The sequence below is a fragment of the Cyprinodon tularosa genome, unplaced genomic scaffold (assembly GCF_016077235.1).
Source record: "Cyprinodon tularosa strain WSP-4 unplaced genomic scaffold, ASM1607723v1 ctg55, whole genome shotgun sequence".
Taxonomy (NCBI): Eukaryota; Metazoa; Chordata; class Actinopteri; order Cyprinodontiformes; family Cyprinodontidae; genus Cyprinodon; species Cyprinodon tularosa.
Window position 1 is genome coordinate 1084506 of NW_024039285.1, and position 71183 is coordinate 1155688.

The window sequence follows — 71183 nt, forward strand, 5'->3', positions numbered from 1 at the left end:
ATTTTGAATTTTCCTAACTGTCTCCTCTTGTATACTGGGTCCATGTGTCCCGTTACTTGACAGTCTGTGTTTTATAGACCTTGGTTGCGTGCACTGAAGTGTATATCAAAACAAAGAAGTGAATCTCACTCTATTTACTTATTTATTTATAGGTCTTTTGTCCAAAAACAACAAAAATGTTCACAGAACCCCCTGTTCAAAGTAGACCTAGTTCTAGCGGCCCTATTTAGGTGTGAGTGTGTGTGTGTTAACAGTTGTTTGTCCTCTTTGTCTCTGTGTTGCCCTGCCATAGATTGGCAACCCGTCCAGGGTGTACCCCACCTCTCACCCATTGACAGCTGGAGATAGGCACCAGCATCTCTGGGGACCCCAGCAGGGATAAGCGTGATGGAAAATGGATGGATGGATGGATGGATGGATGGATGGATGGATGGATGGATGGATGGATGGATGGATGGATGGATGGATGGATGGATGGATGGATGGATGGAGTGTAGGTGAACGCTGATCCCTCCAGTTCATATGTGAGTATTGGTAGCCCTTCCTATGACTCAGTAGCAATGAAGCAGCCCTCAGCCATAAAAAGGTTGGTTACCCCTGATGTACAATCTATTGAATTTTGTGGTTGCCTTCTCCAAAACACTGATAAAGGGATATTTTTGTTTAACATTTAATATAATGGAAGCAAGAAGGCTGTGAAAGGACAAAATTTACTGAGGGAAAAAATATAATTAGGAAACAGAGGATTAATAGGTATGAAGATGCTAAAGGTGCTAAATGGAAGGGAATTCGTTGATGCTCTTTTAACTTGGCAGATTCTTTGTTGGGTCCGTTGAAATCGGATACACACATAGGAGATGCCTAAAAAGGCTTAAAGTGTAAAAAATTGAGAACCAGAGGTTCATCACCGGTGATTAATTAGTGGAAGAGTAATCATTGCCAGTACATTTGGTTCAAAAGAGAGAACTGGTCTTGCCTCACCATTCAGTTTCTCATAGATGTGGAAAGATAAGAATGTCAAACCGGTTGGGCTTGTCGAAGCGTTCCTGATAATTATCCACAGCCTTTCCTGGCAAGGAGAGTTATGAGCACTTTACTTCTTAGCTGTTGTTTATTTTTCTGAGAATAACCTTTAATATACTGCTGTTGACCACATCTGAACTATTGTTCCTGAGCCCGCTGACATCTGGCACCACTTTTATCGTCAGTTTCCACAAATCATTTAGGAGATTCGGCACAGTCAGAAGCCGGGGTTAAGTGGGGCCTCTGTGTTCCTGTGTCATGTATGAAAAACAGGGTGTGCTGAGCTCTCCGAATTTTATCTGAGCTGCTCAGAAGAATTTCCAGAAAACTCCTCATAAAAGTTCTTTAATAACATGTCAGCTTGCTTTTATTTATTTTTTTGCAAAATTTAAATATGTCTTTGCAGAAACAATCATTGATGAATTTGATGTTAGCTGTAAAGGGAATCCGTCTCTAATAATGTTTAATATATTACCAGCTTACTTTGCTTTTTCAGTTTTGACTTTAAGATAACATCTATTAAATTCTCTATTCACAGAAAAACTGAACAAGAAAGGTTCTCAGAAAGGCATGTTTTAAGCTGCTGTGTTACAGCATGCAGATTATTCTCTACTGTAATCCTCAGCCTCCTAGTGGATATTAGTACACTTACAGCCCCGTTGTTTCCATTATACCTGCCAAAAAATTAAACAGTTTTAGATTCTCATGTAGCTTGTCTCATAAAAACCCTACTATTGGTAAAACTACCTTTAAAACATTAATGTTTATATTTTTTAGGCTGAAAATGTGCAAAAGGGCGATGTTTAATTCCATATCTAATGAACAATCGTGACTGAAAAAAATAATACCAGAAGAATACAGTTTGTTAGGAAGAAGGTGTTGTGCAAAAGTTCACATAACCCCAAACACACCATCCTCATGGTGAAACATGGTGGCAGTAGAATCATTTTGAGGGATGTTTTATCTTTGCTGAGTCAGGTAACTGGATTGAGGTGATGGGAAATGACTGCAGCTAAATAAAGAGAGATAAACCTGTTAAGATCTTGTAAGTGGAATTGTTTTATCTTTAAACAGGATTGGTTAACAATAGTTAACATTCACGTTATGTTTTAAATAAGGCCTTATTTAAGGGTTACAGACTGGCGACCTGGGTATATCCCGCCTCTCGCCCATAGACTCTCGGAGATAGGAGATGGATGGATGGATGGATGGATGGATGGATGGATGGATGGATGGATGGATGGATGGATGGATGGATGGATGGATGGATGGATGGATGGATGTGTTAGAATAGCCCGGTTAAAAGTACTACGTTATGCTATATTTAAAAATAAAAAAATATATATTAACAATGAGGCAACCAGAGCATGTTTTTTCTGTTTGTGCAGGAGCATTTCTTTCAGAATAGATAAACAGCCTTAAACAAAAATCTTCTTATTTAGCCTCCTCTGGATGAGCTGTTTTGGTTTTCCACAACCGCCTCCTGCCAAAGACCGGGCTCGGACAGCTCGCAACCATGACAACCAGCCAGAAGTCGTAGAGTTAGCCTAGAAGCGCGGAATAATATATTACTGTAGCTTAACAATGGGCTGCTACACACCTCTCTGGACGGTTTATTTCCCCCTATGACATCATAAAGGGAATGCTTTTCACACAGACCATTTGAAGTATACGTTATAGCTAAGAGGTGGAGAAAAGCAATTATGGGGTGAAAGTTTTTTTCATCTTTGAACTTCTGTGGTCGAAAAATTTAGATTTCTCTTGTTTCATATGTTTAGATTTGCCCTTTATTCAGTGAAAAATATTTTTTTCTCCGTCTGTTTCACCTGCAGGGCCACAAAATGTCTGAGTGATTTGCATACAAGGAATACTTATCCCATAACAAGCCAAAATTCTTTCTCAAGAATTGTTATTGTTTAACCAAAGTGTGTGCAATTTGTTTTAACTCTCATACAACCTTCATAGCTTTTTCCTCATTTTAAGTAAGGAAGAAAAAATCTGTCTAGATAAGAACAGGGCAGATTACTCTGCCATAAGGGCCGTATCATTAACCATTTTCTCTTTGTGTTCTTTCTTTTTATTTAACTAGGGTTAATAGTTGAATACTTTTTTTTTCCCACTACAACCTCATACACAGGATTCAGGACACACTGTTACAAAATTTTAATAATGTGAATTTTACATAGAATCCAGAATGCGTAAGATATTTACAATGAAGATTGATTAATAAACCTCAGTTCATTTAAATCAACGCAGCTTTAATTGCATGAAAGAGTTGTTTTACAAAATACTGATATTTCCACTACACTATATTTTTATCTGTAAATTGATTTATAAAAAAATGCTCTCAGGAAATGTCACGGTGTACTTAATAATTTGCATATTGTTAAGGGAAACCACTGTGACAATAAATCAAATATCCCTGCACTGAGAGCCTCAATCTGGTTTTGTCTGCACAACAGGAAACTCTAGCTGCAGCAGATTCTTTAAACCCACATTCAGGCTCAGTAAATAGACTCTGAATACACCTATCTATCAATGAGAAAAGCTTGATGCCAAAGACAGTGTGTACCTTTCAAACAACTCCTACCTCTACACCTGTCTGTCTGAATCAAAATCTGCAGAAGAAAATCATCCGATTAATGCCAAAGAGTGATGTGCAACTGGAATTTTTTTATATATATATTTTTTAACTTTACACTTGAGCACAAACAAAACTTTTACATTCTAAGTGTGATCTATTTAACTGGTTAAAAAAATATAAAGATCCTGTATTGCTCAAGTTTTATAGAATCAAGTGAAAATATGTTGTTAATGTACAGGACAGTGAATTTTGGTTGTGAGAGGTTGTTTGGACCACATACTGCTGAGATCATGTGATGATTGCACAATAGATGAGAGGTGCTTTAAGCCCTGAATGTACTGCCACCACTCATGCATAGAGACAGAGATGCATGCATTTTACAATCACCAACAAATTCACCATGTGTATTTTCAAATTGTAAGAGGAAAGCAAAAAAGTTGACAAAACAGTGAATGAATTAGTTATAGGTAATTTATGCATCAAATAACTCACAAATACATGTGCTGCTAAAAGCAGCTTACCAGAAACCACTGTAAATGTTTGGCTAATCTGTAATATTTTATATACTCCTTGCACAGGTAGAGAAGGCAGTTTAATACCTTCTCTACTTGTGCAAGGAACTAATTCCTTGCACCCCAATCAGCGATTATTGATATTTATAAATCCTACAGGTGTTCCAACTTCTCTTGATTCCTTATAGCCCCTTATGTCTGCGCAAAAGAAGTAGTGGGAAACATTGTGGTACCACATCTTCATGAGAATCAGCTGATTGGTATTTTTCTGCAGAAAGGGATGGCTTGCAATGAAACTTGTAATAAAAAGGCTGTTAACAATGGAAAGGAGACAGAAAATCTTTACACTAAAAAAAAAATCTAATTATTTTCTATGAGGAAATTGCAAAAAAAGTCAAGGTGTCAGTGGGAAACTGACAGACAACACTTTGGATGTCCCAAAGCCACATCTGAAGTGGAGGACAGGTTTCTGAGAAGCTTTGATAAAGCTTGGAAAAATACAGGTGGCTTACAGCAGTGATTCCCAACCAGGGGAACACAAACCCCTACTGGTTTGCGAGTTTGTTGCAAGGGGTATATGAAAATATTTTATTTCTTAGGTAGTAAAATAAGATAGGGCTCGGATCGGTTTTGCTTTGTGAGGATCCAATTGAAACATTAAACAATACTTTATATACCCGGTATCAAAAAGTTTTTCTTATATGTTTGAGTTCACAGAAACGAGGCAGAAGAACAGACTGGATGTAGAGAACAGCCTGGTATCAGCTGTTTTTCACAATGAGCTATCAAAGTTCATCACAGCGGCTAAGGTGTTTTGATGACAACAAATTAAAACTATTTAAGTCAGTCAGACAATAATTTTTGTTCTGTATTTTGTTTCCAATTCATAAAGTTTAAATTTGACTATAAGAACGTTACTCAGAGGAGCTCCAGTTTTATGAATACAGGTTTAGAAAATGATTTTATTATGTGATTTTGTTTTTCTTACTAACTTTCAGGCAACATATTTATGTTTTTTTTTTTTTTTTTTAGATATAAAGAATAAAATGCTCAGGTTAACAGACTTCGTAAAATTGTTTTTATTTTATAATCAGTTCTTGTACATTCCACTTTTGGACGATCATCATTACTTTTGACTGAGAGGGTACTCATGATAAGATAAAATGCTCAAAAGGGGACACAAGTCAAAAAAGGTTGGGAAACACTGGCCTACAGGCCCCGAGCTTCAGGTACAGCTTAATATTAGTGGTAAGCATGTCCAAGTTTTAGCTGTGAAGAGAAGACAGAGTTAGAAAACAAAGCCTGACTGGAAGAAAGTATTATGGACTGCAGAGACAATGTTTAATATCTCTAGTTCATCAGCAGTGGCGTGCACAGGCTTTTTGAAGGGCAAGGTGAAAAAAATAAATAAAAATACAGCCACACATAGATCGTCCTTACCTTTGAAGGGGACACTTAAGCATGTGGTCTGGCTGCCGATAGAGCACTTTATCTCACATATTGGCTCCCAAAAGGATCTTTAGCATTCTGGCTCCAAAGAGAAGAATTTTACATGCATGTCAGCTCTCAAGAGGGTACTTTAGAGGGCGTGTTGGCACCCAACAGTGCTCTTTAGCATGTGTTTTGACTGCAGGGAGGGGACTTTGGTGCATGTTATTGCTCCCGAGAGAACACTTCAACATGCCTGTCAGCTCTCAAGAGGGGACATTAGAGGGTGTTTGCAAAGCAACCTGCAAGTGCTACAAATTTATGTGAACCTCTGTGTCAGATTGAGAAAAAACCATTATTAAGAGAATGTTTCCTGTTTTAAACAGAAAAAAAATAAAATAAAATTAGGTTGATCTAAAACTTTTAACCGAGTGTGTATATGTCTACTGGGCAAAAGTGGCGTCAAATGAAGGAGTTTGCCCTGAAACTGGAGGGTTGTCGGTTCAAGCTCTGGATTTCAATGTTGTTTTGTCCTTGGGCAAGACACCCTACCTGCATTGCCTACTGCTGGTGGCCACATGTCATTTATCAGAGGGCCTTGCATCTGTCTCTATGTGTGCATGAATGGCTGAATGACTAAATGTAGAGTAAAGCACTTTGGTGAAGTCTCCTGAATTGAAAAAGTGCTATATACACTATATTGCCAAAAGTATTTGCTCACCTGCCTTGACTCACATATGAGCTTAAGTGACATCCCGTTCCTAATCCATAGGGTTCAATATGACGTCGGTCCACCCTTTGCAGCTAGAACAGCTTCAACTCTTCTGGGAAGGCTGTCCACAAGGTTTAGGAGTGTGTTTATGGGAATTTTTGACCATTCTTCCAGAAGCGCATTTGTGAGGTCGCACACTGATGTTGGACGAGAAGGCCTGGCTCTCAGTCTCCGCTCTAATTCATCCCAAAGGTGTTCTATCGGGTTGAGGTCAGGACTCTGTGCAGGCCAGTCAAGTTCATCCACACCAGACTCTGTCATCCATGTCTTTATGGACCTTGCTTTGTGCACTGGTGCACAGTCATGTTGGAAGAGGAAGGGGCCAGCTCCAAACTGTTCCCACAAAGTTGGGAGCATGGAATTGTCCAAAATGTCTTGGTATGCTGAAGCATTCAGAGTTCCTTTCACTGGAACTAAGGGGCCAAGCCCAGCTCCTGAAAAACAACCCCACACCATAATCCCCCCTCCACCAAACTTTACACTTGGCACAATGCAGTCAGACAAGTACCGTTCTCCTGGCAACCGCCAAACCCAGACCCGTCCATCAGATTGCCAGATGGAGAAGCGCGATTCGTCACTCCAGAGAACGCGTCTCCACTGCTCTAGAGTCCAGTGGCGGCGTGCTTTACACCACCGCATCCGACGCTTTGCATTGCACTTGGTGATGTATGGCTTGGATGCAGCTGCTCGACCATGGAAACCCATTCCATGAAGCTCTCTGCGCACTGTTCTTGAGCTAATCTGAAGGCCACATGAAGTTTGGAGGTCTGTAGTGATTGACTCTGCAGAAAGTTGGCGACCTCTTCGCACTATGCGCGTCAGCATCCGCTGACCCCGCTCCGTCAGTTTACGTGGCCTACCACTTTGTGGCTGAGTTGCTGTCGTTCCCAAACACTTCCATTTTCTTATAATACAGCTGACAGTTGACTGTGGAATATTTAGGAGCGAGGAAATTTCACGACTGGATTTGTTGCACAGGTGGCATCCTATCACAGTTCCACGCTGGAATTCACTGAGCTCCTGAGAGCGACCCATTCTTTCACAAATGTTTGTAAAAACAGTCTGCATGCCTAGGTGCTTGAATTTATACACCTGTGGCCATGGAAGTGATTGGAACACCTGATTCCAATAATTTGGATGGGTGAGCAAATACTTTTGGCAATATAGTGTATGTAAAAGCAGTGGCGTAACAAACCTCTTAGGGGCCCCGTCACTGACACCTGGTTGGCCCTCTATGCAATCTTGGACTAGGACGACTCTTAAAATTCCTCTTAAACCCACCTGATACTAGGATAACTGACCGGACCTTATTTTTTCCCCAAGACATGGCAGGATTCAGTGGTACTTTTAATTACTATCTTAATAACTGTGTATAATTTATTAGACAGTTGGTAACAATTTGTACTTCATATGGGGCCCACCCAGATAATGTTGCTTGTGTCGTTACACCATTGTGTACAAGCCCTTTACCATATGACATGCCAACTGATTGTTTAGGAAGGGGCGGAAGAACTATTTTTTTCTGTCCTGCTATGATTTATGTTGGACTTTAATTTGAACCGTGTGATTTGGTCAGATGAGATTAAAATTTGGGTTTTTGGAAACAAGCTTTAGAAGATGTAAAGTAAATAAATGTGCAGTGAATCACCTCATCTCACTGTTAAGGGTTAGGGTAAGGTGGAAGTCCTATGATTCTGTGGGCCTGTGTTCTTCATGGAAACCTTGCTGGAGTGCATTGCTTCATGAACTGTTTATTCTGTGTTTATTTAAAGCCTTTTTTGTGTGTGAGCAGAAAAGCCAGTTAAAACACGAAGAGCTCTGAATCTGCGCGCTTGCCCTTTAAATAAAACAGAAACTTCCGTACAAGAAGTTCCGCCCCCTCTAGTTTTCATACAAAGCTGTTATCGGGCTCCTCGTCCGCCAGGTCTTGTGATTTTACAGTCCTGCTGTGAACATGAGCGCTCTGCTGGAGTTAACGTTCGTCCTGCTGGCTCTCGCTTCCTGCCGGGGGCTTCAGGACGGCGGCATCGACGAGGAGCCCGAGCTTGTTTTCCAGCCCTCCAAATTCGGCTCCCTGTGGCCTCTGCCGCAGAAAGTCCAAATCTCGGAAGTTTCCTTCAAGCTCAGTCCCTCTAACTTCCAGATCTCTGATGCCAAAGAGTCCCGGTCCGGTTCGAGCTGCAGCCTCCTACAGCTGGCCTACAGGAGGTCTGTCTGAAGGGATTCTTTCTTTTTTCTGTCTCCCTGTCAGTCAGCGTCGTGATGCGTTTACGGACCGGTGTTCTTCTTGCTCCTCTCTCTCTGCAGGTACTATGATTACATGTTTGAAGGTGTTAAAAAGGTGGATAGAAGCGTGAGAGCAGATCCCACAGAGCTTCTGGAGCTGCAGGTGTGGATCACATCACCTGACACTGAGTGTGACAGTTATCCAACTGTGTCTTCTGATGAATCATGTGAGTCTTTCTATTTCCTCATTCCTGTGGGTGCAGGTAGGAACCAGATCTGGGTCCCATAAAGATGATCAACAAATTATGTAAACAGTGACCAGTTATGTTGTCTGTTTTGCATTGAAACCCCACCACAACTGAAGACGGATTTAATTTAAGCTTTCCATTTTTTTTATTACCCTTCATCTTTTTCTGCTGATGCATTGATCTGCAGTTATCTTTATCTGCAGCAAAGCATTCAGATGTTAGGATCTTATCTTGTTTTTTTTTAGATGCGGTGAAGTGTCTGTTGGTTGGAATAAGTGACATGAATTAAATTATATTTGACATTCTATAAAAAAAAAAAAGAAAAACGTAGTCATGTTACTCAAAATCTTCAGATTTCCTGATTCCTGGTGTCTCCTGTGAAGATGTGAGAATAAAATGATGTTGGGAAATCAGCATTTACAAAAGGACCTGAGCCTTGCTGTTAATAATTGTGTAAACTCTTTTTGCCAATAGCACAAACAACAGAACAGAGAGGGATCATTCCAGTCATCCCTTTTGCACAATCTCCTTTGATTATTCAGATCCCTGGCCCCTGTCCTTTTCATGTTTTCTATAGGATCTATCTAAGGACTAAGATAACCTCAGAAGCAGGGTCATTCAGACATCAGTGATGGATCATTATTCTGTTGGAAGGCTCAGTTATGACTTCTTTCACAGTTAACCTTTACATTTTATCATTTAAAGAAATAATCTATCAAAGTTCTAAGTGCATACTGAAGAGAATCAGGCCCACAGCACTACAGACCCTCTACCGTACTTGGTTGTAGATATGAGTGGCGTTTCTGCTTATTGTTTAAGCCCATCTAGAGTTTTAAACATCAAAATTGGTTATAGTAGCATGCATATAGATCATCGCTTCATTTTAAATGATAAAGATCAGATGACTATATATTGCTTGTAGCCATTTCCTAAATTTATAAGGTTAACAGTCATCTACTTGAGATGGTTTGCACATTTTTAATGAAATGTTCTCACCATATTTGTCCCCTGAAAACAGGAAGTAGGGGATTGCTTAACATAAGAGCTTTGAAAATGTTTGTGTCCTATAAGCTATAAATCAGAACACCGGTAACAGTTAAAGTAATATATTTTTTTATTGTACTTTAATTTTAATGGTGCACTTTTAATTTTCTTTACCTGAAATTCTGGAATAAAAGAACATTTATTTCTGACTTCTACTTTAATGCATTTAGATAAAGGGTGCTAACATTATTTAATGGCTGTGTTTTTGTTTTTGTATCAAGTTTGCTTTCGATTTACCGGCTGTTAAAATGTAAAAGGTCATTTATTTCAGAAAATGATCACATGGTGGAAATAAACGTGACTTTTAGTGTAGAAAAGTCCAGAGTCAGCAGCCAACATGATTCATTTAGACAATGCACTTGTTCAAAAGAAAAAACAGAAGCCGCAGGGATATTTTTCAATGAGTGGCTTAACTTCAACAGATAATTTGAATAAAAAAGAAAGTTTAACAAATTTGAGGTGCTTTGTCTTGTTAAAGTGTTGCATGGAACAGATAGGAAGTAAACACTAGAACTTCTAACTGCTGCTACGACTGTTTGTTTCTACAGATGAGCTGTCCGTGGATCAGCCAGTTGCTGTACTGAAAGCACCGAAGGTCTGGGGAGCCTTGCATGGTAGGATTTTATTTACCAATGGGTCTCACATTCTGTACCGCGTGGATCACACTGCACAGAATTGACCGGAAATTCTCTGTTTGTATTCTTTTCTAAAGCGACTTACCCTGCTAAAGTGTTCACGCTCTTTGAACTTGAACCTCAGCTTCTAAAGCCTGGGATGCTTGCATCGCTCTTTGCTTTAGCTTAGGCCCTAGCTGATTACATTGATCAGACTTTTCACAAGTCCTGACAACCACGAATATGTTTAAATTAAACCATCAGTCTTAAATTCCAGCTCTTTTAGGGCCACTGCCCTGCAGTTCTCCAGATGCATCCCTGGAACAACACACCACAGTCCTTTTGGTTAATTTACCTCTTGAGAATTTAGGGAAGCTTAATGGTGCATTCACACTGAAGGCGGCGACAACGCAGATTGCGGTGGATTCACATATAATACCTATACAAACCGTGCGGTGAAGCAGCCAGAGGTGAACTCCAGGCAGTGAGAGCGTTCACTGCTCCCCCCCTTACTTGTGCAACTAGATAGAGCTGAGGTGTTGTCAAACAGCTGCATCGTATGAAGAGAGAGGAGCGGTGATTGTGGACAAAAATCTATAAAATCGCGACAAGGCAGCAAATCAGGGACTGGTCGTAGACTTATGTTTTTTCATCGCCTCCACCACAGAGCCGAGTCTGTCCCTACTCGCATATTGGCGAGCATATTCGCATCCTTGCTTTCTGAGGGGTTAGATTTTCAAGGAAGTCCTTCTGAATCCGACCGAATCAGAGCTGCGTCTAGATTAACCAAATTGGACTTTTTCAAAACTTTTGGGGCTTTAAATGATGGTCTCCCCAAGGTGATTCAAAAGTTGTTCATTGAGAACAATTTAGCAGCAGTCTGTGATGTTAAGTTTGACCGGTGCTTTTATTGTGAAATGCCAACAGCAGACCTTTACAGGAAATGACATGCGGTTGCCAGGGTCTGGGAGACTGGTGATTTACTAAATATTATCCAGCCACTAAATTAGGCAAACATGCCCACTGTTATGTTCATTGCCAGCACAGGAATGACATGTGATGTTACGCAATAACTTTATACCAGGAACGAGCGCAGCAATAACGTCTGCTGGGATGGTGACGTCATCTGTCATATTTAAGAATAATTCTATATTAAAAACCAAATTAGCTCAAACAATAGTTTTACCTGCAGAAATGAAGTAGCACTAGATAATTTTTATTCAATTTGGAGCTTAATGGCAGGATAGTTGACCTCTGGGTGACTTAAAAAATAATATTAAATGTCTCATAAACAACAGCATTTATGTTTTCATCTTCATAAATTAGCATTTAAAATGCACAAACCTGCGCTAAAGAAGCAATAACCATTAGGGCTATTTGCTGACTTTTTTTCACGTTGGTGGCGTGTCCTATTTGATGATGCGGTCCAAGGTGTAAACACTGTGTATCTGAAATACAGAGCGCTGAACTACCTGCGGGGCTCGTGGAAATCACCGCCTGTTTCTCGTGCTGTGTGAATGCGTCATTAGAGTGCAAATGTACCACTTTGTTCCAGAATGTTATTTGATGTAATATCAGCCAAACATCTATGGTTTTCTAGGTGGCGTTGAACTTTCTTGGTAAGATGTAAATAATATTCAGCTTTTTCTTTTTGAGGTCTGGAAACTTTCAGCCAGTTGGTCTATGAGGACGAGTATGGAGCTGTAAGTGAGAATTTGTACCTTTGAATTTGAAAGTGTTTATGAAGCCTTTTTTTTTCTTTTTTTAAACCTTTTTTGCTCCTTTTGTTTCAGAAAAGCATCAATTATACGACAATCAGTGACTTTCCAAGATTTGCTCATCGGGGCGTCTTGCTGGACACGTCACGACATTTCCTTCCAATTAAAGTCATCCTGGCTAATCTGGTATATAAATATTATTTCATTTATCTTATTTGAAAGTATTTTTAGTGAACTTTTATTTTATCTTTATCACTTTCACCCCAACACTCAGGAAACCATGGCAATGAATAAATTCAACGTCTTCCACTGGCACATCGTCGACGATCCGTCTTTTCCTTACCTGAGCAAGACGTTCCCAGAGCTGAGCCGAAAGGTCACAGAAAGACTCAAACTCAAATGTTTTCTAATTTTACTGTGTTTCTCACATAAATGTCCTCATCCTCATCTTCACAGGGCGCTTACCACCCATACACCCATGTGTACACACCTGCAGATGTGAAAATGGTGATTGAGTTTGCTCGCCTCAGAGGCATTCGGGTCGTCTCTGAGTTTGACACCCCAGGACACACACAGTCTTGGGGAAAAGGTGGGTTCTCTGACATCCTGTTTAGATTCAGCTTCTCGGCTCTTCTGTGGTTCACTTCCATGCGCTTGCTTCTCAGGCCAACCTAACCTGCTCACGCCTTGTTACTCTGGCTCCAAGCCTTCTGGCACCTTCGGACCGGTCAACCCCATCCTAAACACGACCTATGACTTCATGAGGAAGTTCTTCAAAGAGGTCAGCAGCGTGTTTCCAGACAGCTACATTCACCTCGGAGGTGACGAGGTGGACTTCACATGCTGGTGAGGCGTCTGATACTTTCTGATCCATCCTAAAGGCCAGACGGACGTTAGCGACTTTTTTTGTTTTTATAGGAAGTCCAACCCAGACATCCAGAAGTTCATGGAGCAGCAGGGCTTTGGAAAGGACTACAGCAAACTGGAGTCCTTCTATATCCAAAGGTATGCTTCTCATTTGAGTTGTAATCTTTCTTTTGAAAATGATCTAATTCATTTATTTTTCTTAAACTGATAGACTTCTGGATATTGTCACTACCACCAATAAAGGCTACATCATCTGGCAGGAAGTGTTTGACAATGGTGTTAAGGTATACTCCTTTATTTCTTTACTTTTATGTAGAGTTTGTTGGAAAACTACTGTAAAATTGGCTTTTATCAATTGATAATAAACATTATTGATTTAAAAAAAAAAGGTTTTTGAAACACTTTAATGGTGCGTTCACACTGGAGGCGGGGTACCAACGGTGAGTGCGTGGATTCACATAAAATTCCTGCATAAACAGCACCGGGAAGGGCGATGAAACGACTTGAACTTTTCTATTAAATGGCGACAAGGCAGCCAATCAGGGACTGGTTGTAGGTGAAGCTTTTTTCACTTAAAATGGAATACAGATGTTAAAAAAGATAGAAATAAGGAATGCTCTCAAGACGTATTCGGGTGGTTTTTAAAAAAGCCATCATGATTTGGTGCCAGAAGGACTGTTCATCACCTCCAGCACAGAGTCCAGTCTGCCGAAAGCAGGACCTGTACAGGAAATGACATGGGTTGCCAGGGGTAACGCTAGGTCTGCAGCAGAGCATCTGGGAGGCTGGTGATTTACTAAATATTTAACAATCATTCCAGCCCCTAAATAAGGTAAATATGCCCAACATGACTTGATGTTATGCTATAACTTTATATCAGGAACAAGTGCAGCATTAACATCTGCTGGGATGGTGACGTCATTGGCCGTAATTAAAAGTTAAAAACCAAATCAGCACAAACGATGATTTTACCTGCAGAAATGTGGCATAAAAAAGTAGACTAGGTTATTTGGATTCAATTTGGAGTTTAATGGGGGATAGTTTACCCCTGTCTGACCTAAAAAATAATCTTTAATATCTCTGAACCAACAGCAGCACATGTGATCTTTTTTATTTATTTTTCATTTTTACAAATGACCATTTAAAATACACAAAGCAGAACTAAATAGGCAATTCAAGAACCATTCAATCTATTTCCTTTTTTGTTATTTTTTTTTTTTCTTCACACGTCTGTTGGGTTTTCGCCACATGCAGCTGAAGCTCTTGAACTAACTGTGAGGCTTGTGATGCCTTCATTGCCTCCTGTGTGAACGCATCATTAGACGTGTCGTTTTCCCCCCCCCTGTTTTGTTTAGTGGTGGTAAAGAGGTGCAAATGCGCTGCCAGATACCTAAACGCCATTCAGACACAATGTACTGCAAACCCAATGATTAGTGGTGCTTCTCAGTTATTATTCTCTGCTTGTTTGGTGGCATCTTTTCTGTTTGCAGCACATTTCTAGATTTGCAAAATAGTTTAAATTCTGTCCATATTCTGTGAATGCAGCATGTTTCTTCCTTAGTTTCTTCCTTTGCTTAGTTTCTTCCTTTGCTTAGTTTCTTCCTTTGCTTTGCTTTCTGCTTGCAGCGCATTTATTTGTGTTTGGACCTCTTGGCCACCATAGTTTAAAGTCCCACCCAATCCCATGTAGTGCCTATCATTCTTAATCACATTTTTACTATCAGATGGAAGTGGATCAAAATATTGTGTCACATAATGAAAAAATCCAAACTATGCAGTGACGTTCTGGAATATTTCTGAATTGATTTTCCATGTTCTCTCCCTGCATAGGGATATGCTCTTTAGGTACTCCAGCTTTTTGATACAGTTTATTGACAGCTGGGTCAATTCGTATGGCTAGATTGCCCTTAGGTATATATTTTTGTCCTATTTAAGGAAAAACCAGAGGGTTTGGAATAATGTCCAAATACAAATGCAGATAAGAAACTGAATAAATGTTTCTAAATTAGAACTAAAAATAATTTGATGGGAAAATATTTACAGATTTACCTGCAGGTTTGTGCCTCCAGTTGATTTCTGTCTTTAATTCCACTTTGTAAGAGCTACGTTTGGCTTGTAACTATTGCAGCTGAAGCCTGACACAGTAGTGCACGTGTGGATCGGCAGTGGGACTAACTCAGAGATGAGCAATGTGACGGCAGCAGGATACACCACCATCCTCTCCGCCCCATGGTACTTAGATTATATTAGCACTGGCCAGGACTGGCAGAAGTACTACAAGGTTGAGCCGCTCAGCTTTAACGGTCAGTTTTATTTGATGATAATGGTGATTAAAAATGGTGATTGGTCTTTTTCTTTTCTTGAATCATATCATGGTTAAGGGGACAAAAACAATACAAATTTGGACCTGATTTTGTTCAGCAGGCTTACATTTAAAGAAACTGCACAGTTGTGACAACAAGAGTCAGATTGATGCTGTGTGAACATGGGGCAGTGTGGTTGGTGGTTTTGCATGTTATTTAGTTTGAAACTTTTTTTCTTTAATAAGACTTTTTGAGTTTTTGCGACACTAGAAAGGAAAGGGAAAGGACCACAGGCCGGATTCGAACCCAGGTCGTCCGCATTGAGGACTAAGGCCTCCATACATGGGTCATGCATGCTCAATAGACTTTTCAACTAAAATTCTATTCATCTAGCAGGGAATACCTGATATTTGCTATTGTCAGAAATATAAAAGGCGTTCTGAACCTTTGGGTTTCAGACACTTCAGAGCAGGAGTCTGCAACCTTTCGAATCCACAGAGCTATTTTGTCCTGAGTTCAGCTGAGTAAAAGTTGTCAAGAGTCACAAATAATTTATATCCTTTTATTTCTTTTATTTTTTATTGATACCTGTGCATTTAAAATGAATAGTTTATTTGTATTTTAGCATTGAAAAATAGTTAAGGCAAGAATTTTTTTTTCATAGGATATTTGATGATGTAAAAAGACCAGATAATTTTCAACCCTAATGACTAAAAAAAAACTACATTTAAAAAGACAATTCTTTATAAAAAATTTTTGTGAAAATTATGTGGATAAACCCACAAAAGACTGGTAATTGTTAGTATACTACATTTGTTGTTTCCTTATATGATTTTAAGAGCCATTTTAGAAGTTAAAAAAGAGCCATTTGTGGCTGTGGAGATTCAGGTTGCAGACCCACGCTTTAAAGGGATCATGAGCAGATGGAAAATCAAAACTCATTTTGATCACATATTTCCATCTGTCTTCCCCCCCTGTGTGTGCTCTGTAGCTGAAACCAGACACTATAATCCACGTTTGGAAAGGAAACCAGGAGAAATACCAACTTGAGATGGCAAATATTACATCGGCAGGGTATCAGACCCTGCTGTCCTCGCCCTGGTACCTGAACCGTATCGCCTATGGCCAGGATTGGCAGGGCCATTACAGAGCCGACCCACAAGATTTTAAGGGTTTGTTTTTCCATAATATATTGATTTTTCCTCATTGCTTGAAGGCTGCCATTCTCACCTGGTGATGCCTTTCATTAACAGGCTTCACTAAGAGCACATAACATGTGAGAAGTAGGGCCCCTTCTATATAAGGAAATGCTAAAGAACAGAGGGATGATAATAAAACTGAACTTAATCCTGACTTAATTACAGCTTGAGCTTGCATTGGAGCACAGCTTGTTTCGGCAGGAAGTTGGAAAAGTAGTTATTGTCTAATAACCTGTTGTAGCGTGTTTCTAACTACGCTAAATCCGATGTTTCGAAAGCCGTGAGATAAACAGTAAGTTTAATTGCTGCAAAGTCTAAAGGTTTTTGCAGTTCATAAAAAGTTACTTTGTCTGCTGCCTTAAATCTGACCCTGAGGGTAAAGTTTCATAGATCAGGCCTGTAAACAGAGAGACTCATGGATGAGCTACAGTCTTTCTGAGATAAAGAGCTGAGAAAAGTCAATTAGAGCACAGCTCCTATGGGGTGTACATAGTACTCGAGTTAAGGGGGGATGGCATCCCCCTTCTTAAATGACCATCCCCTGCGAGATTTATCACTGAATGTGTACATTTCTATTATATATTAACAGTAATGGTAATATTGCCCTTTCAACATTTGCCAGGCTGTGCGCTTACAAGTAGTGTACAGCCTGCGCTATTCTGAACAGCCGAGCGGCAAAGACACCACGATTTGAGGGAATGTGAAAATAAGGAGGGGAGGGAATCTTCTGAAGGTTCTAAGTTTAACAAATAAAATGTCAGAAATTATCTAGAATGGTGTTGATAGCAAAATTGAGAATTGGCATCCACTGAGGAGAGAATTTATTCATCACACATTGACTGTAGCATTGACTGAAACTTGTCACCCTACAAGTAAAATCCTATTAATTCCAATTTATCTGTCCACTAAAACTATCAATTTTAAGTCATCCATGTATAAGAAATATGAAAACATAAAGAACGTGTTTAAAATTTCCCTTTTCATTCCTATTTCAATCTGTTTTCTCATCAATGGCCGTGAGTTTAGGGCGGTGCTTGCTCCCATGACAGGGGAAGTAATTCTCTGCACAACAGACGAAACCCGGAGGAGAGAATCGAAGCATGGGCAGATTTAGGAAAGACAGGCATGGAGCCCTCTGAATTGAGAAGACACAGATACAGAAATTTTAATAGAATAGACAAAAATGATTTACTAAATTTTGACTGCCCTTAATGTTTTTTTTTATATTTTCATATTATGCCTAGAAAGAAATGCAAAGTCAAAATGCATTTTGAGGTATCTCAAATGGCGTCATCTAATTTGTTTTTTAAATTGTCACACATCAGGAATTATAATCAAGATATTTCAGTTAATTTGGACTAGTTAAAACTACTGTATATGTTTTAAATATCCCAATTATGAAATACCCCCCTAGTGCTTTCACTGAGCTGTCCTAAGTGTTGCCTGCAGAATTTGGCATGGCTGCAATGCAGTAGTTTTATATAAAGAACTCAGTAGTATGGGATGTGTGGAAAACAACAACTTTGTGAACTCTAAGACCCATTTTAATTTAATTATATATTTTTTTCATACATTTAAACACTTTTTTTTTTGGTCAAAATTTAGAATTTTTCTTCAATAGCTTCTCTTCTTCGCTCCTCTCATCCCTTCACAAGTGGTGCCAACTCCCCAGCAAGAAAGGCCGCCATTGGCTGTCCTATAAGCGCTTGATAATGCCTGTCCATCAATGATAAATAGCTTCAGTTCGACGGACCGTTAGAATAATTTTATCTCATTCATTGCCAGCATGTAGCCTATCTTACTTTAAATGAGCCAATAGAAGCAATACTGGTTTTCTGAGAAACAGTCTATTTCATAAAATAAACACTTTAAATTAATATTTGAAAGGTGAGTAAAAGTATTAGATTTTATACAGGCTTATTTCATTTTCAGGCTAATTCTAATGTATTTAAAATTGTTAGCAGTTTTTTCAGATTTTGAAAATTATTTCAGCTGTTTCAATCTAATTAATTGAATTTGAATAAAAAAAAACTTGACTTGAACAGATTCAGATATTCATTTGCAATGTTTTATGAGGTTTGTTCTAAATCTTAATAGATTCATTGCCAAAAGATTCTCCAAAGTGAAATCAGAGAAGTATCCTACCATAACTATGAAGCTGATCCCAGTGGGAAATGAGTCCCTAACTAGGTAGTGGAAGTGATAGCCATGCCAGTCCACGGACTGACTGCAGTGCTACTGAAAGGTGCCTTGGTAAAGGTCAATGACCGGCGTACCTGACATGCAACAACCATAGCATGCATATTACTTTAGGTTAATTGACTATATTAATTAGGCTATGTATACTTCCAAAAAAAAATCCATCTTTTTTATTTTTTTACAACTCATCTACTAGATGCACACCCTCACTTTGTTGATGGTTGACAATTAAGACTCTGGGGAAGAGCAAAGTTGTTACCATACGTTTTTTTTTTTTCTCTTACACTGAGCTTTTGCTTCAGTATAAAATACTAAAGAGCAGTGAAATCAAAGGAAGCTTTGAAAGCTTGAAATATACCCTTTGAAGGGGACCCCAACCTTTTTTTTTTTTTAATTATCAAATGTTTCTCTCTTGATCCAGAACCATGAATATAAAACTAAATAGAGAGAAAAGCTGAATGAGTAGTTTGACATTCATTCTCCAGAACTGTATGAACCCAATTTTATTAAGCAGCAATTTAGCTCAAATTCAATTAAATCCTGACCTAAACTCATCATGTTGTCACTCCTGTGCAAGACTTTGTAAGACCTGTTGAATAAAAAAGGGCAGTGCATGTGTTATTATGCTTCAGAATTAAAATGTGTTATTTTCTAATAAAAAATAAATAAACAGGAACTGAAGAACAAAAGAAGCTGGTGATTGGTGGAGAGGCCTGTCTCTGGGGAGAGTACGTGGATGCTACAAATTTGACACCAAGACTCTGGTAAAATATGCAAAAAAAGTGTGTTTGTAAATTTGCACAATGTAGACTATTTGAAAAGAAGCAGATTCCTTTTCAAATGACCCTTAACTGTGTATTTTATACGTAAAAGTTAATTATACAGTATTATTTTCAGGCCTCGAGCCAGTGCTGTAGCAGAGCGGCTCTGGAGCGCTAAAGAGGTCACAGACATCAGCGATGCCTACAGCAGACTTTCTGTTCACCGCTGTCGTTTGGTCGAGTAAGTATTCCTGTCCAGATATCATCAAAATATGTCAAGAAACATTGTGTATATCTTTTTTTTTTTTGTCCCCTCTCTTTCACAAGGCGTGGGATACCAGCAGAGCCACTGTCTCCCAGCTTTTGTCCACATGAATACAAAGGTATCTGAGCAGAGCTGAGATGTTAGATGCAGAGCAGAAAAAGGGATCCACGTCCACCAACACATCCAACCGTATGCCTGGGTTGTTGACTGGGGAATAAAATGAGAAGCTTCATCTTCAGAGCTGCCACTGTACTTATTAAATCTGTTTCTCAAATTGTATTTTATGTGACAAAGAATATTACACCTTTTTTTTGGTGAGAATGTTCCTACAAACTCAGATATTTTAACAGCTTTTGTGTTTTACTGTTTTTAACTGGGGAAAGCTGAATGAAAATAAAGTCGCTGTAAATTTATTTTGCAGCACATTGGGACTTTGTTTGGTTGTTTTCTTTTTTATCTCAATTTTTCTGAAGTAAATATATTTTTTTGTTCTGGAGTGATCACATCAGACCTGTAATTCTTTTAAGAAGTGTGCTGTGGTCCTGAGGGTTCATGGTGCTAACATGACTTTAACATGCAGCGGGACACACAGGAGGACACCACGGCCCGTGCGGGTACCAGATCAAGTGGTCAGATCTACACGGGGCCCTGTGCCTGCAGATGACGTCATGATATGGCAACTCCACTTGAACACTACAACTACAAAACTACATTGCACCTGGCAAACGTGCTATCAGAGTCTATCTATTTTATTTAGTTAACGGTGAGCGTTTGACACTGTCATTTATTTGACTAAATACCTATTATACATTAAAACACATCCCATTATTAATAGGGACACACAAAAGTAATGCAAACTAGTTTCTCCCAATGTAAATAAATGACATACATGCACACACATGCTCTCACCTAAGGACTATTTAGAAAAGCCAGTTAACCAGACAGCCATCTTTTTGGAATGTGGGAGGAAGCCAGAGTACCCGGAGAGAACCCAAACATGCACGAGGAACATTTGAACTCCAGAATTCAAAGTCTGTAGTGCAAAAAACAACCACCAAGGGTGGGTGGATGGGGGCCCAGGAAGGAGGAGAGCAAGGAACAAAAACAAAAACCAGAGTCAAAAACAATAACTACCAAAATTGGGCAACAATGAGTCTCTAGTCTCTCATTTACTGTATTACTTTAGGTTGAGGATTCACTAAGAATGTGAATGAATATTTGTATATATGGATGAAGTACAAACTGATGGTGAAAATATTCCATGAACCAGGTTAATGTTTTGCAATTTGACTTTTGTTTGAAAAAAAAAAGGTTGATTTTTTAACATTTTGATGCAAACTAACTTTTATATATTACCTGCAAATGTGGATCTAAATTTACAAAAGCAAAAAAATACTTTTTGACAATTTAGTCCAAATCATTTTCTTGGGAAAACCAGGAGAATGAAAAGAAAAAAAAAAAGTAATTCAGAGGTTTTAATGGTCAAAAAACCTTTTTGAGTTTTAAACCTGACCCAAGATTCCTGTTCAGAGTTTGATAAGAAGCCGAAGCAAAAGAACATCAACACTTTGGCATCCCTGATGTAAAGGCTTTTAATCTAGGCTAATCCAATGCAGATTTTAGGTCGGTTTAAAACAAACTATTACTGTGCAATACCACTAGCTGCAAATATTGGCATGCATGTTTCACATGTTGCTTTTAGTTGAACTTTGAATTCAGGGCAACACTCAGAAGGTAGATTTGAAGTAAAAGCTATTTTCTCAAAGGGGATTTCCATAATTTCCAATTTAAATCCAAAAGGAAGGAAAAAATGTGAGATTTACAGGATATTGCACAATAAAAACAGAATATTTTATTTCTGAGCTACACCACCTAACTCTGCTAATATCGACTCTTAAGTGGCTTTAAAAAAAAAAAAAAGCTTTTTCTAACCCATCTCTAAAAACTTAAGTACAGATAAAGCTGATATGAAGGACATTTAAACTACTATAAAAAAAATTATGTATCAAAATCTTGGGATTTTTATATTATGAGGTAATATTGCAATCATATTGTTACATGGAATTCACAAAGGCACAAAAGTCAGGAGAATATCTTATTTAATCTCAAGTTTATTATCAAACAGTTATTCCTTTCAGAGTGTCTCTTGTTGCAGTAGATGTTGCCAATCACAGCTCCAGCCTTCTTCCCAACAGCTCCGCTAATGTAGCTTCACTGTTCATCGCATCGGTGACACCAACAATCCTCTTGGTGTTAATAGGAATGAAGAGTCTTATACCAGAAGAACTGCATTAATACAGCCATCATTCTCTGGGTTATTTGTCACCTGGGCATATTTACCTAAGAAGAAGAAAATAAATATATTTAATCATCTACATTTAGTAGAATCTATTCAGAAGTGGAGGAAGGTTTCCGTTATAAACTACTTTTTTTCAGAAACCCTGTGGTCAGTTAAAGGTGCAATGTACCCCATAATAAAGAGACAATCCATACAATCAAGCTGTCCTTTGCTAGTAAAGCTTGAAGTTACTGAAATGGAGCACTCACCCCAGATGACCTTTCCACCTTGTGTAACCAGGCCCAGCTCGCTGACATTGACTTCTACGACCGTTCCCTTTGTGATGACTCCCAGAGAGGTGTAGAGTGGTGACGACGGGTTCTTCTTAACTCCCAGGATGGGAAGACAGAACGTTGCTTTCAGTTCTGGATGTGTGACGTGAGCCTTTTTAAAACGCAGACCCTAAAAACAAAGACAGAAAGAAATGGGTGAACAATTACAAAACCATGAAATCAAAACATTTCTATTCACACTGCACTGTGGGCTTACCATGGGTCTGATGAAACGCTCGTACTTTGGAGGTTTTCTTGTGAAACCGTCACCGACAAAGCAAACTTTAGTGACCATCCTCTTCCAGGCTTTCTTTTGTCTCTTTCCAGTTCGGATGACTTTAAGCACTTCTGTTTCTCCTTGCGCGCGAACCTTTGGCAGAGGCACCTCCCACTTGCCCTATAAACATTATGTCAGTTTAGCACATACAAGTGTAATAACCCTACAACAAATCCAATCTAACCAATTTTTAAAGGTCACTTACAGCCTTTTCTTTCCTTTTCTGTTTGATCATGTTGGAGAGGACCTTAGCACGAGACTGTCCCTCTCTGTCCAACAGGTAGGCTGGTACTGCTCCTTCAGGGGTCTTATCATCAGCCTTCTGCTTGGTCTTTCTCTGCTCATGCATTTTGATGCTAAAAACAACAAAGGCCAAAAATGATTTTTGAAACAAGAAACAAAAAAACAAACAGCACAAAAAAGCAACTTTTCTCACGTCTTTTTCATCTGGATCTTCTCTGCATGTCTCTGTTTGTGGTAAAGCTTGGCCTTCAAGCCAATCATCTTCTTGGCTTTGTGGGACCGTTCGTGGGCCTCTCTGCTCTCCTTCTTCCGTTTCCTTTCATGGTGGTCCAAACGGTAGCCATGCCGCTTGCGATGTAACTCAATGTGCTCGTTCTGAGGCTGAAGAACAAAGTGCAGAGTTGGATAATGAATCTAAAGTGTGATTTCAAACAGGACTGAAGTGAACCATTTACTAATTCATTTCAAGGCTTTTTAATATGTAAAAAAAATAATTATTGCCAAGAGCTCTGTACCATTTTTATGAAAATATCCCAATCTTTTTTCCTGCCTGTTATAAATAGAATTTTTTTTAATTCCCTGAGTGCCAGAGGTCTCTACTGTGTTAAGCCTTTCAATGTGTTACCACTAAAAACAAAAAATGCTATAGTAGAAAAAAGGAAAGATTGCTGGGGAAAAAAAAATACAACCACATAAATAATAATTCATTATCCCTTTATAGACAAAAAATAAAGTACAACAGTGTCAGAAGGTTGGTTAAGTGTTTAAAAATCTGCATAATTTCTTTTAATTATGAAGACATTTACTACAGAATCAAGTGACAAATGCATGGGATTGATTTTTTGGCTGTTGTGCTTTCTTGGGTTAATGCAAATTATCTTAAGTAAACAAGTTCCTTTAGTTGTAGATAAAAAAGCCTTCTATATGTCTAGTTGTAAGACAACATGCACAATCTTTTTAGTAATTGATGGACCATAAACAGATATCATTAAAAACTTATTGATTTTTTACAGTAAAGCAATGTGACTTGCTCAGAGTGCAAGATGTTTAGACATTGGAATTAAATAGATTGTAAGATCATCTCATTACTTAGTTTCTTTTTTAATATGAAAATCAAAAAAAAAATTCTGGTCTGTTCAACATCTAGCGAATTGTAAAAATCAATTAGCCCTTTGTTTTACAATACTTTTTTATCTTTAAAACCAAACACTGGTAGTTTAGTTACAGTCTGTAACGGATCATGCTATGTCAAACTGTGGCCCTAAGAACACGAGAAGCTAGTAACAGAGTCACACTTTTAAAGTAACTAAGCGAAAACTACGAAACATTTTGTCTGTTAAAAATGTAAAGCAGAGAATGTAATAAATGTAGACATTTAAGAGCAGAACAATTATGCGGATTTGGACAAAAAGGGCCTCGATCAGAGCAGTCTGTCCTGATTAGCACATGCGGACCAGAGCTAAAAGCTAGCTAAAGCGTTGGATAGTTTGCCAACAACGGATTAACAACATTTAAACGATCGTCTTTCTTACCATTTTGTACTTAGTATGATACTTGCTCCAGATATTACGGTAACGCTGGTTTAAATAGGTAAAGACACGGTGTTTGGTGGTGTTTTTTCTTCAGGCTGGGGGTTTTCTGATGTTGTTTTCCCCGGAGCCGACACTTAGAGGAAGTGCGTCACTGCTGTGAAACGAGATATCCGGTTTTTCTTTTCTTTTTTTTCCGTAAAACATTCTCTACTGAAACAAAAGGTTTCCATTACAAAACAAAAAATATATAATAATAAAAACAAATGTTTAAATTTAAACAAATTTATAAAAAGGTGAATTTACTTTTAAAGTCGGAACCAATGTCGGTAACCTAAGTTTTCCAGGGGATGTATTTTGGGGTTGTCTCTAAACGTGACTTATGTGTAACAGAAATTATTCTCGTCTGAAGGATATTTTAATACTTCTCTTGTCCAGTTTTGTTTATATGGACATTTGTATTTCTTCCGTAACAATTGAGGTGATTATTCTTGGTCCGGTTTCGTTCTGCTTAAAGTCGCAACAGAAAGAAATTAAAGAGTTTTTATAACGAGGCAGTAAAGATGCCTGTGGGAGCCTTACAGACGCTCAACAGGGTCATTTGGGTAAGACACGGCGTATTTCTTTATAAATATGTTCATATATGTCTATAATTACGGGTTCGTTTAAAAAAAAAGCATTGTCCACAGGGAAGATGTTTATTGAAAGCTGGATCACAGAGCTGCAGGTGTGATGTGAACTGGCATTTAAGAAGATTTCATGGATCTCCTAAAGGTGCGTTTCTCTAACTTGACCATATTATACCTTTCAGACCTGATGAGATGCTGAAAAGCATTTAATATAGTTTTAGATTTGGAACTGCTGAGCCACCGTTTTATGCCAGTATTTCTGTCAGAATGAGTAACATGATTACATACACATGTATAAAACGACTCATTTGGATTTCTTCTTTTTGTTTAAAAGTCTGGTCTGCAGTTTTAAGATTAAGGGCAATCCCTCTCACTGAATATTGAAGGAAGGTGAAGAAAGAACTTTTATATTAGCATTATTTCATGCTGTCACTGCATATTTTTACTTACTTTTATGTGATAAAGCAGCTGATAATATAGCTGTGAATCAGGGGCGTCAGCTGACCCAATACTATGCAGGGGCACAGTAGGGCACCAAAAGAAAAATATTTTGCTTGCGCGTAAAGATCGAAGTGAGCGAGCAAAACATTTTTTGGACAATTATTTATTTTAAAAAAGCATGGGCACAGATAATTAATGCAAGCAGGGCAGCAAATATTTTATAGCACTTATTTGTTATTATAAAGCATCATCAATAAATTGTACAATCAGATTTTTATTTTCTGCATCATTACATATTTAGCTGAAATGAATTGAATTGGCCCAGTTGTGAACTTAACTGTTTATCTCTAATCCACTACTGATAAATGCACAATTTATCTTCATTAAATATCTGTCAGCAAACATGAACTTGAAAACTGAAAACTTGAAATGTGCAACTGTGAAGGAAAAACAAAAAACCCTCTACATACATACATGTCTGTGTTTATCATTTCTATTTTGCTATTGTTTCTATTTTGCTCGCATGCTTTGTGTGTGAAAGTGTAATTGAAAAGAGCAGATAAAATGTGAAAACCACCAGCCTTCAGCTGGAAGCGCTTTAGCATCCAGCCTTTGGCAGTCCAGGACCACCTGCAAAATAGGACGTTGAAACGGGAGGTTACCTTTTTTATAACCTCCGCCAGAGGGGTGTGACTTCAGAAGGGAGTAGTTCCGGTTACATCAGCGGCACTTGATCACAACATCTCCATTTTCTCCTCACTCATGAACAGGACCCCAAGATACATGAAATCCTCCACTTGAGGCAGGAACTCTACCGTAAGGGCACAAGGCACCTTTTTTCTTGGAGGAACTGATCATCATCCTGACTGTTTCAAACTTGGCTGTGAACTGCCATTGCATGATGTAGGTCTGGGAAGAAGGGAGCCACCAGAACCACATCATCTGCAGAAATCAGGGACAAAATTAGTTTGTCCCCAAAGCAGAACCTCTCTGGCCATTGGCTGCGCCTATATATCCTGTCTTTAAAGGTTATGAAGTAGATTGCTTACAGAGGGCCGGAGTCTAACATTAACTGGGATCTGGTCCAAGTTAATGCCAATATGTAGAACATGTTCTGCTTGTTTGTTTTGTTTGTTTGTTTGTTTTGTTTGAGAATTGTCCTCACCGTCCCTCTTCCCATATTCTCTAAGTTCACCAGGGGTCAAAGTAAGCTTGAACGGCTCAGTATGGTAGATTGCTAAATGTTCCCCTTTCTCTTTCTGAGAATGTTTTTTAATTACTCCACATTCATATTACTTGGGGGTGTTTTAACAAATGATTCCAATACATTTTCCACAACACACTTTTTAAAAGTTGTAGTAAAGTATTTTAAAAACTGTTTTTCCATTTTTTTTCTCCACTTCATATGAAAGCATGATAAAATTGAATGAGGTTTGTCGCTGTGATGCAATAACATGTAAGATGTTCAGATGTGAGAAATAGTCTTTAAAGTCGCTTTAAGGGATACAGGATTTATGCACTTTACACACATTTTTCAAGACATTTTATAGATTTTCTTTTCTCACTAAGTTGTGATGTAGAAGAAATCGCACTTCAATTCTTGTGGTGCTTTGATACCAAATTTAGCCTTTTTTATATATGTAAATCTTGATTACCTTATATTTGGTCAAATGCTGATTATTTACAATCATGCTTACTGTCACAGATGACATCAAGTCACTGCGGGCGGTGCTCAACCCTGACATTTCTAAGTAAGTGGGTTTTTTTATTCATTCAGAACTACTGTTGGTGGTGATTTTCTCGAACTTTATTAGTGTGATCAGTGTTGAGATGTGGTGTGTTTCTGCAGGATCCGAAACATCGGAATCATGGCTCACATCGACGCAGGAAAAACGACCACAACGGAAAGGATGTTGTATTACTCTGGCTATACGAGAGCATTAGGAGGTGTGTGCAGACAGCAGCTTGTAGATCTCTGTTTTCCATATTTAACATCTTTGCTCGTGCAAACCGTTTTCTTTCCATCAGATGTGGATGATGGAGATACAGTTACAGATTTCATGGCTCAAGAGAGGGAGCGTGGTATCACCATACAGTCCGCAGCTGTCACATTTGATTGGAAAAATCATCGTATCAACCTCATAGACACACCGGGTAAAGAAGAAAATACATTTTTTTTAGACCTGAAATATTCGGATGAAAGAGTGAAGGAGCAGCTATGAGTGAAGCTGTTCTGCTTTCAGGACATGTTGACTTCACGTTGGAGGTGGAACGGGCGCTTCGTGTTCTTGACGGGGCGATAGCTGTTTTTGATGCGTCTGCAGGCGTGGAGGTTAGGAGGCAGCTGTTTTGAATGTGGATTTTTTTTTTTTTTAGATACATGTTTATAGCAAATTCCTACATGTTTATATTAAAATTCCTAACAGGCTCAGACTTTGACGGTGTGGCGGCAGGCAGAGAAGCACCACATCCCCTGTGTTTGTTTCCTGAATAAGATGGACAAGCCTACGGCAGAGTGAGTCACTCAGAAAGCTCAGATTCTGTAAATTATGGGTTTGTTTTTTTACATGATATTGAAAATGAAGCCATGTTTGTTTCCCCAGCTTACAGTTCTCAATTGAAAGTATTAGACTGAAACTGAAAGCCAACCCAGTCGTACTGCAGGTAGGCTTTTTTTAAACGCTTACATCATCTTCATAACAAGGTTTTTTTTTATATACAGATCTCCTTATACTGTCATGTCCAGATTTTCTGTTTGTTTGTTTCTGTAAAGCTTAAATTTCTTTCGCTTTTATACCAGGCAGTTGGACAAGTTTAAAGAAAAACATAAAAAGAAAAGCTTCAGAGAGCCGTAGCAATATTGGTCAAATCTCTTGTAAAGATAACAGAAAATTCAACCCAGTTTTATCAATCTCAGTCTTTGGTTTCCTTTGGAAATACACTTTATTCACATCAATGTGGCCACTGTGTCAGCAGCCTTGTTTCTGTTACTTTGACATTGGCTACAATGCAGCTTGTCACCAACTATGTGCTGTAATGTAATATCCTTTTACATTGATCATATCTGCCTTATATTATGATGACAAGAGAAGATAAGTAGCTTTAAGTACCTTAGGGAGTTTTTAAGGATGCTAATGCCCCAGTACTATGAGTATATACTTGAATTATTGCTCAGATCCATAACTCATTGTACACATTTGTAGCTCAAATACATCAAACTAAAGCAGACTGTTTAGTTTTAGCAGGGATGCAGAAACTTCCTTGCTAAACCTGTTATCTTAGCCAGTTTAAACTGATTGTTTCTCTTAAACTCATCACTCTATAGTTCCCTATTGGCAGCGGGAAGAACTTCACAGGCGTGGTTGACCTATTGACCAATCAGAAGCTCACGTGGAAGCCAACATCTACACGGGATGATGGACGAACATTTGAGGTCAAACATCTCGACCGTTCTGATGATCCAGAACTCTTGCAAGCTGCTAAAGAGGCCAGAGCAGCGCTTATTGAGCAGGTAAATGCCCCCAAGTATGCAGCAACAGTTAGCTTTTAGCTACAATGGCTTCACATGAGGCTTATTTTCTGAAATTCCAGGTGGCTGATCTGGACGATAAGTTTGCTGAGCTGCTGCTGACTAATTATGGTGACAATTTTGATGGCGTTCCTGCAAACCTAGTGAGTTTTCCATTGCATAGAGCCAGACAAGGCTTTCTAAGGCATCATTACATCTGGGTTTAATGTCCTTTCAGCTGCAGGAAGCTGTGCGCCGAGTGACCCTGGCCCGGAAAGGTGTACCAGTGCTCTGCGGGAGCTCGTTAAAAAATAAAGGTGTTCAGCCTCTGTTAGATGCCATCACTGCTTACCTGCCTAATCCCAACGAACGGCACCATGACCTGGTGTGAGTTAACATACAAATCCTATAATCCTTCCACCGTATTCACCCTCACTGGCACATATATAACATTTAGCTAATACACATAGTATGTGTTAATTTGCTTAAACATAAATTGTAAAAAAAAAAAAAAATAAATAACCACACTGCCAAGAGGCAATGGAGGCTCTGATTGTTTTTTGCATGTATGAAATTTACTAATAACTGCCAAATAAAGCAGTAATAAGCTATAGATAATATCAAGGACAAAATGATCCCTCAGTGTCAGATTAATCATCACAATTAACAAGAATAAAACAAACATTGACAAACAACTAACGTATAAATCTGTTTAATTTTTATAAATATAAAAAAAGCAATATTAATAAACCCAGTGTTGGGAAAGTTCTCTTTCTACGTGAACTAGTTCAAAGTTCAGTTCACACATTTTAAAATGAACTAGTTCAGTTCATAGTTCATAATTCAAAATTTTGAACTAAGTTCACAGTTCCAAAAAATGAACTAGTTCATAGTTCTTTTTTTTTCATATATATTGCTCAATTACACCATAGCCTAGTGTAGAATTATATACATATTACCTATTAAGGCTTGTTTACGGTGTGATTTAGCCGGGGTTTCGCCTGGAGGGCTCTATAGAAATCTGGCAACCTATTGAACGGAGCTGAACTGAGAGAGCGTGCCGTTCACAGACACCAGAATGAACGAGTTCACAATAACATTCATCAGGCAATAATGCAGTACGTTCAGTTCACGTTCGCCCAAAATATGAACGAGTTCATGAACTTTCGTTCAATGAACGCATTCAGGCACAACACTGAATAAACCAGCAGCAATAGCTTAGTTTAATACTATGTATTATTTAAGTGTTTTAGCCTCAAAACACTGGTTACCAAAACAAAATTGCTAAAAAGGAAGTCTGATGATTAAACTCCAACTTAAACCAGTTACATCTTCTTCATGTTGAAAACCTTTACTCTTTTACTGAATGGTGTATTTATAAATCAGTACAGTTTTTTTAGAAATACATTTTTATATTGTTAACCTTTTCTGAACATAAAACGTTAAACAGTTAAAAAAATATAGTTTTCACATTTTTCATCCTAAATGCTTGATATTCTTATAATTGAACAAAAAAGGAGAGGTGGGGGGTTATTACCACACTAGGAGCATTATGAACACCCCTTTTCTCAGTTTATTTTTGGACGTGCAAATTGGGGGGTTTTTTGGGCTGCACACCTGCCCCTCCATAGAGGCAAGAGCAGGTAACCAACCTGCCGAAGAGCCTACCCCACCCGCAGCCAGCCATAGCTATTCCGGGCCCCCACATCCATATGGTCCTCTCATATGCATAGCTGCCAGGCAATCACAACCCAGGTAGTCCACCCCTCTAGGCCAAGCATGGCACGCCAGCCAGCCAAGCACAGGTGCCAGGCACCTCCCAGCGTTCCCCCAGCTAACTGCAGGCATAGGCCGCTCACAGGGCCAGGGCAGGCAAACCCACCCCACCCCACAGGCCTAGATGCATCTGGGTAAGAAAAAGACTACCGTAGCCTACCTCCAGTGCCCTGAATATGCACACCCTGATGCCCTCAATATATATATGTGTTGGAAATGTTATAAATGATGTTGACTAAGGTGTTTATTAAAATTGGGGGTATAGACCACCACCAGTATTTTTGAGAATGTTTTCCATTTTAATCAGATATAATGCCATTGGTCCTGACAGATGCTGGTACAAAGAGGACCTGTGCGCCTTGGCCTTTAAGGTTCTCCATGACAAGCAGCGTGGTCCCTTGGTTTTTCTACGGATCTACTCCGGAACTCTAAAAGCACAGACAGCAGTCCACAACATCAACCGGAACAGCACGTACGTCCTTTCCATCCCACCTTCGTCTGATCTGACATTTAAAGCAGCCGCAGAGTCATGAATTCTTGTTAAAATGCAAATTGAAAGAAGCCTTTTGTTTCCAGGGAAAGGATGAGCAGGCTGCTGGTGCCCTTTGCTGATCAGCACGTGGAAATCCCCTCAATGAGTGCAGGGAATATCGCCCTGACTGTGGGACTCAAGCAGGTAGTGCTTCATGCATCAAAACAGGGATTTTTATTTTGCCTCTCAAACACCTGTTTGGAATTCAGAGGCTAGTGATGTTTCCTACATTCACACCAGACGGTCACAGGAGACACCATCGTCTCCTCTAAGGCGTCAGCAGCTGCTGCTCTTCGTCGAGCCCAAAATGACGGCGGGGTGGGGAAGAAGCGAGGAGGGCAGGCCGACATCATCCTCTCTGGAGTGGAAGTCCCTGATCCCGTCTTCTTCTGCACCATAGAACCCCCAACCATGGCCAAACAGGCGGGTCGGTGCTGTAATTACATTGTTATAGGAGCAAAAATGTTAAACATTAAAACCACATGCTACAAACGAAGTGGAAGTAAAATAAAATTCAACTTTGGATGTGAATACATGATTCCTCACATATTTACAGGTGCTGGTCATAAAATTAGAATATCATGAAAAAGTAGATTGATTTCAGTAATTCCATTTAAAAAGTGAAACTTGTATATTATATTCATACATTACATACAAACTCATATATTTCAGATGTTTATTTTGTTTAATTTTGATGATTACAAATGACAACAAATGAAAATCTCAAATTCATCATATCAGAAAATTAGAATATTGTGAAAAGGTTCAAAATTGATGGCCCCTGGTGCCACACTCTAATCAGCTAATTAACTCAAACCACCTGCAAAAGCCTTTAAATGGTCTTTCAGTCTAGTTCTATAGGCTACACAATCATGGGGAAGACTGCTGACTTGACAGTTGTCCAAAAGACGACCATCGACACCTTGCACAAGGAGGGCAAGACACAAAAGGTCATCGCTAAAGAGGCTGGCTGTTCACAGAGCTCAGTGTCCAAGCACATTAATAGAGAGGCGAAGGGAAGGAAAAGATGTGGTCGAAAAAAGTGTACAAGCAAGAGAGATAACCGCACCCTGGAGAGGATTGTGAAACAAAACCCATTCAAAAATGTGGGGGAGATTCACAAAGAGTGGACTGCAGCTGGAGTGAGTGCTTCAAGAACCACCACACACAGACGTATGAAAGACATGGGTTTCTGCTGTCGCATTCCTTGTGTCAAGCCACTCTTGAACCACAGACAGCGTCAGAAGCGTCTTGCCTGGGCTAAAGAGAAACAGGACTGGACTGCTGGTGAGTGGTCCAAAGTCATGTTCTCTGATGAAAGTAAATTTTGCATTTCCTTTGGAAATCAAGGTCCTAGAGTCTGGAGGAAAAGAAGAGAGGCACTTCATCCACGTTGCTTGAAGTCCAGTGTAAAGTTTCCACAGTCAGTGATGGTTTGGGGTGCCATGTCATCTGCTGGTGTTGGTCCATTGTGTTTTCTGAGGTCCAGGTTCAACGCAGCCACATACCAGGAAGTTTTAGAGCACTTCATGCTTCCTGCAGCTGACCAACTTTTTGGAGATGCAGATTTCATTTTCCAACAGGACTTGGCACCTGCACACAGTGCCAAAGCTACCAGTACCTGGTTGAAGGACCATGGTATCCCTGTTCTTAATTGGCCAGCAAACTCTCCTGACCTTAACCCCATAGAAAATCTATGGGGTATTGTGAAGAAGAAGATGCAATACACCAGACCCAACAATTCAGAAGAGCTAAAAGCCACTATTAGAGCAACCTGGGCTATCATAACACCTGAGCAGTGCCACAGACTGATCGACTCCATGCCACGCCGCATTGCTGCAGTAATACAGGCCAAAGGAGACCCAACTAAATACTGAGTGCTGTACATGCTCATACTTTTCATGTTCATACTTTTCAGTTGGCCAACATTTCTATAAATCCTTTGTTTTTATTGGTCTTCAGTAATATTCTAATTTTCTGATATGATGAATTTGAGATTTTCATTTGTTGTCATTTGTAATCATCAAAATTAAACAAAAACATCTGAAATATATGAGTTTGTATGTAATGTATGAATATAATATACAAGTTTCACTTTTTAAATGGAATTACTGAAATCAATCTATTTTTTCATGATATTCTAATTTTATGACCAGCACCTGTAGATGGGTCTGGCCTCAGACCTGCACTGTCAGGACCCTTCATTGCAGACCTGAACAATGCGCTAATGTTGCACTTGGTTGCACAGACCTGCACTGTCAGGACCCTTCATTGCAGACCTGCACAATGCACTAATGTTGCACTTGGTTGCACAGACCTGCACTGTCAGGACCGGAAGTTTATTTTGGGCGTTTTATTCGAAGCATGTATTTAATCCCAGATTTTAAATGTAAATCCTTTATTGTCCCACAATGGTGAAATTTGGGCTGCCATTGTGCGGCGCCCGGGGAGCAGTGTTGGATTAAGGGTCTTTCTCAGGGACCCAGAGTGGCAGTCTGTGGGGGTGTGTTGGGCTTGAACTCAGAATCTCTGTGACCCAAGCGCAAAAATCTAACCTCTCGGCCGCCACTCCCCATTTCTTCCCCTTTTAAGGAAATAAACATGTATGTAAAATATTTCCAGTGTACTAGCTTTTATTTTACTTTGAAAGGCTTCAAATAAACTTCCGGTACCTGCCAGCAATTTTGTTAAATAACGGTGTAGATTATCATATTGACTAAACATGACTCCTTGGTGTTTATATGCACCCCAGTTATTTAAAGTGTCCAAAACTTTTTGCTTTGATTACTAAAAGATCTGGAGTTTGCGCTAAACTGCCTGCAGAGAGAAGATCCCAGCCTGAAAGTCCGAGTTGACCCTGATTCTGGTCAGGTAAGACGCTTTTTGGTTCAGCTAAGGCTTCGCTTCCGGCAGTGAGTTGATTGAAGCTCCTGTTCTTCGGGTCCTCAGACTGTCCTGTGTGGGATGGGGGAGCTGCACATCGAGGTACTCCATGATCGAATCAGACGAGAATACGGCATTGAAACGCAGCTGGGGCCACTGCAGGTGGCCTACAGAGAAACTATTCTTCAACAGGTCTCAACTACAGGTATGGCTTCCCATGTCTGGCTGTGTTCTCTGGTCGGTTCTTAAAGGCTAATGCATGAGCTGCTCTGCGTTTTGGCTCTTTTAGACACACTGGACCGAACCGTGGGGAGCAGAAGGCATGCTGCATCAGTGAATCTGACCGTCAGACCAGTGGACATGGCCTCGTGTGAAGTAGCATTTACAGAAGAACTACAAGAGCAGATCTCAGCAGAAATAAAAGAGGCTGTGGAGAACGGAGTACAGAGCTCATATCTGCAAGGTAAAAGTGGCTTTAAAGAATGTTTCCCCCTGAGCAGAAACGGCCTTAATTGTCGTCTAACTCTGGACATCAAGTTGTCTTTCTGAGAGGAATGTTCTCCATCTACATTACTTTATGCTGAGGGCCAAATCTGTGCTTCCTTCTGCAGGCCCGCTGTTGGGTTACCCCATGAAAGGCGTATCCACTCTGATCCATAGCATTTCTGTGGAACCGGGGACGTCGCCGGCCATGGTGTCCGCCTGTGTGTCCCGCTGCATGTTGAAGGTAAACCCAGTTCATTTTCTCATGTTAGTACCACTGCCTGCAGCCCTGTTAACAGCCTCACTGTGGGACGCAGGCCCTGAGGCTGGCAGGAGGACAGGTCCTGGAGCCCGTCATGTCCCTGGAGGTGACCCTTGGAGAGGAGCACCTCAGCTCCGTGTTGGGGGACTTGGCCCAAAGACGGGGGACAGTGAGAGACATCCAGACTCGTCACGACAACAAGGTGCTGCTGGCCACCGTGCCCCTGGCTGAAATGATGGTGAGATTTAACATCTTCTGAATAATAAATAATCTGTAAGATTTCTCTGAAATTGATTTATTAATTCATCTTTTCACACATTGAAGGGTTACTCCACCGTCCTGCGAACTGTGACCTCTGGAAACGCCACTTTTTCCATGGAGCTGGACGCCTATGAGGCCATGAACCCTCAGGAGCAGAGCGCACTTCTTAAAAGAATGTCTGGTCTAATGTGATCGAACCAGATAAAAAAAGATATTTATTGTGAAAAAAAATTTTGTAACATAAAAAAAAAAAAAAACTAAATAAAAAAATAAACTGCTAAACTCCTAATGTGCTGCAAAGAATTTGGCTTTATTTATATTAAGCTTTTCCAAACATTCAGAGAAATCATAACATAGTAAACATGAAGAAAGGAGGAACATGATATAAGGTATAATAAATGACAGGGCATTTAACAAGATTAGGTTTATCTAAAGTAGTAAAGAAATTTACCTTTTTTTTTTTTCAAATGCTGATTTTTTTATTAGATTTTAACGTCATTCTTTCATTGGGCTATGAATGGTTTATACTTGAAGAAACGGTGTTTATATAAATAAAATTTCGCTAATAAAATCAAATTATTGACACCACATTCCCTATCCACTATTTTCACAACTATACCAAATAAGAGCTCTTAAGATCTAAAGAAAATTCAATTCAGTTTATTTATATAGCGCCAATTCACAACACATGTCTCTCAAGGCACTTTACAGTTCACCAGATCATAGTTTTCTATCTAAGGAAAGCCAGTTGATTGCATTGACTCATCGACTCAAAGGCAATCCCTCACACTAAGCATGCTTGTAGCGACAGTGGAGAGGAAAAACTCCCTTTAAACAGGATGAAACCTCCAGCAGATCCAGGCTCAGTGAGCGAACCATCAGTGAGAGCGCCTTCTTCTGGTCAGACCCTGTAACTCCGTCAAAGGGTGGAGTCGAATAAAAAAATATGCAAGTACTCTAGTGGCTGGAACTTGGCTGCCATTTGGCTGAATGGGATGGGCCATCTTGAATGGCTTCAAAAAGCAAAATTTTAAGAATTATTTTTATCTAAATTGTTAATGGCAGGGTTTCACTGCCAACTGACCAGTTCCTTCTGTCCTCCTTTCCCAACTAATTCAGATCAGACAAACTGAATCAAACTAGTTTGGTAGAGCGAGAAAACACCTAGAGGTTTAGTAGAGGATATTTTTTTCCAAGTGGATCATCAAAATAAGTGGTTCTCCTTAGTATCAATCCTTCTGGTGATGTTTACATAAAGCCGTCCTGCGTGCTCGTCCCCATTTTAACTTACCAGTGAGAAGTAACAGCTTGCTGAGAATTACCTCCCCTCTCACACACCAATGAGAAAACGGATTGAAATATCATCAAAAAGGAATTTAAAAAAAATATTCCAAATGTTTAATCAGAAATTATATAGAATGTTGTTGATAGCAAAAGTGGAAAATGCGGAGTGGTGGCCTAAAAGTTAGGGCATTGCACCTGGAATCTAGAGGTTCTGAGTTCAATTTCCACTGACTGACACTCTGGGTCCCTGAGCAAGACCCTTAACCCAACACTGCTCCCCGGGCTCCACGCAATGGCAGCCCACTGCTCTCTAAAAGGATGAATCAAATGCAGAGGTGAATTTCTCCAGTGTGAGATCAATAAAGTTCAATTATTATTATCCACTGAGCAGCGATTATATTCATCGTCACAAACGTGTCTCCATACAAGTAGAAATCGCATTCATTCGACTTTATCTGTCCACCAAAACTCTAAATTTTAGGGCATCCATGCATAAGAAATATCATATACGGTAATTCTCGGCATATCAACGATGGTGAGTCTGACATAGTGGAAAAATTGCAAATCTTCTTTTGGAAAGTAAGCTTGTATAATCAATGCAAACTTTTAAACAGAACGTGCATGAGGGGAAATAGGCTTGTGCACGCTATCGCACGCGTTCAATAGGCGTTCCCTCTGGGGAGCCGGTACAGGCTTGTGCATGTTTTTTGTTGTTTTAAGTGGAGAGGGCGTTTATTTCCAAAAATTCACAAAAATCCTCCACTATACCTTTAACAGCGTTTGGCTTGATATTTTTTTTTTTTTATTTGCTTTTCCTTGGGATTAGAGTTAGGTTTCAAAAGACACTAAACATTTCAACATTTTAGGCCCAATTTAAGCATTTAATGAAAACGAGAAAACATTTCAGTGACCCCTTTTTAATTTATTATAGGTGAGCCAAGACAAAGCATGTCAGATATAAATCATGTTGGAAAGGACCACATTAATGTTTTTAGAAAAACTGAAACATTTTTCCACCGTAAACTTAATTTTCTCTTTACGTATTGAGGCCTGGGAAACCATAAAATCAAGTCTTTTCCAGACTACATGAGCCATTTTGATAAAAAAAAAACAACAAAAAAACATTTATCTTAAAAGGGTAGAAAAGTGGATTTAGAAATGTCTTTTATCATATGCCCATTAAATCATTAAAAAAAATAATTTCTTTTAAAATGTATTATCTGGTGTTTTTTTGGGTAGAATCTTTCAGTATGATAGAAATTTATTTTCTCCCAGCATTAAAACTTCCTATTTCTGCCTTCCTTACCACCCATGTTCATTTCAAGCTATAAAAGAAACCAGAAACATTAAGTAGTTTTCATAATTTAAAGTCAGAGTAAATAACATGGCTTGCTTGGCTGCAGAGGTGAAGTTGTGTCTTAAAGTTCCTTATTTCAGTGTATGAAAAAATAGATTTATTTAAAAATAAGCTTATGGGTTAATTCTGTCTATAAGGATGTTTTTGTCCTCCTGCTGCATCTTCTAGACAACATGAAGCTGCACCTGGCGGTCATTCTACACAAACTGATCATTAGACAACTTCCCCAGCAGCCTTATGAAAGTTTCTAAACATCATTTCAACAAATCACCTTTATTATTAGGGAGGTTTTGTTTATAATCAGAGAGCTTTCTATGTGCTGCAGCAGTTTGCCTTCACATTCAGAGGTTATATTTGGCAGTCAAACAGGAAAACATACTTTTGGAGCTCATTCTTCTGTCAACCCATTTAAAAGTACAATACAGTCTCTCTAAAACGCATACACACCATTGTTTGTTTTGGATCATGTTAAATTATAAGAAATCCTTTTGAGAACAATTTTATTTTTTTAAATAATCTAAAAAAATACTTAAAAGGGGGAAAAATGGAAACATAAAAAGCTGTAGTAACTTTTTTTCTGTAAAACTTAACAAGCTCATGTTTTGATTGAATGTTTGCCTTGAGGTGACACATCCAAACTCACAAAGAAAGGACTTATAATTTGGTTAAAGTTCAAGAAATCTGTGGAGTCACTGAGTGCTGCTGTCAAACCCTGATAAGAGTTGGTGGAACTTTGCCAAATTAAAGAGGGCAGACTTTACAAATCAATATGTTGAAAAGGTTTAATTTAAAGGATCATCAAAGTAGGCTAAACTGGCTTTTTTTTCTCCTTTTCCTTATTGCTTTATTTTTCAGGATTCATACATTCGGGCTGCATGATGTTAGGAAAGCTAATCTTGATGGAAAAAATTTGTTCATACTGGGAAATATTTCCATCTCAACAAGATATTAATGAAAAACTTCTAAAGCTTTGCCACCTAAAACATTCAACAGCAAGCTGCACGGTTTATAAGATCAGTTCATTTATTTAAGACTCGATTCCAAGCAGTTTTTTCTGATAATTATGTTGCGGCTTTACAAAATCCTGGCGTTTTACCGAGGCTGTGCTTACCCTTTGGGTAAAACACTGCTGTGCTCTGATTGGGAAACACTGAGCCCACAAATAGACTTTGTGTTTTTTAAAGACAGTGGAAAATAAATCCTTTCAGACATATTTTACTCATAGTTATGGCATTTTTTTGGGTAAGATTTAACAGTAAAATAGAAGAAATAAGGTGTTTGTCTTTTTAACAAATGCTTTTCTCTAAACAGCCTCGTTGCCCTCACAACAGAAACTATGGCTGCTTATGGTAAACAAACTGCACTGGATGCTTAATCCTTCTACTAAAAATGGAAATTACAATTTAAGGCAGTTAGTTCCTGTGGCCCCATCCACATTAACACAGAGATGAAGAACAACTCCAAAGGGAAAAGGTTCCCCTGACAGGAAGACATCAGAGGCTGGGTGCATAAAAAACATTGATAAGGCTCTTTAACCAGCGACAAAGCATCACTTTCCAATCATTTGGTGATTTTATTCAGCTGGCGTTGAGCTCTGCGTTCAGTGTAAGTGGAAAAAGGCCTCCTGATATCTTGATGGCCACAAAGTCAGACAGAGAAACCTCCATAAAACTCTTCAGCCAGACTGGCCTCCTGATTGGAGTCAAATGTCTGCAGGGTTCTTGTCATTTAAAAAGTGCTCGTAGTGACTCTTCCTCATGTCCTTCGGATGCTCACATTATATGTAGAAGTCCAGCTTGCTCTCTATCGTTTTACAGCCTTTGACAGAGAACACTCTCTCAGATTTAGGGAAATAGACCAGATCTTGGGCCACCTTGTCTGCCACATCGTGGTTCAGAGGAATGTTTCTGGCTTTCATCTCGGCCAGGACGCACTGGACCACATGTTTGTACTCCAGAGGCAGGAAGGGAACAAAGAAATCCACCAGGTTCTTGTCGATCAAAGTTGAGCGAAAGAAGCCGCCTGCAGGGACAGAAAAAAAAGGAAAAACATTTTCAGACACAAACAGTCGAAGGGATAATTGATTTTTTTTAAAAGCATACGCTGAAAAGGCAGCGCCTTACTTTTGTTATTGTTGAACACCGACAGAGAAAGCGCCATTTCCAGGTCTTTGAGCTCGATCTCTTCTCGTTGTTTTCCCTCTCTCCAGAAATCTAGAGCCGTTTCGATGATACCATCTCCTCCTGCATTGCTACGCAAAGCAAAACAGAAATAATACATCGATATTTCTCTGTTATTGCATCACAGAGAGCAAAATAATGTTAGATTTCACTTTCAAACCGCTGCAATGTAAAATGTACCATTGAAGCATTTCAAAAGCATAACTACAATTAAACTTTGAGACATTCAGATTCAATCTAAAGGTGCGTACACGACGAATGTGAGAACTGTGAAAATTTCACCAGTTTTGTCTGCCTTGAAATTTGCCTGGCCAGTGAAAGCATTTTGCATGACAGGTAAATTTGCCCAGAGGTCGAAAGGCTGCTACGTCACAGAGTGTGCAGGATGTTGGTTTCACCTCAACATGGCAGAAATGGATTTAAAACAGACTGGCAGCGCTGTTTTTAACTATTGAAAGCTGAACAAGGCTGTCACCAGATTTCCAGTATGGAGAATACCACCACCTCCTCCTTCAGAGGGTAGGTCTGGGTGATGGGTGCTTTCAGCAGTCCTTTCACCAATCTGTGACCAGGTTTGGGGGCTCGCTGTCCCACATTGGGAGACAAATCACCCTGACAACAGAGGTTAGGTGAGACGGCTTACTGGAAAAAATGTAAACAAAAGCTTTAATTTTTTTGCTTTGCTCAATTAGAAGGCGAGGCAGCAATCAAATTTAGCCAAAATTGCACATTTCCTCTCCCTAAATTCGGCACCTTCTCTCTTCGCTCCAGATCTGCCCTCTACATAGAGATGACACCTTCACTCCAGCTGCAAAATTCGCATTTGGCCTCAAAGTTTCTTAAAACCTCTATCAAACCTAGCACAATGTGGAGATCTTTAAAGCAGGGCTAGTTTCTAAAGTCCCAAGCTATTAATCAGATTTCTGTTCAATGCATGATCTGAGAAAAGATGGAAGTATCTATCACACAGCAGCCAACCTACAGAGACATAGCCAACCTAAACTGAACAGTCAAGCATGGAGATCAATAACTACTTTGGAAACCACTGCAGCAGCTCTCAGGAAGCAGAGAGAGCTAGCTGGGAGAATTTGTTAGCAGGAAAACTAATCATTAGTTGCTCCTCACCCTGAACATGCCACCCCTACTGTGAAACATGGCAGAGGTAGTGTTATGCTGTGGGGATATATTCTTTAACAAGAGTAGGGAGGTATGGAGCAGAATACAGGGCAGTAAAAGAGGAAAAACCGTTGGAGATCAGATCCATTGTGATGATGACCATTAATATGCAGTTAAATGGAAATGCTTTCAACTGCCTAATTTAAGTCCAGATCTAAATCCTAAAATGCAATAAACTAATGACTTTTAGGGCTGTTTTAGAGTTTTATATAAAAAAGGATTATAGAAAATATATACAAATCTCTGTAATTACTGAGTAAAAATAAAATCACTTAAAATATATTTTCTCCATGAAGTTAAATGAATCCGCACCCCTCTTTGCACATTTTTTCCCCTAAGTAATGGACCTTTCTAACCATCCAACCATGTTCTTTAAACCCCTTAAACTTTTTAAAACATTTAGATACAAAAAGAAATTTCGTTCAGTTCAGCTCTCAAGACATTTTCTTTTTTTTTTTTTTTTTTTAAAGATCAGCAGTGGTAAAAGGTAAGCAGCATTGACAAATGTAAACATACGACTGTATATGATTTACAGATTTCAACATTCAGGGTTCTTTCTTTCAACAGTCTATAATTAGAGCATTTTTTTTACAGGGTTTTATGTTGTTTATTTTCTAAAGAAAATATTTCTGAAATGTTAAATTGGAAGGGTTAACACACGTAATAATAATAATAATAATAATAATAATAATACACGTCAACAATTTGTAGAGGATTCTGTTGTGGGCTCTCTTTAGTCTTTCTGAGGCTTTTATTTTGTTAATTAAAATTATATTGTGTCGGCTAAAATTGAGAGATATATTATGACAGAAGATTTGGCCTTTTCATCCATCTCTAGAAGTAGTGTGTTAAAATATTCAACGATCTTTATAGACTATGGTCAGAAGTAGCGGTTTCTCAGATAACCATGAAAACAAAACAAAAAACAAGATTCACAGAATCTTTGCAGAACACACATTTACCCGGCCAATATAAATAATCCAAAAATGCAAAGCAAATCGTCTACCTGAGGAAGACAAAGATGGATTTCCGATAAGAAGCTCCATCCAGCTTCTCATAGTAGTCGAGGTATGGCTTTATCCCGTCAATCAAGCCTGGGTGCATTTTATCCATCTCATCAAAGATGAACATGGAGCGCTCACAGTTGGTCACGTTGCCTCTAATCCACTGCTGTAACTGTGACTGTGAACGAGAAATTAAAAACAAGTCAGGCAGCTGATCAGGACGGTGAAGAGCCAGAGATGTCGGGGATTCTTCACCTTGTAGGTAGCAATCTGTTCTGCATGTGGGAAGTGAAGGGTGGAAGTAAACACGTGGACAAAGCGGCTATGCATCCCTTCAACGTAAACGCTTTCAGCGATAAGCTTGCTCACAAAGTTCTTCCCGGTGCCAGTCCATCCGTGAAGAGACAGCACCAGGGGCTTCTTCGGGTTGTTGTTGCTCATGAAGCCGTTTACAGCTTTTAAAATTATGCGGGACGCGATGTGCTGTCCGAAGAGCTTGCTGTCCAGGTCGCTCTTCAGCCCTGGAAAATGTACAAATAAAGGTCATCAGGAGGGATAGCGGCTGAAAACCAATAAACGTGTGACCTAGGGTTGGTAGGGATCCCACAAATTTGTTTCCCTTCATTCTTGATGTGATTCCTATTTGATAAAATCTGCATTGTAAGTGATAACAATGATGATCCTACACATGAAATCAGAGCTACAATAAAGGCTGGTTTAAATTCCAGCCTTTCAGGGTCAGTGTCCTTAGAACTGCACAATGATGGAGCAACGGCCACTTATTATTCAGGAGTGCTGGTCCAGGGAAAGATGCAAAGGTTACAGGACACTATTCCTTAAAGGTGCAGTAGGAGATCTTTTCTAATACATTTTTTACCATGTGGCTTAAAGATCTCACCACAGTCGTGTAGCAAGCAGTAAAATAGAAGGTCTGGAAATGAAACTAAAATAAATGGTCCCAGTGAGAAATCACTGAATAACCCCAACCAATCACACGATTGGTTCCTGACACGTCTGCTTGTCCCTCCCCCCTGTGCGCGTACCCTGACACATGAACTAACAACCCAGTCTCATGGGAAAATGTACCCCCACTACGTTGGTCCACACTGCAAAACGTAGTGGAGGTACATTAATGGCCATTTTTTTGTGGTACTGTTACGTTTCTTCTGCCTATACGCTTTCTATTGTTTTACGTCCTAGTCACGTGACTTTCAAGATTCCAGCTGGGAGAAGAAAAAAATATATATAGATGGCCGACATTCGCTCATTTTTTTGTGGAAAGATTAATAACTTGAGTTTGTTTTTGCATTAAAATGAGTTTTGATTACATTTCTAGTGAGAAATGTATAGTTTGTTGCCAGAATATTTACTCAGGGAATGTACATATTCACTTGCTTGTTCGTTTCTTGCAAAGATTTTTCAAGATAATGTGAAACTGTAACGTTTTGGTATAAACATGGCTGAGATTTGTCTAACTTTTAGTGGGAAAATCAATAATTTCAATCAGTTTCTGCATTTAAATGGGTTTTGATTACATTTATAGCGAGAAGTGTAGGGTTTATTTACATAATATTTACTTAGTGAACATACATAATCACCCGCTTGCTAGTTTTTGCTACGTTTTTCGGATCTCGTCAGGATTATGTGAAATTGCAACGTTTTGGCTGCTACCCAATCGCCTAGCATTTAGCTGCCGCCCCGATTCAACATTGAATTCTTTGTGATTTAACTCCATCTGACGGATCAAACCCTCGCCACTGCGTGCGTTGCGTCTGAGGTTGATTTTCAGATCAATGCATTACGTCGTGGCATACGGGAGAAACTAATTAAACTAGTTAAAAAAAGGATCATGGGTTAAGATCGGATGTGTTTTATTTGGAAATCTACCGGATCCTTTGTGCAATTAACTTCCTGTTTGGTGCGATCTCATTGATGGATTTTGACCAGATTTTGACCAAAGAGGAACTAAAAAAAACAAAAAACAATTTGAATACACAACCAGCATATCTGGAATCAGTGACAGAGAGCGACTGGGACCAGAAGTTTATTAATTTCTCCCCACTGATTTCCATTCAAAATGTTTTCGATCCCACCGAGCTCTAGGGAAGGGGCGGGCATACCGCCACCTACTGTTACTGAGTGTGTAGCAACATTGTTTTACATCTATTAAATTCTATTTTTTAATTTTGTATTCTGAAGATAAATAAATAATGCTTTCCTTAATCTATTAATATCTTTTATATTTCCTTTATTTCCCAATAATCCTTTAAGACTCCATTCTTGGCCTGTCCTTTCAACTCTTTTCAATTTCTTCCTTTCAGGTCCAGATGTTTTAAAGTTCATCAATACGTGTTCTATATTTTCTATCTCTCCACATCCTTCACATTTATCATTATTTTTTCTCCCTATTAAGTATAAATTGTCATTTAAATAAGTATGACCTACTCTTAATCTGATCATTATTATTTCTTCCCTTCGGTTTCTCTCATTAATATTTCTATTTAATACTGACTTTTGTACTTTATATAACCTTCTTCCTTTTTATCTTCATTCCACCTTTTTTGCCATTTTTCAATTTCTTTCCTCTTAATAAATGATTTTCCTTCCCCTTTCCCTAAAGGAATTGTAATTGTTATTGCCTCCTCTAATTGCTAATTTGTCTACTACTACTACATTTTCCCACTTTGACCTTTTAAGGTTAGCATATTGACCAAAAGCTGACACCAAAAATAAAGCAATCGATTATGTACAACAATATGCTACATTTAATGAAGACTAATACAGATTTTACTCTCTTATAAGAATTAGTTTTAGGTTTTATAGGGGAGAGTTTGTATCGGCAGTCATCTGGGAATCTGTATTTACTGGTAAAGAACAACCTCTCAACCCATTTAATGTAAATGTTGCGTCGAACCAGAAAGTTACTTGAAGAGCATAGATGCATAAATATATGCATAGCTTTAACAAGGGCCTCATGAAGGTCTGTTCTGTTATTCTCTTTTGGAGAATATAGACATTGTGGGCATTCATTTCCCTGATAAGCTGGTGAAGATTCTTAGACATCCAGGTCATAATCATTCCAAAAAAAAAAAAAAAACAAAAAAAAAAAAAAAAAAACTTTGGACTTTGTTTTTCAAGTTTGAAGACTTCCCATTCAGGACGTTTTTCAATTCAAAATTACAGTAGCCCAACAAATCCTTGTTTTGGCAAAGAAAATATGCAAATTGAACCTGATGCCTGATCCCAATAGCTTGACTCTGAACCGAATTTGATCCCTATTACTTTTTGGCCACATGCACATTATTGTGCTGCCTGGTCAACCCTATGAAAATGTTCTGGAACTGCCACTGAACTGACACCCAATGCATGGAGGGTAACCCAAAAAGGGCCATTGTTAGAGAAACTGGGTGCCTACAAAGTGCTGTTTTCAAGCTAATTAATGGAAAGTTAGGTGGAATGAAAAGTAGACAAATAACAATTACAATTCCTTTAGGGAAAGGGGAAGGAAAATCATTTATTAAGAGGAAAGAAATTGAAAAATGGCAAAAAAAAAAAGGTGGAATGAAGATAAAAAGGAAGAAGGTTATATAAAGTACAAAAGTCAGTATTAAATAGAAATATTAATGAGAGAAACCGAAGGGAAGAAATAATAATGATCAGATTAAGAGTAGGTCATACTTATTTAAATGACAATTTATACTTAATAGGGAGGAAAAATAATGATAAATGTGAAGGATGTGGAGAGATAGAAAATATAGAACACGTATTGATGAACTTTAAAACATCTTGACCTGAAAGGAAGAAATTGAAAAGAGGACAGGCCAAGAATGGAGTCTTAAAGGATTATTGGGAAATAAAGGAAATATAAAAGATATTTATAGATTAAGGAAAGCATTATTTATTTATCTTCAGAATACAAAATTAAAAAATAGAATTTAATAGATGTAAAACAATGTTGCTACACACTCATGAACAGTAGGTGGCGGTATGCACGCCCCTTCCCTAGAGCCCGGTGGGAGCGAAAACATTTTGAATGGAAATCAGTGGGGAGAAATTAATAAACTTCTGGTCCCAGTCGCTCTCTGTCACTGATTCCAGATATGCTGGTTGTGTATTCAAATTGTTTTTTGTTTTTTTTAGTTCCTCTTTGGTCAAAATCTGGTCAAAACCCATCAATGAGATCGCACCAAACAGGAAGTTAATTGCACAAAGGATCCGGTAGATTTCCAAATAAAACACATCCGATCTTAACCCATGATCCTTTTTTTAAACTAGTTTAATTAGTTTCTCCCGTATGCCACGACGTAATGCATTGATCTGAAAATCAACCTCAGACGCAACGCACGCAGTGGCGAGGGTTTGATCCGTCAGATGGAGTTAAATCACAAAGAATTCAATGTTGAATCGGGGCGGAAGCTAAATGCTAGGCGATGGGTAGCAGCCAAAACGTTGCAATTTCACATAATCCTGACGAGATCCGAAAAACCGTAGCAAAAACTAGCAAGCGGGTGATTATGTATGCTCTCTGTCATTGATTCCAGATATGCTGGTTGTGTATTTAAATTGTTTTTGTTTTGTTTTTTTGTTCCTCTTTGGTCAAAATCTGGTCAAAACCCATCAATGAGATCGCACCAAACAGGAAGTTAATTGCACAAAGGATCCGGTAGATTTCCAAATAAAACACATCCGATCTTAACCCATGATCCTTTTTTTAACTAGTTTAATTAGTTTCTCCCGTATGCCACGACGTAATGCATTGATCTGAAAATCAACCTCAGACGCAACGCACGCAGTGGCGAGGGTTTGATCCGTCAGATGGAGTTAAATCACAAAGAATTCAATGTTGAATCGGGGCGGCAGCTAAATGCTAGGCGATTGGGTAGCAGCCAAAACGTTGCAATTTCACATAATCCTGACGAGATCCGAAAAACGTAGCAAAAACTAGCAAGCGGGTGATTATGTATGTTCACTAAGTAAATATTATGTAAATAAACCCTACACTTCTCGCTATAAATGTAATCAAAACCCATTTAAATGCAGAAACTGATTGAAATGATTGATTTTCCCACTAAAAGTTAGAGAAATCTCAGCCATGTTTATACCAAAATGTTACAGTTTCACATTATCTTGAAAAATCTTTGCAAGAAACGAACAAGCAAGTGAATATGTACATTCCCTGAGTAAATATTCTGCCAACAAACTATACATTTCTCACTAGAAATGTAATCAAAACTCATTTTAATGCAAAAACAAACTCAAGTTATTAATCTTTCCACAAAACAATGAGCGAATGTCGGCCATATATATATTTTTTTTCTTCTCCCAGCTGGAATCTTGAAAGTCACGTGACTAGGACGTAAAACAATAGAAAGCGTATAGGCAGAAGAAACGTAACAGTACCACAAAAAAATGGCCATTAATGTACCTCCACTACGTTTTGCAGTGTGGACCAACGTAGTGGGGGTACATTTTCCCATGAGACTGGGTTGGAACTAATTGAACCCCCAATGCTCATGCAGGACGCCAGTGTTATGCTACTTGCACACCTATGGTGACCAGATTCGGGTTCGGTTTCTGAAAAGGAGGACACTTTTTTTTAGCCTGGACACCGGCAGCCCCGGGGTCGACCAAAATCCTGGAGGATTTTGAAATTCCCCCCAGACATTTTTTAGGTATTAAAAGTAGTGCATGTCCGATAAAAGAGGACGTCTCGTCACCATATTCACACCTAAAGCAGCAAGAGCAGCAAAAAATGCTCGTGCTGCTTCATTTTTTATGCTTCTACAAGCTTAATTCTGAAGCATTACAAGCTTAATGCGGCTGATGAGACCTTTTCTTCTCCATCTGCTGCGCTGTGTAAAAGTGGGTCTGATGCACGTTGGGTGGAGCTACCCTATCCTTTCTTTGCCTGTAACAATGGCAGCTATATTTGCTGTAATCAGTGAGTAAAAAGTAGTTTGAATTTATTTTGAAGTGAGAAAATCCAACTGAAAACATCGCCAGTGCAGTCAGTTCATCCAGATAACCATCCTGCCTTCAAATATCATTTCAGTTGAAGCCGCTCAGACGCTGTCACTAGGAAACCCATTCAACAGCAGCCTATGTTGAATGGAGCTGGAAGGCCTTTTTTATGTCTGTAATCCAAACTGCTGGCACCATGATAATAAAAGCAAACATGTAATGCCGGCAGATTTCGGCCTTTTACGTTAATTTAGGCGATAATAAACTGTTTCAGAGGAGTAATCATAGTGCTCTGCATCATCAGTGCTGCTCTGGCTGCTCTAGATGCGCTGCAGACAGCATGCACCTTCATGTGTTTTGAAGGCGTGGTTTCAAGGGGTGGTCTGAAGGGAGAGGCATGGTTGTGTATGTTCAAAAATATACCTTGCTGGAACCGTTTTTGCAAGATCTCCAACAGCACCTTTAAAGACCAGAGATGTTGTGCAGTTTAAATGGCCTAGTCAAAGTCCGAATCTAATTTGACAAAATAACCGTTGGTAACACCCCTAAACATGACATCTGCGTCTTTGGTACAGGGTAATTCGAAGTGCTACCACGGCTGACCTTTGACCTAAAAAAAGTCAGACTTGATGTACAGCAAAACCCACTTTTGCTGTATTTTTATGTTAAGATCATTTTGAAATCTGAATAAATGCCGAAGTGATGAAAACACTAAGAAAAACAGCATGAAATCAAATATTAAATAAGAGGGCATCTTATATGGTTGCTAGGGTTGCCAGGATGCTGAACTCAAAGATGTGTTTATGTGTGCTGCTGTTTTTTTTTTTTTTTTTTAATGAAAACTTTTTGAAATTTATCTGATTAGAGTAGATGGGAGCATCTAACCCCATGTGTCACAATAGCAATCAACAATCTGATACAATCAAATAAATGAGTTATGCATGTCCATAGCAGGCACCCTTACAAGCAGTACACCTTAATACACAAACCAAACGAGATATTGGTCGTTGTTTTTTAAAGTTAATGGTCAAAACGTGTATTCTATAATCTTAAGCTGTAAATTCAATCATAAAAACATATCTTGTCGAGGATCATTAAATATGATCAGATGAATCAAGATGTGTCTACAGTTGTTACCTACAGCATGTAGAAACGTTGCCACATGTGCCACAAGAAGACGCAGCTGAACAAATACAAACATTTCAGGGTTTTAGTTTTCTTCCAACCTCACCTGTTGTGTTATAAGCTATCCATTTCTGATCGCAATTCTCCTGGAAGTATTTGTAGATCGTCCGGCCCAGCGTAGCCCCGAGACCGACTACCAATGTTGTTGTGAACGGATCGAAGGCGTTAACCAGCCCGCTGGCTGTCAAAGAGACATGGAACCAGAAACATATATGCGCCACTTTCATTGTCAGATCCGGCGGTTTGTCTTTAACATGAGCCGTTTCTTAATAACCAACGGCCAAAAGTAAACCGCGGTAAACCTGCAGAAAAGAGAACTAGCTTGGTTTGCTGTGTTTCCGCGTACGTAACGGTCACGTGATTTCGAGGTACGTTCAAAACACCTAATGGTTTCAGAATGGTTGAAACTTGAAGCTTACAAGTGTTAAACACATAAAAATAACGGCTATGTATGGCAGTCGTCGCGGCTGTAGTGTTTGTTTGCTTGCTTACTTGTTTTATTGAAGGATATCCATTCGGGTCGGCAGCACTCGTGGAAATAGAAGAATATGTTCTGGTATCTCGCTAAAATCCCGGTGAGAGCCGCAGCCATTCCCACAGCGATGGTGGTGCTGATGGGCTCCAGCGCCTCTGCCACACTGGAGCAGAGAAGCAGCCAGAGAAGCAGAACGTGCCGCTTATTCGGCTGCATTTCAGTAAAAGTTACGTCGTATTTAAACAGAGAGGCGCAAACTATTATGGCGAAATGTCTCGGTGGGGAACTGGGTTGTTTGTCAAGTTCATGACATCATGGTCCAAAGGTGGCGGTTCTTCTTCATCTTTAAGGGAGCTCACATGGTTTTACTTTGAAGGGGCGCACAGTTTCCTGTTTTAATCTGAAACCCCGAAGTTAAGAAATAAAAAAGATTAACAGGCATAATTGACTGCTATATGTATCCCTTGTTTTCAGAATTGATAATTAAATCTTATTGGAGGAGATCATCAAAAGACCACTTACTTTCACACTTTTGGAAAACACGAGGTGTCAAGTAACAAAGAACAAATACTTTGTTACTTTACTTGAGTAGAAAATTTGGCTATGTATACTTTACTGGAGTAATTATTTTTTTGGGCGACTTTTGCTTCTACTCCTCAATTTTTTTTTGCAGTTATCTCTACTTTCTACTCCTTACATTTGAAAAATAGACTCAAAAATAGAAATAGATCGATAAATAATAATAAATAGATAAATAACAATAGACCCATTAGTTATGTTTTCATTTTAGTCATGGCCTGTTAGTATAAAAAAAAAAATAAAATAAAAAATAAATTGTTCATCCAGACAATATCTTTGTGATTGGACTTATTCTTATTCGCCTCATACCAAAATAAACAGTTTTCCAGATGATGTAAAGTTAAATTTGACACTGCTACCATTAGTTATAAAACCACAAAAATGAAGTATGAGGAACTTATCATCCAGAATGGTAGAAAAAAGTTCCTTTAATAGGGTGGTACAGTAACCAATATGAGGTGTAAAGCATCTGCCCTACATTTTTTCCTGCATTACTTTTATACTTTAAGTAGTTTTAAAAATTGTACTTTTACACTTTTGCTTGAGTAAAACGTTTCAGTTAACACTCTTACTTCTACAAAATTGTTTTTAAACAGTAGGATTTATACTTTAGTAATATATATTATTACTTCTGACACTTCTGCTGGATACACAGTGGGAGGCCGTGTCCCCCCAAAAGATTAGGCAATAAAGCACAGTCTGGTATCATTTGAAGCAAAAAAAAAAAACCTGTAGGAAAAAAATGTTTTTAATAAATATTTTCTTTGATTTTGAATATTAGTTTTTCAGGGTTTTACTACGGTATTTTAAAACAATGTTGACTGAAAACATTTTTTTTCTTTGACTTTTACTACTTAGAGGCTGACGGTAAATTTCTAAATCAGAGGGACAGAATGTAAATATACCAACAATATGATTATAATTAATTTAAAAAGTATAGTGCAGCCCTATAAAGCCTGGTGTTTTAACAGGGATTTGTAAAAACAGTAGGTCAAACACAATTCTGATCTCTGATTGGGAAACACTGAGCCTACACAAAGACCTTTTCCTTTTGTGTTCAAAGACAGTGGAAAATAAATCCCTTTAATACTGTCGCGGCCTTCTGTTCCAACAAAAATAGAATACCAAAGTTTCCAATGAAGGCCGTGGGTGGTAACAGGTGATTTTGTTTTTGTACACACTTCCAGCTTGACTTAAAAAGCAAAAAAAAAAAATATATATATATATAAAAAATACTTCAAGTGTCTTTGAACTTAGTAGAAACGAAATTTAATGTTTTAAGCTTCCAAAAAAGTGGTCAAAAAATTATTTTTCAAAACCTCCCGTCCACACTAGACATTTTACCAAACATCCTCCAACACCTGGTGTGCTCCTAATCACTCAAATTAATGGGAGGGTCAAACAATTAAGAACTTACTCCAAACTATTCCAAATGTAAAAAATAAACAACACATTATGGTTCTAAATTAACTTAAATATATTTTATATACCAAAAGACAAAAAACTAAATTTGTAGAAATAACAAACTGCAAAAATTTTGCATAAATGGCCACAACAAATACATATTTTATTCCTACAGAGCTCCTTCAAATGAATAAGTTATCTCTTCAGCATGCCATCCAGTTTGGAAAGAGGTATAGCAATGGGCCACTCATTTGATTCATCTGTGTTGGACCAGGGATACATCTAAGGACTGTAGGACAGTAGATCTTGAGGTTTCTAAACCCCTGGTCTAACCGATCTCTGATATGTGTTGACGTTTTTTGGAGGCCTATCCATGAGGCCAATGCTCCTTTTTCTTTCTGCATTTACATAATAAGAAAAAATAACACATATATAACTAAATGTCTCTCAAGTTTTTCATGTAGACAAAAACACAAACATTTATCAACAAATCAAACAAAGTGGGTGGTAAATAAACGGAGCAATAATGCATGCGCTTCACGTGAACTCAAGGCCGCTGAAAGCACAAATCAATTGGCGAATGCATCCATGTATCAGCCGATGCAAGAAAAAAGCTTTAATATCAGTCGCTCTCTAATCCTCATGTCCTTGAGACATTCATATTATCTATTGAAGTCCAGTCCTCCATTATTTTGTAGCTTTCGACAGAGAAAGTTCTCTCAAATTCAGGGAAGTAGAGGAGATCTCTGATGCCCTTTTTTCGACACATCGTGGTTCAGTTGAATGATTCTTGACCGGACCACGTGTTTGTAATCTAGAGGCAGGAAGGGAACAAATAATTTTTGTCGATCAAAGTTGCAAGAAATGAGCCCTCTGCAGCAGGAGACAAAAAGAAAAGCGCTTTCAGAAGAAAATGGCCAGAGTGATACTCGATATGGAAACATATGATGGCACGGCCTTGGCTTGTTATCATTGAACACAGTGTGGTTTCCAAGTCTTGAGCTGCCTTCAAACATCTAGAGCCATCTGGGCGATACCATCTCCTTCCTGCGTTGCTGTGGCAAGAAAACCAGAATCAATACATCAAGGTTTTTAATTTTGTTGCATCGTAAAAATGAAAGAATTGTTCGATTTCGAATTCAACAGACACGTTAGAGATAAAGGTGGAGACGTCAGATTTTAACGCAATATCTTAAACCTTGGATATTGTTAACAGAGCACTGTATAGGGCATCACTGGGAAAAAAACAAGAGTGGGTGCAATACCAAATCTACCAAGATAAGGCTGACCTAAACTGAAAAAATGTGTGTGGCAGACCCCATGGTAGCTCTTGGGAAGCAGCAGAGAGCCACAGCTCAGGTTGGAGAACCTGATGATAGCCGGGCGATTGGAAAGAAGGAGAAGATGATGAAAAAAACGAGAGCAGAGAAAATGTGCACTGCTGGAAGAACTGCAGTGAAATGGTGAAAAGAATAGTGAAATGGTGTGCTCAAAGATCACCCTGCACATTTTGAGTATGTTTGGCTCAACCTGCTGCTGTGAAGCAGGATTCTCCACCATGAACAGAATCAAAAATAAATATCGATCCAGGCTCAGAATGAGCACCTTGATATGTGCTTGAGAATGACTGTCACCATTTAAGCCCTGCAGGGCAGCGTAAAGCCCACTTCTCTCATTAAGCCATAAAAAAAGAAATAAACTATCAATTCAGATTTTTTATATATATATATATATATTTAAATCAGGAAATTGTCTATATACCATACTGAAAGATTGTTGTTCTCTACTTCAAAGGACAATTTAGATTTTAAAATGGAAAACATTTTCTATTTATTTTTTTTTTATATTTTTTTTTATTTAAAAAGTCAATGGATAACATGGATGCATGAACACATAATTTTATTTAAGTGTTAAATTTTGTTTAAAGTAACAGATTATAATTAAAAATGTCTCTGGACCTTTACTAGTTGATGATTTTCTTTATTTGAACCCCAAAGATTTTTAATTGGTTACCCCTGGTGTAGGCAATGATGGACATTTTGATTGACAATAACCTGATTTAGCACACTCAAACAAATCATGTGACAGCCAGGGCTGTTGGGGCCTGGGAGTCCTCCCTCTGTTTTTGGGCTCCTTTTTCCTTCATTCTCCTCAGGTGGACTCTGAGAGGAGGACTGGCTGAGGATTCACAGGTGTGGCTCATTATGTGGAGGCTTAAAAGGGTTTGGATGCCAGCCTTTTTTTGCCAGTGTTTATCAGTGTGGTCTGCTGCTAGCCAGCCTTTTGTCTCCAGTGTTTCTTCCTTCCAGCAAATTTTCTCACCTTGTCTTTGTGGTCTCCCTCTCAGGTTATCCCTGTGTTCCTGGATTCAGTCTCCAGAGATTGATCGCTTTCTCACGACCAGATTCAAGTGTTTTAGAAATAATAGCCGTGCATTCATGCCAGCTGGCAGCCTCCCAACAATCACCTTCTCTGATTTCCACCTCAGATCGAACTCTGCTCACACTTCAATGATTCATTCTCAAGCCATCCTGCTGCCCAACTCAGTTCCATCGACGACGTTACTGTTTTCAGAATCGCGGTTTCACAAGGTTCTCACTATTATTGACTGTTTTTCCAAAGCCTCCCATCTTTAACCCCACAGAAAACTGCATTCCAACTTGTTGTATTCCTGGTAAAACATGTCTCTACACATCCTCTCTGATTCTGGACCACAATTAATCTCCAATGTATGGAAACAGTTTTGTTCAGGAATCGGTGCTCAGCAGGGCCGGTTCTAGCCCTTTGGTTGCCCTAGGCGAGATTGAGTTTTGTGCCCCCCCCCCTCACTTTTGCTGTGCGAAATACCAGTACTGTTTTCAGCATCTGTTTAGTGCTTCATTGAGTTGTGTTTACAGTTCCACAAAGAGTGCTGTGCGGTGAATTGTGCCTACAGTTGTGCAAAGTGTGTGTTACAAAATTGCAAATTGAGTGCAAAGCAGTCTTTTGTTCTTTTAGTTTTGTGAACTCAGTGAGTGGATTTGCTATAAGTATTAATAGTTTTAGAAATTGTGCTATAAGAATCAAGGTTGTGTTTAAGCATTCAGAAAAAACTGTAACTTAGCATGGAGTGATGCATAGACAAATACCAGAATAGGTTTCAGTACCTTTTCTTTTTATTATTTTAAATAATTTATTACACACTCAAAGTTAGGACTGTGCAAAAACACTTTTAACCATCTGTAAGGCTACTTAGGTAAAGTATAACTAAAAAACTGGATTGAATCAATGAATGAATTTATTTCAGACAATTAACAAATTTAACACACATTAAACAAATATTAAATAAATCAATTTCAGAAATTACCAAATAACAATAAAAAATAATAAATTTAAGAAATTCTTCAACCAAGGACTACATAAAAAAGTAATTGATAAACATTAAATTAAATTTTCTGTTCCAGTTCAATTAAATCATTTGAACATAAATAGAAATGAGATAAACAAAATGTTCCTCTAAATAAAATATATCAGGTATATTTACCCTGATTTCTGACATTGATTAGTGATTAAAGAAAGGATTAACCCTCTACAAACAAAAGTGCTTTTATGAATACCATTACAAAATTAAAAGTTTGAAGTTCTTGTCGTTCTATCTATCAGTTATTTCAGGTATTTCTATTCACCTGCAAAATTGATGCAGCATTAAAATTTGACTCGTCTGGACTTCCTAATGGCAGATTCGTTGATGGTATCATCAAATGAGATTTTATTTGAGAAAAAATGAAGTCAACATACAAAAAAAATGTTTGAACTGTTAAAAGAAAAAACTTGTCCTACCATTCATCTAATCTCCCGGTGTTATGCCCAAAAGTGCATGCCTGCCGAAATATGCATCCCCAGTCGCAGGAGCGTGCCTCGCTCTGTTGAACTGCATATCGACGAGGAAAACGGATTAAAATATGTTGAATGGAGCTTACGTTCTTATATTAATGATATAAAAACGTTTAAAAATACCTCTCGTGGGAAAAAAAGTTGTGGTTATTTGGCAGATTAATTTACAAAAGTACGGATTTTTTGAACAACATTAAATCCAACGATTTTGACCATGGTACGGCTGATTCGTTTGTTGTGGTCTCTTGCTATTTACACACAACACTAAACCGTGATAGCCGGCGTGAGTTTTGAGTTTGCAAAGCTTTCTCTTCTGGAAAAAAGCAGGGGATGCAATTTTTGGCAAGGACCTGCCAAAAAATGCATCCCCTGCTTTTTTCCAGAAATATAGATTTGTAGCTGATGTTTCAATTTCTACAGGCTTCCACATGTGTACTGAGGTACCAGTGTGAATTTCATGTGTGTGGGATAATCTTTAAGTTAAAAACAAGGGGGATGCATTTTTTGGCAGGTCCTTGCCAAAAATTGCATCCCCTGCTTTTTTCTAGAAATATAGATTTGTAGCTGATGTTTCAATTACTACATGCTTCCACATGTGTGCTGAGGTACCAGTGTGAATTTCATGTGTGTGGGACAATTCTTAGGTTAAAAACAAGGAGGATGCATTTTGTGGCAGGTCCTTGCCAAAAACTGCATCCCCTGCTATCTCAGAGGAGTTGACACTTCCACGTCTGTATTCCTGTATATTCATCAGTAATTAAGTACAAGGATCAGCAAATGCAAATTCTGCCCTGTAAAACAATGACAGTGCAATTGTTGCTTCATATGATCTGAAGCCCTATTTGGAGCTTTTAAACAGGATTTTGAAAAACTTTGATAAATTGCTGCTGTAATATTATAGATTTTTTAGAATAAAAAGCTAGCAGATGTGCATAAACAAAAACAAAAAAATACAATACAGTTCAGTAAAAATACAGTTCTGTTTTATGCCGCATTCTTGTAAGTTTAAAATGTTCCAATGCTCCTGAATGCACCATAGGGGATCAAGACTCGACAGGAGGCGGTGATTGAACTCAACAAACAAAGAAGGCGGTAGGAGCTAATTTGGCGGATCACATAAGCTGTACATTGACTGTAGTAGCATGGCTTCTACATCAGGAGGAAGTAGTGGAAATGAAATGGAGTGGATGTTATCGAGGTCAGCAAGAATGAAAAGAGCAATCAGAAAGAGATATGAAAGGGCAAGAAGTTGGTCGGATGAAAGTGAGCTAGCAGCGGAAGGAAGTAAAAGGACAAAAATAAATCAGAGAGTGAGTTCACGGGAACAAGATAACAGTAATACAGAAGTGGAATACAAAGTTGTGGTGGAATTTCAGCAAGAAAGGGGTTATATTCATCCGATAAAGATAACCAAAGCAATAGAGGAAGAGATAGGGAAAATCAAAACGGCCAGAATCATGAACAATAGAAAAGTGATAATTCAAGCTATCAGTGAGGCACAACAACAGAAGATAATCAAAATGAAAACTCTGATGGGAGAAAGAGTTAAATCACATATACCAGGTTTTATGGCAAGGTTGAGAGGAGTAATCTCAGGAGTTCCACTTGAAATGACAATGGAGGAGGTGAAGAATGAAATCAAAGGAGGGAAAATAAATGCCACCAGGATTAAAAGTAGAAGAGAAGGGGAACTCAAAGACACTATGGCTGTGATATTGCAGTTTGAAAATAACATGCCAGAAAATATACAGCTAGGATTTATGAACTATAAAGTTAGAGAGTACATCCCGAAACCGCTCAGATGTTTTACCTGTCAAAGAATGGGACACATTGCAAAAGATTGTAAGGGAAAAATTAGATGTGCAAGATGTGGAGGACCACATGAATTTGGAAAGTGTGACAAAGACGCCAAAATCAAATGCTGTAACTGTGGTGGTGAGCATAGTGCAGCCTATGGTGGATGTATAGTTCAAAGGGAAGCTAGAGAAGCCCAGAAAATAAAGATAACAGAAAGAGTTTCTTACGCAGACTGGAGCAGGCTGGGAGAAGCAGATCAAAGTTACACTTCTCAGAACACAAATCAAGGAATGAATGGTCAGAGACAAATACTAATGCCAACAACAAATACAAATAATACATGTTTGCATAAATGTAAAATAGAGGAAAATACAATGATGGTGAAAAAAGAAAACTTTGTAGCATTTATATGTCATGTTATTAATGTTACAGTCCAAATGAAGAAGAAAAGTGATAAAATAAAAGAAATAGTAACAGCAGCAGGGAGATTCCTAGATATGAAAGAAATTCAAGCAGATCAAATACATACCATTTTGAGTGCCACTGAAATAACAGAAAATGGTCAGGATTAGGATACAAGCTTTATTGATGGTCATTCATATTCTACAATGGAATGCCAGAAGTATAATAGCTAATGGACAAGAATTTAAAAAGTATATTTATGAATTAGAAGTAATACCAGACGTAATATGTATACAAGAAACATGGTTAAACTCAAACTTGGATTTTAAAATTCCTGGATATAATATAGAAAGACAGGATAGAAGTAATGGTAGTGGCGGAGGATGTGCCACCTTAATTAAGGAAGGAATTGCTTACAAGAAAAACTCATTAAATAAAAAAATAGAATGTGTAAATATAGAAATATTTAATTTAAGGAAACATGGAAATATTAAAATCATTAATTATTATAATCCGTGTAAAAATCTAGATAATGAAATATTTAAGGAAATAGGGAAAATACATAGAAGAGAAGTTTGGTGTGGAGATTTTAATGCTCACAACAGTCTATGGGGTAGCAAGAAAACGGATCATAATGGTGAAATAGTGGAAGAATTAATGGATGAAAGGTCATTAGTTTGTCTTAATAATGGAAAAGGTACAAGAATAAATATACATAAAAATTCAATCTCATGTCTAGATATTACATTAGTATCTGACTGTCTTGTTAGTGCATGTGAATGGGATGTAAATGGGGAATCTACACTAGGGAGTGATCACTTTCCAGTGAGTACAATAATTAATGATAATATAAATAGACAAGAAGAGTTTACATTAATAAGATGGTGCTTTAATAAAGCTGATTGGTTTAAATTTAAAACAAAATGTGAGGAAACAAGACATATAGTAACATTAAAAGGTAATATTGAAGAGTGTACAAATCAAATAGTAGAACATATTCTAAATGCTGCAAATTACAGCATACCAAAAATAAAAGTGAAAGGTCAGAAGAAAGTAGTTCCTTGGTGGAATAATGAATGCAGTAAAACTATTAAAGATCGTAATAAAGCTTTTAAAATACTACAGAAAAATCTAACAATCGGAAACCTTATTGATTATAAAAAGAAAAGAGCAAAAGCTCGGAAAACTATAAAGGATGCAAAAAAGAAAACGTGGAGAGACTATTGTTCATCAATAGGTTCAGAAGTTAATTTACAGAATGTGTGGTCAATGTTTAGAAAAATGACGGGGAAAAAGAACAATGTTAATATTCCATCCTTAGTCAGAGGACAGGAGGTATTGGTTTTAAATAAAGATAAGGCAGAGTTAGTAGGAGAGACATTTGCGGCAGTTCATAGTGGTGATCACTTGACAAATACCCACAGAAGGCAGATGATTCAAAAACTTGGAAATCATAAAAACTCACTAGAAAAATGTCAAAAATATATGTCAACATTGGATATGAATATAACCATGAAAGAAATAAAAACAGTATTGAAAGGGACAGGATATTCAGCTCCAGGGGAGGACCAATTATGTTACGCTATGTTTCGACAGATTCCGGAAGTAACACTGAAATTTATATTAGAATTATTTAATAAAATATGGAAAGAAGGAACAATACCAAATAGTTGGAAAAGGGCAATAATTTTACCATTTAATAAGCCAGGTAAAGATCCTTCCTATCCAAATAATTACAGACCAATTGCTCTTACTTCCCATTTAAGTAAATGGATGGAGAAAATAATGGTTAATAGATTAGGATACTATCTTGAGAAGAATAATCTAATTAATGGATATCAATGTGGATTCAGAACTGGAAGATCAACAATAGATGCTCTAACTAGAGTCAGTAATGACATAGAGAAAGCTTTAAAAATGAAGGAAATAATGATTATAGTATTTTTTGACATAGAAAAAGCATATGACTCACTATGGAAAGAAGGATTACTTATAAAAATGAAACAGATGGGAATAGGTGGGAGAATGTATAATTGGATAGCAAATTTTCTACTAAATAGAAAAATAAGAGTAAAAATTGGGAATGACTATTCAAATGAATATAATGTTGAAAATGGAATACCACAAGGTAGTGTAATTAGTCCAATTTTATTTAATATTATGATCAATGATATATTCTATAAAACTGATAAATGTATAAAATCTGCACTATATGCAGATGATGGGGCCATATGGATGAAAGGGAAAAATATTAAACATGTTGTAGAAAATATTAAAAAAGCAATTAGTAAAGTTGAAAAATGGTCTTATGAATGGGGTTTCAAATTATCAGCAACCAAGTCTTGCTATATGGTTGTCACAAAGAAGAGAAATATTAATATAGAAACAATAACATTATATGCACAGACTTTAGAAAGAGTAACAGAATATAAATATCTAGGTTTATGGTTGGACAGTTCTTACTCATGGAAAACACATATAGATAACTTAGAAACCAAATGTAAAAAAGTTATTAATATATTAAAGGCTGTGGCTGGAAACAATTGGGGGGCAGATAGACAGTCATTATTAAGCATATACAGGGCTCTAATGAGAGCAATAATAGATTATGGCAGCATTATATATGGAGCAGCAGCTAAAACATCATTACAAAAAATAGAAAGATTACAGTGTAGGGCTTTACGAATATGTACAAGAGCAATAAAAACAACACCTATTAATGCTCTATTAATTGAAAGTGGGGAAACTCCACTTGAAATGAGGAGAATTAAATTAGCTTTAGCATATTGGATGAAAATTAAAAGTAATATAGATGATCATGTCAATTCAACTATTCTGCAAAATTGTTGGGAATATGTGAAGTTCCAAAGTAATGGATTCGGATGGATGGTTAGGAAATGGATTAAAAAGTATAGATTAGAAGACAAGGAAATAGCTCAATTTAACCCAATTAGCGTTATTCCTCCATGGCTAATACCTGAGGTTAATGTAGATTTGCAAATCAATACAATGAAAAATGATTGGAATATAAATGAAATAGGGATAAAAACTGATATTTATTTAAGAACTACATATAATAATTACCTTAAAATTTATACAGATGGTTCTAAGAATCTAAAAGGTTATGTGGGTATAGGAATATATATCCCAGAGTTTAAAAAATGTATTCATAAAAGAATATCAGATCAATTGTCGGTATTTACAGCAGAAATGGTGGCAGTTATATTAGGCTTGCAATGGGTGGAGGAGATTCGACCAATCAGGGTGGTGGTGTGCACAGACTCTAAAGCAATATTGGAAAGTATTAAGGGAGAAGGAAATAATAGAAAAGATTTGGTATTAGAAATTCATCATATTTTATTTAGATTATATAGGGGTGGCATTGATGTTTGGTTTTGTTGGGTGCCGGCACATGAAGGAGTAAAAGGCAATGAAAAGGCAGATAAATTAGCTAAAAGGGCTTTAGAGGGGGAAATAACGATTTCAATTCCTTTTGGAAAAGGGGAAGGGAAATCACTTATTAAAAGTAAAGAAATGGAGGAATGGCAAAAAATATGGAACGAAGATAGGAAAGGAAGAAGATTATATGAAGTGCAAAAGTCAGTTCGAATTCGAAACATTAATGAAAGAAACAGAAGAGAAGAAATAATAGTTAGTAGATTAAGAATAGGTCATACCTACTTAAATGACATGCTTTATTTAATAGGGAGGAAAAATAGTGATAAATGTGAGAAATGTGGTGGAAAAGAAAATGTAGAACACATACTGATGAACTCTAAGTTATATGAACACGAAAGGGAAAAATTAAAGAGAATAGTTAGAAGTATAGGGCATGAATGGAATCTTAAAGGAATATTAGGAAATGAAGGAAACATAACAGATATTCATAAACTAAGGAAAGCATTGTTTATGTATCGTAAGAATACAAAATAAAAAAATAGAATCTAATAGATGTGAAGTAACGCTGCTACACACTCATGTACAGTAGGTTGCGGTATGCACCTTAAAGTTGCTTGTGATCCGCCATAATAGAAGAGAAGAAGAATGCACCATAGCTTTCGCTGTGCTGTGTAGATGCACGTTTGATTTTCCACTTAAGAGAAAGCTTTGCAAACTCAAAACTCACGTCGGCTATCACGGTTTAGTGTTGTGTGTAAATAGCAAGAGACCACAACAAATAAATCAGCCGTACCATGGTCAAAATCTTTGGATTTAATGTTGTTCAAAAAATCCGTACTTTTGTAAATTAATCTGCCAAATAACCACAACTTTTTTCCCACGAGAGGTATTTTAAACGTTTTTATATAATTAATATAAGAACGTAAGCTCCATTGAACATATTTTAATCCGTTTTCCTCGTCGATATGCAGTTCAACAGAGCGAGGCGCGCTCCCGCGACTGGGGATGCATATTTCGGCAGGCATGCACTTTTGGGCATAACAGGCTCCAGACACAAATATTCTTCCTCCGATACATCAGAATGGTCTCCTGGTAGGAATCGCTCGGTTGAAGTCGAAATTTTGCTTTCAGATTTCTCGTTTTGGCTTTCGCATTTAGTGCCATAGACCGCCATGAACGCTCCCGTTCTGACGTCACGACTTCCGGGTTGGAGGGCGCTTGAAAAGTGATCAGAAACTTTTCCGGTTTTCTCTTAAATGTGAAAAAATTAATAAAAAAACGGTGGTATATTTATTTGTTCATATTTTGATATTTATATATACGTAAGGTTAAGTCAAACTGACGGACGCTTCATAACCGGTTTAATTCGCTTTTTTTTCTAATAGACCTTTTTCACGACAACCGGAAGCTGCGTCTGAAAGGGCTGGAGCACTTCCTGTTTTACTCTGAAAAATGTCTCTCCTCCGGTGCTTGTCGTCATCCTTACTTAGTTTGCCAACACTTTCTTTCGCGGATGCGGAGGAAATCGCTGCGGCGAATCCCCCCACCAACAAATCTGTGAAAGGATACAAGTTCTTCCACGAAGAATATATCCACAGCTATCAAGGTAAGAAAAGACGTAGCTTAGCGAGCTAACCGCTAGCTGCAAGATATGAGCTACACAAACATCGTAATGAAGCCTAACTTAGTATCTAAATTATGTGGAATATTGGAGACGGACATAGTTTAAACTTTTCAGTTATATTTTGACATTCTGAAATTTGTTTGCCACTATAGTTTGTGAAAAACAGCATGCTAGAATGTTATGTTAGTTCTGAGATTCTAGATGATGCTTGATGTTGAAACTATGCTTTACTTCTGCATGCCTGTAGTGTCAAATATTGTCGAGGGACAGGTAGTTGTCAGAGCTAGATGCTTCAGATCCATGAAGAAAAATGAGGAACCGCACAAGCTGCAGGTTTGAAACAGTCAGAAAACCGGTTGGCTCTTGTTCGTTGGTTCGAGTTCCTGTTCATGTTTGACGGCTGAAGAACTTTTACGTACGACTTCTGGACTACTTAGAGCTTATTCTAACATTTTCCTGTTCAGTTGTTACTATTTGTTTTATGTTTCTGTTGCGGTTGCAACATAATCTGTGGGAATGCATGATAGGACAGATATGGCTGTTTTCTTGCCCCACATGAACAACCAGGTACAGAACAAAAACAACTGCGCCGAGACTGAGCCATTTTCTTAGACTTTTATGCTAACGCTATAGCCACCGGAAGTTGTCAAACCCCACATCCGCTTTAAAACCCGGAAGGGTGAAAAAGGTCTATTCTATGATTAATTGGAAGTAAGCCTAAGGGCGACGCTAGAGGGCGCCCCCAACACATTTGTCGCCCTAGGCAATTGCCTAGCTCGCCTATAGCAATCGCCGGCCCTGGTGCTCAGGCATAAAACAGACCCCTCTGCCCTTTGTTCTGCCAGAGTCCCGTGTCAGTTTGCTGGTGAAGATTCTCAGTCATCCAGGTCATAGTCATTCCAAAAAAGTTAAAAACAAACCACTGGACTTTGTTTTCCAAGTTTCAAGAAGTTTTGCTTCCCATCCAGAAAGCTTTCTCAGTTAGAAATGTCTGGAGTAGCATCAAACCACCCACTGGGCCGAGCATGTCCCCAATAAAACAGAAAGGAAGCACAAAGAACAGAAAAACATCAAAGATGCTCTCCAAACCTGTGGATTCCCTGACTGGGCGTCTGTCAAATCCGCAAGGAAATCCAAAAGACATGCAGCAGAACATAACGGTGAGGAAATGAAACCAAAAAACATCAGCATCCCCATAGTTGCTGCGGAGCTACCTCCTCCGGACAAGACCTGGCAGTACATCTACACTTGAAGGACAAAGGACACTCGTTTGAGGACAAAAATGTTAAAAATTAACGGAGATATAAAGTCCTTACTGATTAAAAATGTGTCTATCTATAATGTATCACTATTTATTAGCCATCTATAAAGGGGGGCTTACTGCAAAGTGGTATCAATGTTTGTATTAAACTACTACTACGTGGGCCTGGGCCAATGTTGCAGGATCCTGGCAATACTTCCTTAACCAATATGATCTCATCTAGTCTAACAGAGAAACTAAAATACATCTCATTAGATCAAATGCCAAAAAAGACATTTGTAGAAAAATAGAAATGGAAATTTTAATGGGGCAACAGGGGCGTTGGATGAAGGAGTTTGCCCTGCAATTGGTTGTTGGTTCAAGTCCCAGTTCATTCTTTCAAAGTAGTTTTGTCCTTGGGCAAGACACTTTACCTGCATTGTCTACTTATGGTGGTCAGAGGGCCTTATGTTGCGCCAGTATACGGCCGCCTCGCTTCAGTCATTGAGCTTCAGGGCAGCTGTGGCTGCAATGTAATTTTCCACAATGAGTGTGTGCGTAAATGGGTGAATGTGTAAAGCGCTTTGGTCAAGTCCTCTGACTTTAAAAAGCATTATATAAGTACAGGCCATTTACCATCTAAAAAACAAACCATCTTTAAGCATCATGACTGTTTAATTTGGATGGATGACTTATTGCATCCATCCAAATTAATCTTACAACAGCTAAGTAAGATGAAAACTAATGTATTGCAAGAGGTAAATGTCACATTGTTTATTGAAAGGGCTTTTTATTATTCCACATCACAAAAAATTGGGCATTTAAAATAGGGAATGTAGGCATTTAAGGCCCAATGTAGGTAGCTTAATTTCTCACTCAACAAGACGAGAATGTCTAATGATTACCTCGTGGGGTATAAAGAAAATATAAAAATGAATGCAGATATGTATATATTAGTTTTGTTTAAATTCAAACTGATTTTATCCAATGAAATTCTGTGAGATTATCAACTTAACCTCGGGAGATTTAACAGAGGGAGAAGCGTGTCTTTAAGGACTCAGAACCAGACGTAAGTTTCGAGAAAATTAGATGGAGTTAAAAAGAAAGTTTAACAAAGAAAAAAAACAAAACAACTTCTTTTCAGAATGACTGAGACAAAAAAAAAACAGCAATCAAAAGAAAATACATTATTAAAACATCATTACTTACAATTATTCAGAGATGTTCTCAGTGTGGGTGATGAAAATGAGGAGATTTTTCTGAACTGGAGGCAAATATGATGTCATGTCTCCAGATTAGTATAGATTAACATGTAAACAATGGAAACTGTGTTTTGAATAGATAAATAAGTGAAAATCAGTCTATTTTTAGGTTATGCAACAGGATTTGGTGTGGATGAGATGTATTGGTACTAAACCTGATTGGAGCTCTTTGCCCCTTTTTGGGTGCTTATACCCACAGCCGTTAGGAGAAGGCTCCCAGGAGGTGCAGGTCAACCTTTAATCCCCCCATAAACAGAAACGCCACCCCACACATTGACCGTCCAACTTCCCCTCTCTGTTCGCCCTATCTCACAAATGGGACAGCTTAAAAAATACATCCTATCAAATAATCAAAGCACATTCCTATGACATGAAAAATGAGATGATCCACAGAAAGGAGATTCAGAGAGCGATGCCCAGAAACATATCAGAAAATCTGTGTGTATGTCTAAAGAGAAGGGAGAAATTTGTCTTTTTCACTTGTGGTGCTGCTTACCACCACCAGGAGGGTGTAGCACTTTTGATTTTGGCCAGATCTATCTGAAAATATTTCATGTTTTCTTTAGAAAATTATCCAGCATCACAAGATTAAACAGTTATTAGTTGGTGATTTGATGAATAAATATGATTGGCGAGAAAAATAACATATAGAAAAGTAACAAAGTTTTTTTAAATCCAGCATTTGAGGATTTTTACTATTATTTAACAATTTTAACTGTAAAACAAAAAGGCCTTAACCTAATACTACAGCTGACAATATGTTTCTAAATCAGTGGGTCTGGATATAATAATGAATTTAAAGTCACATCTCTGAGCAACTAACCTATTAAATTATATAATTTGATCCCTTTTAATATATCTTCATCATCAATCTAACAAATATCACAAAATAAATTTGCAAACTAGTAAAGCAGATTGTAAGAACAGTAAATCTGCTTAAGCCAAATTCATAAACAAACAAATCAAGACCTAAACCTGAAGTTGCTGCAAAGATGTATTATATAACCTGAGTATAAAGAGAATATTCTCCAAATAATGATTTTAACTTTTAGGGGGAAAAAATCAGCTTAAATCAAATTAACCTTTCATTACAAAAGAGATCCCTAACTCTAAAGTGTTTTTTCAGCAATTTTGGTGGCAGCAATTCTCATCAAGTGCTTCATTGCTGTGATAGTTTCCAGAATGATTTAAATTAGTGTAGGTGATTTTCAAACATGTATGACCTGGTTAAAGTCATGCAGAACATCTTATTTGAGTTTAAACCAGCATTAATACTGGACCACTGCAAATCTTTTTCCAAGATTTTTACAGGTGTGACGTGCCTCAGATCAACATTTTGCTTTATACATGCACTTGAGCTAAATGCATATTACTATTTCTTCTAGGTGGTCCACTATTTTTTTGTCCTTTCTTAGAGGGCCTTGGATTGTCCTTATAGTGGTGCTGAGGAATGCAGGTTCATTTCACTGATACAAGCAGTCTGTGGAAAATTTATGGGAGATCCATCATGTTCTGCCCCTCAGAGGTATCTCTTAAGACGATCTCTTAAGGGGTCGTTTACAATCACTTTGACCATATTTTAAAAAAGCTTTGTGCTACAGTATGAGTTAGCATTCATTACCAGAAAATAACATGTTGTTTTTTTTTTTAGATATCTTCCTACAGCTTTTGTTCTCATTTTGAAAAAGACTTTAATTCAATTCCAGTTTATATAGCGCCAATTCACAACATATGTCTGTCTGTCTGTCTGTCTGTCTGTCTGTCTGTCTGTCTGTCTGTCTGTCTGTCTGTCTGTCTGTCTGTCTGTCTGTCTATCTATCTATCTATCTATCTATCATCTAAAACCAACATAATAAGACCTTTTTTAAGAAACAATAATCTGTAGTTTTCAAAGCTTTATAATGTTTTAAATTTGTAATACTTGTAAAGTCTAGAGTTTTATTACTTTGGAAGATATTTCATTTTTGCACCAATATTGTTATAGTTTTAAAGTTTTTCGCAGGATACTGCCATAAATCTATCGTACTCAAAGGTTTATTGCTGCTTTTTAGATGAGTAATTTGTTATTCTGCTTAATGAGATAAGATTGACTGAAGTCTAACAACTGGCCTGAATACATGGATAGATGGATGGAACAGAGTGTAAAACAAGATAGTAAACTACTGTTTTTTTTGTCTTGTTATAAAGTTGGAAATTATATTAATATTAAATTAAACAATGTTTAAAGGCTTAGGAAGAAAAGCATATCTAGTCATACAAAGAGAAGCAGATAAGACATATTTTAAAGGTATTCCCTCTGGAATGGATGATGGTCATTGAAGGGTTGGTCTTTGCTTACCTTTTTTTAATGCAGACCATGTTAACTCTTATAGAATATGACAAGGATAACTCAAAAGACCAGAACCAACTGTGTTTGTTTCTTGTCTTCTGGATTGCTCATCTGACAGGAAAGAGACCGGAATGATCCCGGGCTCTGTTTCTCACGGATAATCTGGAACACCTGCTGTCAGATCCAAACTGATGCACCACATGTGGGATCCTCAGCAGGAGTGAGTTATGAATTTTTTTCTTCTGGTTTCCAGGCTAATGAAAAATGACGTGTCTGTAGGGACAGTTCGATGCCAATCACTGTGGTCACAACAGCGACCCTCGACCTTGGGACGGTTTCCTGTGTCGCCACGCAGTGTCCCCTCACGTTAGATGGTACACTAAAATCCCATCATGCACCAGGAGAATACAAAGCAACAAAGGACCGACCCAAACTCTACACTGAGGCTGTGAATAGGAGAAAATGTGTCTCAGTACAATGCCTGCAGTGATTTCACAAACATTCCCTGAGTTGCTCCTATTGTGTCAGAGCAGCAGCACATTATGTAAACATCCTCTCCATGCCGAGGCGCAACTATATCCAGACTCCCCACAGGAAGTGATTTCATGTCCAGCGTCCGCTGCACTCTTCCTCTCTCAGGTGGAGAGCATTCTTGGCCGCTGACCTCCCAGGCCAAGCAAGCAGGGATGGTTAGACTGAGGTGATGCCACTGAATACTGCAAACAACAAATCATCTCAGAAAAAAAGACACTTGGAACATCAGTTAAAGCTATAGTGGAGAAATGTTGCAAACCCTCTCCACTTAAAAAAAATGCACATGCACAACCCTGTGCCCGCTCCCCAGAGAGAACGTCTATTAAACGTGTGCGACAGCATGCAGAAGCCCATTTTTCCTTACGCACGCCCTGTTTAAAAGTTGATGTTCTCATACAGGTCATACAGGTTTATTGTGCCCGAACGTCCGCTCTAACCTCTAAGTCCCTCAATCACTATATAGGCTATATAGAGGACTATTGTGGACATTTTTTTTTTGCCAATTTCTTATCTACAAAAGAAATATTAATTCATTGACTGACTGTTAATAGAAATTGGTCCAATCAATAAATCTTGCATCGGACAGGAGGAGCAGATGTCAAGCAAGTTTTATTTACACATCAGCCTATGTTGGAGATTATGTGATGATTAATGAAACTGGAAAAGGTGAAATGCTTTTTTTCTGATGGTAATTTAAGCTCTCCTCTTTTGGTTAAACAGGAGATTTTTGTAATTCTGTGGTCAAACTCTAATGGTTTCTTCTTTGCATCCAGCAGGTTAGAACCACTATAACAGTTTAAAAAGGTGCAACCTATAATCAACTTTGATGGGTAGTAAGCCTTTTTTGAATTTCCCTTTCTAAATTTACCTTTGGGGGTTTATTTTGTTGAGGTACAGATGATCATTTTTCAATCATTTCAAATAAAAGTTTCTAGCAGCTTGCCTCTTTCTGTTGGCTCTAACTGTGATAGACGGGATTTCGTGGTTGACTCTTACACCTAAGTTGATTAATACAAGAGTGCTGTTGCACAGCGGAAAAGGGACCATAGATTTCTTACCTCTGATGTAAAGAAGTAATACAGAACAGTTTACTTTTTTTTACTATGATTCTGGAAAGATTTTTTAAATGAAAAAGAAACCTCAAATTTAAACATTTGAACACTTCAGTCTGTGAAGTGGCTGAATTGTTTGTTGTTGGGTTTTGTTATATAGTTCATGAGAAAATTGCATTTTGAGTTAAAGCCAATAAATGTTAACTGTTGGTCTGTTCAACTTTAGCTCAGATTACATTGAACCACGTATGGAGCAAAGCCAAACTACCAGCAGAGGGCTAACAGTTTGACGAAAAGGCAGACATACTTGGCTGACATTCAGAGAACTTGAGAGGAAGCTTTTAGGGTCAAGTTATGGTACAGTTTAAAACAAATCCACATGTAATATTCAGTAACACACACTGCTGCTGATAGGTGGGAGTGGTAAAACAATGGATGAAGGCCTTTCTATGAAACAGTTTAATGTCTTTTAGCTAAAGTAAAAAAAAAAACAGGTTTAATGAAGCTTCTAAAGACAGCCTGATTGGTCCTGATTTCAGAGTTCAACTGTTTTTTTTTATTTTTAATGGTTAAGTTATGAATTTATGGGAGCTGTTTCCAGAGAGAGACAATGATTTAGGTCGCACACCTCATCATCTTCCGTTTATGCAGGACTGGGTGGATAAGAATTTAGAATATATAAAAAACAGGATGAATGAATCATCCATATTGTAAAACCATAGCGTCATTGCCCCGATGCTAAGTGGCATTAATAAAAGTGTATGACACATTTAAAGAAGTCATCACCTGAAAATCCGATTTTTTCATGTTAAAACCTGTGTGTTGGTATTGGGCTTATCATGCTGAACAATCTGGAGTGTGAAACTGGCTTGTTTTTCTCTGTTTGTTTTTTTAAGTATGCTCTTTATCTTTTTTTTTAAGTATGCTCTTTATTTAAAACAGCCTTTATTTAAAAGCCTTCAATTTTGGTTTCGATTCGATTTGATTTCGATTCCAGTCAGCAAGTGCTGCTGCTTGCGTTACTTTACAATATTGAAAAAGGCATTGTAATGTTGCTAAATGGAATTAAACATGGTAATGTTGCTAAACTGATAAAAAAAATGGTAATATTGCTAAATTGCTAATGTTGCTAAAGTTGCATTCACCTGAATGAGCATAAACACAAGTCAAATTGTCTCTCATAGATATAAAACGTGTATGAAAAGGGTTCCCAATGAGCTCTGTTTATTTATTTTTTTCTCTTAAAATGATATCAGATGTTCAAAAGGATTAAATAAGAGGGTTAAGAGTCCTTTAAATTACATGCTGGATTGTAAAGTTGCAAAAATCCACTAAAACAAAAAGATTTTCACAGCTATTACTAACTGAAACTCTCACTGTGTATGAAAACTGACCTCATTTTTCAGATCTCCTGTGAAAAAGTTCACAGACCCAACAGGAACTCAACAAGACAGCTGAGATACTAGGTTTGTTTTAAAGAAACGGTAACAGTTAGAGGACAGGGTAATCAAACTAATCTGTGGCGACCTTCAAGCTAACGGGCCTTTTCACTTGTTTTTGTTGGAGTATTTGAGTGTCGTTCTGGTTTGAAATCCAAACAAACAAAAGTGAATTGGGGTCACAAGTTGTTCAGACAGGTGTCTTAGTCTTAAGTATTTTCCTTACGAATCAACCATCATAACATATTTTTTTACACTTTATTCAACCACCAGAAACTAGAATCTGTGGACAGTCACAGGTAACAACTCTCATTTTTTATTTTTTGAGAGAAACATGCTGAGCTGCCACAAGGTCAGAAGTAGTAGATCATTTAACCATCAACTATTGTACCATGTGTGATTCCCTGCTGTGAGAGGGGCTTGGGAACAC

The 71183-nt window shown here is 38.1% G+C and overlaps 4 protein-coding genes across 6 annotated transcripts; 2 read left to right on the plus strand and 2 right to left on the minus strand.

Annotated features, from left to right (window-relative positions):
• The first annotated feature begins 8196 nt into the window (after positions 1 to 8196).
• Positions 8197 to 20194, plus strand: hexb (hexosaminidase B (beta polypeptide)). 2 transcript variants are annotated; one of them, XM_038305008.1, is made up of 14 exons: positions 8197 to 8527; positions 8627 to 8772; positions 10386 to 10451; positions 12108 to 12154; positions 12245 to 12355; positions 12444 to 12545; positions 12626 to 12758; positions 12835 to 13015; positions 13088 to 13174; positions 13248 to 13320; positions 16331 to 16511; positions 19411 to 19501; positions 19635 to 19739; positions 19826 to 20194. In XM_038305008.1, the coding sequence occupies exons 1-14, from the start codon at positions 8274 to 8276 to the stop codon at positions 19887 to 19889; spliced, it is 1641 nt and encodes a 546-aa protein (XP_038160936.1). In that variant the 5' UTR covers positions 8197 to 8273; the 3' UTR covers positions 19890 to 20194. The 2 variants fall into 2 exon arrangements, with proteins under 2 accessions (XP_038160936.1, XP_038160937.1); XM_038305009.1 differs by lacking the exon at positions 16331 to 16511 and adding an exon at positions 15165 to 15339 and having other exon boundaries at positions 8199 to 8527.
• Positions 20195 to 21845: 1651 nt separating this feature from the next.
• nsa2 (NSA2 ribosome biogenesis homolog (S. cerevisiae)) lies at positions 21846 to 24576 on the minus strand. The gene is made up of 6 exons (XM_038305010.1): positions 24426 to 24576; positions 23087 to 23274; positions 22856 to 23006; positions 22591 to 22770; positions 22311 to 22503; positions 21846 to 22103 (listed from the first exon to the last, which is right to left on the minus strand). The coding sequence occupies exons 1-6, from the start codon at positions 24426 to 24428 to the stop codon at positions 22036 to 22038; spliced, it is 783 nt and encodes a 260-aa protein (XP_038160938.1). The 5' UTR covers positions 24429 to 24576; the 3' UTR covers positions 21846 to 22035.
• A 112-nt stretch (positions 24577 to 24688) lies between these two features.
• gfm2 (GTP dependent ribosome recycling factor mitochondrial 2) lies at positions 24689 to 35482 on the plus strand. The gene is made up of 20 exons (XM_038305023.1): positions 24689 to 25027; positions 25112 to 25196; positions 27198 to 27243; positions 27342 to 27439; positions 27521 to 27646; positions 27736 to 27824; positions 27919 to 28007; positions 28096 to 28156; positions 28818 to 29003; positions 29084 to 29164; positions 29239 to 29387; positions 31108 to 31248; positions 31353 to 31452; positions 31549 to 31735; positions 34103 to 34179; positions 34258 to 34396; positions 34481 to 34654; positions 34803 to 34918; positions 34992 to 35174; positions 35261 to 35482. The coding sequence occupies exons 1-20, from the start codon at positions 24986 to 24988 to the stop codon at positions 35387 to 35389; spliced, it is 2298 nt and encodes a 765-aa protein (XP_038160951.1). The 5' UTR covers positions 24689 to 24985; the 3' UTR covers positions 35390 to 35482.
• Positions 35483 to 38095: 2613 nt separating this feature from the next.
• On the minus strand, positions 38096 to 50156 carry tor1 (torsin family 1). 2 transcript variants are annotated; one of them, XM_038305024.1, is made up of 5 exons: positions 49837 to 50156; positions 42454 to 42719; positions 42201 to 42376; positions 39962 to 40089; positions 38096 to 39860 (listed from the first exon to the last, which is right to left on the minus strand). In XM_038305024.1, the coding sequence occupies exons 1-5, from the start codon at positions 50033 to 50035 to the stop codon at positions 39616 to 39618; spliced, it is 1014 nt and encodes a 337-aa protein (XP_038160952.1). In that variant the 5' UTR covers positions 50036 to 50156; the 3' UTR covers positions 38096 to 39615. The 2 variants fall into 2 exon arrangements, with proteins under 2 accessions (XP_038160952.1, XP_038160953.1); XM_038305025.1 differs by lacking the exon at positions 49837 to 50156 and adding an exon at positions 49391 to 49698.
• Positions 50157 to 71183: the final 21027 nt, after the last annotated feature.

Excerpts from the sequence above, each read along its gene's own strand:
- hexb (XM_038305008.1), top strand. The coding sequence starts at position 8,274 with ATGAGCGCTCTGCTGGAGTTAACGTTCGTCCTGCTGGCTCTCGCTTCC. Across the intron at positions 12,759-12,834 it reads CACACAGTCTTGGGGAAAAG|GCCAACCTAACCTGCTCACG; the intron begins GTGGGTTCTCTG and ends CTTGCTTCTCAG. Across the intron at positions 16,512-19,410 it reads CGACCCACAAGATTTTAAGG|GAACTGAAGAACAAAAGAAG; the intron begins GTTTGTTTTTCC and ends ATAAATAAACAG.
- nsa2 (XM_038305010.1), bottom strand. Across the intron at positions 23,007-23,086 it reads AAGATCCAGATGAAAAAGAC|CATCAAAATGCATGAGCAGA; the intron begins GTGAGAAAAGTT and ends TGTTGTTTTTAG. Across the intron at positions 22,104-22,310 it reads AGGTGGAAAGGTCATCTGGG|GTAAATATGCCCAGGTGACA; the intron begins GTGAGTGCTCCA and ends TCTTCTTCTTAG.
- gfm2 (XM_038305023.1), top strand. The coding sequence starts at position 24,986 with ATGCCTGTGGGAGCCTTACAGACGCTCAACAGGGTCATTTGG. Across the intron at positions 31,736-34,102 it reads AACCATGGCCAAACAGGCGG|ATCTGGAGTTTGCGCTAAAC; the intron begins GTCGGTGCTGTA and ends GATTACTAAAAG. Across the intron at positions 34,655-34,802 it reads ACAGAGCTCATATCTGCAAG|GCCCGCTGTTGGGTTACCCC; the intron begins GTAAAAGTGGCT and ends TTCCTTCTGCAG.
- tor1 (XM_038305024.1), bottom strand. The coding sequence starts at position 50,035 with ATGCAGCCGAATAAGCGGCACGTTCTGCTTCTCTGGCTGCTTCTCTGC. Across the intron at positions 42,720-49,836 it reads GATATCCTTCAATAAAACAA|GGCTGAAGAGCGACCTGGAC; the intron begins GTAAGCAAGCAA and ends TACATTTTCCAG. Across the intron at positions 39,861-39,961 it reads GGTGTTCAACAATAACAAAA|GCGGCTTCTTTCGCTCAACT; the intron begins GTAAGGCGCTGC and ends CTGTCCCTGCAG.